This window comes from Nilaparvata lugens, chromosome 9 (genome assembly GCF_014356525.2).
Source record: "Nilaparvata lugens isolate BPH chromosome 9, ASM1435652v1, whole genome shotgun sequence".
NCBI classification, from domain to species: Eukaryota; Metazoa; Arthropoda; class Insecta; order Hemiptera; family Delphacidae; genus Nilaparvata; species Nilaparvata lugens.
Window position 1 is genome coordinate 30,892,634 of NC_052512.1, and position 61,194 is coordinate 30,953,827.

Here is a 61,194-nt window from a genome sequence, read left to right on the forward strand (position 1 = left end):
CGATCGTATGTATGGTGGCCAAATATCGATTCCGAGATAGAAGAAATAGCAAAATCTTGTAAATTATGTTATGAATGTAAGTCGAATCCTCCTAAAGTAACTTCGGCATGGAAGTGGCCTGCTGCGCCCGGCCATAGAATCCATATTGATCATTGTGGTCCAATAAAAGGAAAATATTACTTATTGATTACCGATGCTTATTCTAAATGGTTAGATGTTATGGAAGCCTCTAGCTTAACAACCGATTGTACTATAGATTTGTTGAGAGTGTACTTTGCAAATTGGGGTATTCCCTTGATACTTGTGAGTGATAATGCTACTTGTTTTACGGCTGATGAATTTCAAAAATTTGTACTTAGAAATGGTATAAGTCACTATAAAACCGCACCATTCCATCCTGCCTCGAATGGAGCGGCGGAAAACGCTGTAAAAACATTTAAGAATAAGATAGAAGTTTTGTCAAAGGAAATGTCTAACGTGAAACAAGCTATTTCTAAATTTTTATTAGAATACAGAAATACTCCGCATTGTACTACTGGAGTTTCTCCTGCTGAATTACATGTAGGACGTAGATTGTTAACTAGACTTGACCGAATCAAACCTATTGTACTAGCACAAAAGGTATTGAAATCTGAAATCCCGGCTAGGACTTGTAACAAAATAAATTTCTCGATTGATGACATTGTTTATGTTAGAAATTACAATAAGAATAAAAGTACATGGATAAAAGGAAAAATTATTGATCAAGTGTCTCCTGTAACTTTCATTGTAAAAACTGAAGATAATCTAATTTGGAAAAGGCATGTAAACCAAATGAGGAAATTTGTTGAACAGGAAAATGTACCAATTGTTGATAATAATTTGAATTTGGATGAATTGTTAAAAGGTATTCAAGGTAATGAGTTTGTAACACCTCAGGAGGTGATAGTACCTAAACCTATTGAACCGGGAGAAGTACCAAAGTTAAGGTCTCCTGAACCTATTCCTATTTTGAGAAGGTCGAAGAGAGACCGAAAGCCTGTCAAGAGATTTGAATTGTAAGACAGAAAACAGAAAGCTGTCAACTGATTTATAATTGATTTATATTTTGTCAACTGATTTATAATTGATTTATATTTTGTCAACTGATTTATAATTGATTTATATTTTGTCAATTGATTTGTATTGGAGTTATTTGATTTGCAGATTTGCAATAATTGATTTCTATTGATTTGTAATTGAACAGTAATTGAGTTTGTATTTTGATTTGTAACTTTGATTTCTTTTTTTTGTTGTAACCTGGATTGTACTTTATTTCTTGTATTGCGCTGTCATTTCTAGAGTACTGCTATTTGAAAAGTATTGAAAGGTTAATGATTTTGTTTAAGAATAAAGAGTATTTATTCATAATGTTAAGTATAACACCTCAAATAAGGGAGGAGAATTGTTATGTATTTGTTTTGGTTGGCTAACCTGAAACACGGTTAAGTACTCTATGCTCGGTTCCTTGTTACTTGCTGTTGTAATGTGTAGAAGTAAACAACTAAATAAATAGATAATGGCAGCAGCAAGAAGAGTTTTATTTGTACGTTCCTAAAATACTACAGTCACCATGATCATTTTTCCGATATATGATAATATGTAAACATGATTTTCCTCAGGCATGTGATCCATCTCAGCATTGATTTTCTTTTCATTGCATATTGAGTCACCAAGATCATATTCCCTAATATATGAAAATAAATGAACAGGCTTTTCCTCGGGCATGCACATCAATCTCAGCATTGATCTTCTTTTCATTGCATATTGAGTCACCAAGGTCATTTCTTCTGATAAATTATAATATATAAACAGGCTTTTCCTTGCACATGCACATCAATCTCAGCATTGATCTCCTTTTCATTGCATATTGAGTCACCATGATCATTTTTCCTGGTATGATAATATTTAACCATGATTAAGTGCTGATTAAATACGTCTTGACTTCTCTGATTGATTCTCTTCAGTACTGAGTACCCTACTCATAACATGTTGGTACAATAGCTATTGATATGATTTTCGAGTTGCATTACCACGAGCAGTGGTTAAGATTAGAAATATCTTTAAATATAAACAATAATGGTTATGTGTGTTATTTTTCAATTTCTTACATGTTTATTAAATTCATCAAGTAGTACTATTGCTAGAATAATTGGCTCTTCAAGAGTTCATTTTCGATGTTATGCTATACAATATTTTCGTCAGACTTATTGGCTGAATAAAACAAACTATTTAAATGTTATGGAATCTATTGTGATGAGAATTCCATCATGCTTCTAGAATTAGATATGAGAGCTTTATTATTTGTCAATGAAACAAAATGTATTACAATATCATGACACATTTCAAAAGTTTTATGGTATTCTTTCGGAAATTCAGCTTTCAGGTTACGTTACCTACCTTTCATTTTTACTCGCTATTATCTACGATTTACTATTTCAAGTTCCAAAACTATATTGGGAACATAGAAAAAACATGAAAGAAATAATATCGAAGTTAATAATCACAAAAATATACTTTAATAACTAGAAGCAAGCGATTTTACTTATAATCCCATATAAGCTCCATTGTAAAATTCAAATATTTGGAATCTTCATGGCGGCGTCGGGAAAAGAAAATTCCAATGGCCATACTGTGGGTAATATTATAGTTACTGTAGAGTTAATACACAAGTGAGTGAGCGTGGCAAACGACCGCGGGTTTTAAATATCTCACGAGTGCTTTAAAGACCATATTATTTTTTTGTGTAATATTTTTTTATTTGCATAACATGGAGAGAACAGGTTGAAACATTACAACATTCTTCATTCAAAAATTAGATTTAAAATAAATAGCAAGCTAAAAATAAAAAGAAGAGTAGAAAAAACACAACAAAATAAATTAAATAACAAAAAAGCGTCTCAACAATAGAAATATGGGTTTTTTATAAAAATCCTATCTTAAATTTATTGCTGAATCTACTTTCCAGGAGAAGAGATGAGAGGTGGAAAAATATTCACTTGAAATATCTTACATGGGCACAAACCATGTAATACAGAACAAAGAATCACGTGGGCACTGAGAAAAAAAAATAAATTTCATAATAAAGGAGAAAAATGTCGTCCACAAATATCTATCCTGAATTAAGCCCTTCAGAGTGTTACGGAATCTGCCAGGAGAGCACCCAAAGACGTCTAGGCGCCCAGAAAAGAGATTGGAAAGCCTCTGGATTCTATTAATTGGAGAATTATAATGACTTTTTTTTGTGGAGCGTGTTACAAGAAAAGAGAATGAAGAACGACGAGCTATGGATGAAATGTAGATATTCAGTTTAGAAAGTAAATAAGCAGAATCTATTTCATTGCTTAGTAAATTGTAAAGAAAAATAAAGGGATCTGACTTTTATTATTCACTTTTTCAAAAACTCTTTTTACTTTCCTTACCCTATTACCATAGGTAAGGAAAGTATTGCTTTCCGAAAAAATAAGGTACCCCAATTTCCAAATTTCTATACGTTTCAAGGTCCCATGAGTCCAAAAGAGTGGTTTTTACTTTCCTTGCCCTATTACGACAGGTAAGGAAAGTATTGCTTTCCAAAAAAAATTAAGGTACCCTAATTTCAAGTTTTCTATACGTTTCAAGGCCCCCTGAGTCCAAAAACATTATTTTTAGGTATTGGTCTGTGTGTGTGTGCGCATGAGTGTATGTGCGTCTGTGTGCACGATATCTCATCTCCCAATAAATTAACCGAATGACTTGAAATTTGGAACTTAAGGTCCTTACAATATAAGGATCCGACACGAACAATTTCGATCACATGCAATCCAAGGTAGCGGATAAAATGTTGTCAAAAACAGAGGTTTATGCGATTTTCTCGAAAACGGCTCCAATGATTTAGATCAAATTTATACCTGAAATAGTCATTGATAAGCTCTATAAACTGTCACAAGTCCTATATCTGTAAAAATTTCATGAGCTCCGCCCCAACTATGCAAAGTTTGATATTAGATTCCCAATTATCAGGCTTCAGATAGAATATAAACAAAAAAAATCAAGTGGAAAAGATTGAGCATGAAAATCTCTACAATTAATGTCCAGCAACATTTTCACCTAAAATTAAAAATAAGCTCGAAATTCGAGAAAATGTGATTATCCAATTGCAAACTGTTGGCAACTGTTAATTCTAATAAATGATTCACTATGAAGAGATAGCAGACCTCGTGTGTCTCCAGCGTTATTGCCCTGTCACCAGCTGGCTCAGATCTTTGAATAGTAGACTTGAGATGCGCGGGATCACTAGCGTCAGGTGATCAATTTTCATAACGACAAGGAAAGTTGTGTGAGTGCGCCACACCAGATTTTTGCTATCGCCTTTTTAAAGCGACCAATTCCCCATCTGGATGGAAAACAATTACTGAACAATACACAGAAAAAGCATGAACACAACAAATACCATATTTGGTCTTATTATTCAAATTTATGACAGTATACAGAGTGAGTCATATGTATGGGAACCCTTCAATAAGTTTGAGATTGTTGTAGATGTAACTTTTCTCTACTGTAACTTTAAGGATTGAGTTATTGGTCGAATATTCCACCTTTTGACGTACACAACTGAATTTCAACCCCTCATAAGGGGGTAAAAGTTACAGTATATTATCTACAACAGTAGATATCTTCAACTTATTATCTTCAACTTATTGAAGGGTTCCCTTACCAAAACGGGGTAACCAAATATGGCATCTGTTGTATTTGGAATTCATATTGTCTATTGTTCAGTAATTTATTTACCTCCAGAGTCCAGATAGGGAATGAGTCCCTTTAAAAGGCGATTTCTTTTCCAAGTCCATGGATCTAGGATTCATGACGACTCCTCGGACTTACGACCGAACAAAACAAAAAAGGAAGTAAAGTAGGTAAGTTTCTAAAGGAGTTTTGAAAAAGTGATTAATTTACCTTTGAGAGATGCAGCTGCCACCCTGACCTGATGCAATTTTGGCAGAACTTCGCAATCTACGAGAGACATCTGATTTCCGCACAGAAACAGCAAGCCTGTGTCGTCATCTGACTCCGACGCTACATTCGACAAATGCTCGTCAATGAGGGACAGTTCTTGCTCGAGATGTTGGCTATCCTTAGCAATGCCTCTAATTAGGTAGCAGAATTTCGAGAAGAAATTACTGTAACACCAGACATAGAAAATTGAATTACTAAAATTTAATATTGTATTTTATAATTTTGATACATGCAAGTTTAGACGAAACTAGTCGGGTCTAAAATAATATGAAATTAGGATGCTATAGTAAACTAAATTATTAGAATTTAATACTGTATTTTTTCAATTTTGACACTTGATAGATGCAAGGTCTGCCGGAACTAGTCGTGTCTAAAATAGTAAATGAATTGGGTTGTTATATTGAGGTCCACGTTATAATGGCAGTGTTTGATTGACAATGGTATTGCTATCCTTGTCTATCATTCAACAAAGCGGATAGCGCCATCTCTTTCTCGCGTTGCTCTGTTGCCAGATCGTCTTTTAACAATGTAGAATTAATAATTTATTAACAAAATATTTGAACTTAATTATAAAAATTCATAATTAAATTATTCAAAAATATAGTTTTTTCCTTGATGAAATATAATTGATTATTTTAAACGAGAATGAACAGTTAATATTACATCAAAGGTAAACCTGTTTCAGCTATCATCTATAGGAGGCATTGACAAGACAGAGAAACCGGCAAAGTTGATCTCCTATCTTTCTCCACTGCTATTATAAAGTGCACCTACTATAATTCATCGGTAATAATCTAAGTTGTGAATCAAATTTTATTTCTTAGCTATAGGCTATTGATAGAATAGTAATAGAGCATGCAGGATAATATATTAATGGAATACAAGAAACTACTAGAATGACTAGTCACAACAGTTTTAAAATTAGAAGACAAATTGTTCCAATAAAATGTTAGATACCGTACTTACCTTGTAACATTTTCCGCTTGCGCTTCCCAGTGATTGCTAATTACTCCTCCAGGAAAACGAGATTGCAAATTCGAAACAATATCATCAGCTACATCGATTGGCTCGATTTTATCGTCCAATTCGTTTTGAATATGAAGAGCAGGTACACGGAGCCTCAAACCCAACCTTTGAAAACTATCTGGCGGCCTCGAAATATTTACTGGTATACAAGTAAACTCCGGCATCAAGTGTTTTGAAAATTTTAATTCTGATAATATCAGCACTCGCTGGCTTTGATAACAAGCACCAAAACATTTATCATCATAGCCAGCTTTGTAAAATAGTGTAACCTTATCTTTTGTTGACATACTAATTATTACAAAGGAAAATCAAAAAGAGGCAATAAAAGAAGGTGATACAATAAACCGCCGACCCGAACTCAGTAGAGTAGTTTCAGATTTGAATGATCCCTTCCAAAACCATTTCTAATAATAGATATCCAAAATCAGACTGGTGTACAGCAAAATGTAAAAATACAAGTTCAATGTGAGCAGGCACATACAAGCAGTTGCCAAGAAATTTTGAAGTAGCCAAGATCTAACTTAGTAAAATGTGGCTATATAAATAATACATTAATTATTTTTTTCAGATTCATGAGTAGAAACAATCGTAGAAAAACTTACCTTAAATTAAAATGTTATCAAATGAGCACAACAAGGTAGATGATTTTGGAATCAGTACCAAAATATCAAAACCAGAAACATAACCTAATTTATTTCCGTTATTCCGTACAGCCCAGCCCAGTACCAACAGACGCATCGATTCTTACCGAGGCAGCCTCATGCAAATGCCTCGACGAAACAATGTGCTGAAGTGAGATCCACGTTATATAGTGAGGTCCACGTTATAATGGCAGTGGATAAAGATAGGAGAACAGCTTTGACGATTGTCTGTCTTGATTAGTTTTATTTCTACATCCTCAAAAATAGATTTGGCAAAATCAAATACTGTCATTATAACGTGGACCTCACGATAGTAGTTCTGTGTCACGCAGTTCTCTCATCCACAAGAAGTATCTGATGTCACCTGTTCTAGTTTGATTCAGTTGAATTATAATTTACTCTTAAAAACTGTTATTTGTTTTCTCCAAGATCAAAAGCTCACTTATGTTAATAAACTCAGTTCACTTTTGAATTTTTATCCCATATTATATTTCATCCAGTTATCAATCATTTATAGTGTTATCAGAGTATAGAGGAATTCCTTTTCTATTCATATTATCCTTAAAATGCAAAATTTCAAAAAATACATCGATGCGCAGTTGAAAAAGGAATATTCCTGCTAAATCTCATTGAATTCATTGAGTTCGACCGTAATCGTGTTTCATACAGACAAACAAAAGAAAATCCAAGTTGAAACATAGACCTCACTACGTTTGATCAAATACCACAGCCTGAACAAAGATCACCTGGATTACAGAAGTTTCTATTGATACTTGGTATTATTCAATCTATTCGATAGATACATTTTATGATATTCCAATCTCAAATCAGATTTAGGATTCAAGATTCATTCATTGTCAGAACACTTTAACAAAAATGCAAGACAAAGTCAACAATTCAATAAAAAATTCTAAAATATAACAATAAACGTTAATAGTCATCACAGTCACATTGTAATATATACAAAGATAAGCAAATTCTATATAATATAAGAAACATATTTAAAACAGGTACGGTATATCACAGTTAAGAAAATACAAATACATCACCACAAATCCTCATAACCATATGGACAGCAGTCAATTAGAATCTTTTTTAACAGAAACCTTAAAACTATTAATATCACATTCTTTAATATGAGCAGACAGTTTATTAAATAACCTCTTTCCAAATTCAACAAAACTTTTCAAAGTTAAATGGTAATTACACTGTGATAATCTAAGTGCTTCTGCTTGTCTTGTAAAATGATTGTGAATATTACTATTTATGGGTAAGATGGATAGATTTTTTCTGGTATACATCAGACATTCAAACACATACAAAGCATAAACAGTCATAATATTTACTTTTTTAAACAGAGGTCGACAATGTGCTCTACTATCTACTTTACAAAAGATCCTTATGGCCCTTTTTTGTACAACAAAAAGTTTTCTTCATATTGGTACCTTCCCCCATGCCAAAATACCATACAACAGGTGTGACTGAATGTATAAGCATAATATACAGCTACCAACACATCAATGCTAACAATATTTCTACATAACATAAAAATGCCTCTAGATATTTTCTTATCCAAAGAAAAAATATGATTTTCCCCATTTAACATTACTCTGCAATGTGATGCCAAGAAATTTGACATAACTAATATCTGTCATACAACCAAAGTCAAAATCTAACAACTGGGTCTATCTTTATTGAGACAAAGAAAGTTAGCGGCTGTCCAGTCCTCAATAGTCACATTAATCTGCCCCAATACATTCAAATTGATAAAAATCTTTTCACACTTAATCTGGACTGCCAGATCATCAGCAAACATAAAAGCCTTAATATCTCCATTAATTATAGCAGCTGGCAAGTCATTAGTTTGAATAATGAAGAGTATAGGTCCAAGTGTGGAACCCTGGGGTACACCTGTCTGAACCTTCAAAAAATGAGAAAGAGAACCCTTATAAAAAGAAGCCTGAAATCTATCACTTAAATAGGAAATCATAAGCTTAATAAACACATCATCAAACCCATAAAACTGGAGTTTTTTTACCAAAATATCATGAGATGTGGTGTCAAAAGCCTTTGACATGTCATAAAAACTACTAGAAACTTTGTTCTTACCATCCAGCCAATTAATACAGTTTTTCATGAATTCAGATATAGCACCATGAGTACCTCTTTTAGATCTATATCCAAATTGACTATTTGTGAACAGTGAATTACTTTCAAAATAGCTTATGATTTGCTTATAGAGTATAGAGTACCATCTCAAATATCTTTGAAATTATAGGAATAATGAAAACAGGCCAATAATTGTTGTAATCCAGAGATGAACCTTTTTTCAACAAAGGAATAACTTTAATTGATTTTAGACATTTAGGAAATACACCATCCTTAATACAAATATTAAAAAGGTAACACAACACTTCACATACAAATAGTGCAGCTGTTCTGAACAAAGCTCAGGCTAGAGCTACTAGAGGACTGTAATTTACTATTCAAATTATCAAATACTAACAAGGAGCAAAATTTAATCTTCAATTTGAGCCAGGTTATTGGTACAGTTAAACTCTGCATTAATGAACAATAAAAAGAGCAAAAACTCACCAGATTTAATCCAATTTTGTCTACTTGCCCTTCGAAGCCTTTATTAGGTGTTTTGGTCAGATTCGAGGTGGGAAGAAATCTGGGAAAAAGATAGGTTTTCGCTTCCAGGCTGTTTTTCCGTGTTCAACTTGCAGGCTCTGTATTGTATTTGAACAAAGCTCAAACTGGATTCTTTATAAATTCAAATCCGATTCAAATTAATTCAATTTAACACTATTTACGCTGTTATATTCAATTCACACACACTATACTCAAACAATTATCTACAAGAAATTTCCAATCAAAATTACATGACTAGATTCAAGTTTATATATTACATCCCTGATTAAGCTGATTTACGACTCACACTGGCGCACAAGGAATCTTCCTTTTGCCGGTGTTTTTGCCTCACCTACTGTACTTATGCATGTGATCATAAATTGAATCTTCATTTTAAAACTATTGTTTGTAATGTAAGGATATCATTTCGTTATTATATCCAATTAAATAAATGTATGTATCTTGATTTAAGTGCAGTAGCATATACTTATATTTATTTTTTGTAAAGCTTTTTTGTATTTTGTTTTTGGCAAATAAATTCATTCATTATTATTATTATTTTATTATTATTAATATTAATGTGAACAATAACTCCTCACAAAGTGCTTCATGAAGCACTTGTCCATGAGCAGGAGTTGAGGTTTAATCGGTTATAGGAGGAGAAAAAAGCCTACACACACACACACACACACACACACACACACACACACACATTCAATCACCATCATAAAGTAATTTTATTGATTGATTGTTGCATTTCCTCTCTTTAAATATACTTATATTATGAAATGTAGTTCAAACTGCGAAAAAAAATGGGAGGAAGAATCACCGGTATAATTTTTTTCAACATAATTCATGACAAGAGAGGGAAAAAAATGAAAAATAAAAGATGAGACATAACAGTGATAAATAAAACAATGTTTGTAGATCAAAGCTCAAAGCAAAGGTTAAACTTCAAAGGATACAGAAGTAACTAAAGTAAAAAGGCCATACTACACTGAAATTCATATTCAATAATGTATTAGATATTAGCACCATGTGTTTCTCAGCTTACTACTTTGAATAAGTCTTCTACTTCTAATGGTGAATGAAGCCATAGCCAACTCTTCGTTTGTTTTAGGAATTTCTTGAGATTCTGTAGCTTTCTAATCTCATCTGGGAGAATATTAAAGAATTTAGGTCCAAGGAATAAAAAGCATCTCTGGAAGGTAGTGCTGTTTGGTTTGGGGAGTCTGATTAGCATCCTTGTAGTTTGCCTAGTTATCTGCTGATTTTGTTCAAGATTCCCCATTTGATTCCTATCCCCACTCATTTTATGAAACAAAGATAAAACTTTCAGTACATACATGTATCTGAGAGGTAGAATTCCAAAAAACCTGAATATTGGGAAAGTATGCGTTCGTCTATTAGCTCCAAACATTATTCTAACAATTGATTTTTGTAGGACTATAAGATTTTTAAAATGAGACATGAAGGTAGATGCATAACATGAGATTCCGTATTCCAGCCTACTATTGAAAAAAGAGAAATACATTACACAAAGAATATTTACAGGGAAGAATTGACGCAGTTGATAGAAAGTCCTAACCAAGTATAAGAGGTACCCTTTTACTTTATTCACATGCAAATCCCAATTTAGACTTTGATCCAATATTAGCCCAAGATATTTAATAGAGTCAGATTGTTGAATTATCTCACAGTTACAACTCACAGATCTGCAACCAACCTGATGATACCTGACAGGATCAGTGAAACTAAATGGTGATGATAATGAAAAGTTTATATAGGAAGTCTTGCTCGTATTTAGTGCTAGTTTGTTACAGTTGAACCAGCATCGCAAATCAAACAAATCCAGCTGCATCATTTCATGCAGTTCTTCTCCATTTTTAGCAGAATACGCTAGGGCTGTGTCATCGGCAAAAGATGTAATTGATCCAAAAAATGTGTGGGAAAACAAATCATTTATGTAGACTAAAAACAATATAGGGCCCAAAACGGATCCTTGTGGAACGCCGTATTTAACTGTTGTCAGCTCACTATCACAACCCGAAATAGACACATAGGCCTACTGCTTTCTATCCATCAAGTATGATTTTAACCACATGTTGGTAACACCACGGACACCAGCAGCATGAAGCTTATTCAACAAGGTGCTGTGTTCAACTGTGTCGAAAGCCTTTTGGATGTCCAAGAATAGACCAGATGTTCTATTTTTATGTGGTGTGTTGATGCTGTGATAAATATCTGACATAAACTTATATAATGCCTGTTATGTGTTCAAGCCCTCCTGAAATCCAAATTGGTTTCTATTAAAATAGTTCACTCTATTGAAAAAGCACATTAATCTTTTCTTAAAAAGTTTCTCTAGAATTTTTGAGAACACTGCCGTGCTACCAATTTCTCCTAAATCGGCTGGATAGCATTTCACCTATTAACCTAAGGAAATTTATCGGCTCCAACGTAATAGATTCTTGATAAATTATGAATGGATCTATTGCCTATGAATGAGAAATCCAATTTTCAGAGCAAATGAACTTATAATCTTCAGATGAATTTTGGCAAAATATTATACAAATAGACAAAGAATTATATCTTATAAGCCTAAGCATCTACAGTTACTACAAACTAAATACTTATCTAGTTTACAGTTGAAAAAACAGTGGCTATTGGCTTGTATACACACAAATCAATAAACAGACAAAATAGAACACTATAAACTGATTAAAACTCAAATTAAAACATTAATAAATTCACTTAAATAGAAAATTATCCAAAGAGCACAAAGTTACAACACCCATCAGCCAGCCATGTTTCAGATAGAAGACAGGAAAAGACAAAGCTACAAGGAAGCCTCGTCGTCAGAACAAAAAACCACATCTCAAAATCAGTGATGACTTCATGACACGTCAACAACAAAATTATAAATTACAAGTTTAGAATAAACATTTTATATTTGTTCTCAATAAAACTTTATTTTGAAACTATTATTTTAAATTTTTATATATCATCTCGATTTAAATAAACCATTTATCTATTAATTCTGTTCTGTCAACCCAGCCTCGGTGACACCATGGAACAATGCAACAATCATTTACGATAAAAAATTCTCAGTCGAAAAGTTTGTCCGTATATCGATGACTCTGATATTTACTATAAAGTTTCATAGATCTCGAATTGAAGATTCGATTCCAATGTGAGAAAAAAATGTAATATTACAAATACCCCCTCTTGACATAAAAAAATTTTACTGTTTGAAAATTGTTGAAATTAAAATTGAGAACAGTAACAATTTTTTCTATAAAAACATTACATGTCAACTATAATTGAAAATTATTATTAAAATTCATCAATAGCATTTGTTATATGTTTCCAAACAATATTTCAAAGTATAGAATATCAAAATTACTTTTGATTTAGCTTTATAATTTAAAGGAAAATATCTCAACAGAAAGTTTAATATGTAAAGAATATTTTTTTTTTTTTTTTAAATTGCAAATAAATTTAATGAATTGATGAATTGTTACATTTAATTTTCACATAAAATTTCAATAAATCAAAAAATGTTCATTTCTTTCACTATTGACGTGGTTGATTTTATTGATGCACATTTTGGAAAACAGTCCGTTAAGGCACTCAGTATGATTTTCAGTTAAGTGTGACTCCAGTGTGATGACATCAGTGTTGGGCTGATCCGAATACTTGTAGTGTTGGGCTGATACTTGTAGTCGACTGATGCATATCAAACTCGATACAGGTGACATCTCAGTTAGCATTGCCTCATGCTTGTAGTAGACGGCTGCATACCAAACTCGATACAGGTGACATCTCAGTTAGCATTGCTTCATGCTTGTAGTAGACGGCTGCATTCCAAACTCGATACAGAGTCACGTAAATTTTGTATCATATTTGTAATTATACAATGTACATTTCAGGCTTGAAATGACAATGTAATTCGTTTTTTGGAAAAGAGATAGACGCTGCATACAGGATTAATTTAGGTGAGGATTAATTTAGGTAAGGTTTGGTTTTTTGATACTTTCAGTGTTCAAGGTTTAGAGTTCTGCATACAGGAATAATTTAGGAGAGGATTTTTTTTGAATCAATTCTTTCATGATACTGTGACTGTTATTCTGAATTCAAAGTTGCAAACATGACCATGGATGGCAATTACCTCCAGGTAATGTAGTAGTGTTGAAGTTTGAGATACAAAGTCAGCAATAAGCATTGGCATTGTTATTGGCGTATGCTTTGGTGTCGGCATTGGCATCGGCGTTGATATTGGCATTGGCGCAGGCATCGGCGTAGATTTTGGCATTGGCATCAGCATTGGCGCAGGCATTGGCGTAGCTATTGGCATTGGCATCAGCATTGGCACAGGCATTGGCGTAGATATTGGCGTTGGCATCAGCACAGGCATCGGCGTAGATTTTGGCGTAGTTATTGGTGTTGATATTGGTGTTGACATTGGCGTAGTTATTAGTGTAGGCATCAGCGTAGATTTTGGCATTGGCATCAGCACAGGCATCGGTGTAGATTTTGGCGTTGGCATCAGCATTGGCGCAGGCATTGATTTTGGCGTAGTTATTGGTGTTGATATTGGTGTTGACATTGGCGTAGTTATTAGTGTAGGCATCAGCGTAGATTTTGGCATTGGCATCAGCATTGGCGCAGGCATTGGCATAGCTATTGGCATTGGCATCAGCATTGGCGCAGGCATTGGCGTAGATATTGGCGTTGGCATCAGCACAGGCATCGGCATAGTTATTGGTGTAGATATTAGTGTAGATATTGGCGTAGTTATTGGTGTAGATATTAGTGTTGATATTGGCGTAGTTAAGTCACACTAGTTCAAAAATCACCCAAATGTTCTTAACATTCTTCATGGTGTTCACTTGTTGCCGATTTCGAGATTCACATGATAATTATTTCAATGTTAATGTCTGTGCTGTACCTGTTATCTTAAAATGCTTATAAACTGAGAAGAAAATCTTTGATTAGGCTATCAATACAATCTAATACACATGATAATTATTTTAAGTATATAGGCAATATAAAATTGAAATTCGTTAACATCTTATTATACAGTCAGCAATACATATATTGTGAAATATGGAGATATCAATTACAAAATTTCACTAAAAAAAAATAATTTCATTTCCATTTATTCATTGTTCAAATATTTTATAAAAAGCAAATTATTCAATATTATTAATCATCGTTTGTTGGATACTATAGTTTATTTCGACTTTTCAATGTTCTAAACACAAACTACATTTCATGACAAAACTTTACTATCAATCATTAAACAAGAAATCATTCAAAACATCAATAATATTTTGCTTCAAAGGCAATCAATATTCATACGTAATCTGCATCTATGGCAATCAACACTATTAATTATTATTTGCATCTATGGCAATCAACATTATTAATTATTATTTGCATCTATGGCAATCAACATAAGTAATCAACACAAAAAATATTATCTCATTACTGCCTCTCTAAGTCATAACCTTCTGGTCATTTCTTCTTTAGGCAATAATGGTTTTCCATCTCAAAAAATAATCACATACCAGCAAAATTCTAATCAACAAACCCCACTAAAATTTCTACATACACTCCAGCATCCATTTCAAACGATAATCAATCATATCAAAATTTATAGAACAAACAGTTTTAAATTTTAAAAAAAATATCAATTACAAAAACTTTAGAAAAATTTTAACCTTTAACTCATTTCAATTGATAATATAACACAACGTTTTTATTCAATGAAAACATTATTATTCAAGTTAACTTTCATTAATACATCACATATATATGGCTACACAATTCATTAATACTTTCAAATTTGAAGTTTATTATTATAACAAAAGAATTTATACATAAGAATAGATTTCAGCATGTTCTAAATTGAACCATTTATTTTTGAAGATAATTTATAATTTAAAGACTGTATAATAAATACAAACATTTCAATATTACAATACAAAGACGATCAAGATGAATAATGGGTAAATAAGTTCCCTAAAAAAAATACAAACAAGAGGAAAAGAAAACTGGGTAAATAAATTTCCTAAATAATACAAAGAAGAGAAAGATTAATTAGAGCCTATCCTACATGTCAGTACTGAACTTTCATAAGGAAGTATATTTAATAAAATATACAGAAAATGAGAAAATGGGACATGAATTGCTCTGAAAAACCTAATTACCTAATATGATACCTGAAAAAAAATAGACATGATTAAAATATGTGATACATGATGAAAAAATATACCGCAAGCAAACAATTATTTACACTACAATGGATAGATTTTAGAAAAGTTAAGTTTTATCAACAATTTGAAGATTAGGAAAATAAGCTACTATTATAACTTCCAATATTATTTCAGAAGAATACAAATTTAAATGACTATGGACAAGATTGGTTAAGATATGCATCATAGAAGAATTTTACTGAACATTACACAAAGACAGGAAAGAAACGAAATTTGAAAAGATTAAGGGCCAAGAAAAATAGGCTACAGGAAAGAAAAAGACACAATTATGGACTCTTACCATACACTGCGTAGCGATTATGCTATTCCCGAATCCCGGCATAACACAGGATTCCTAATCATTGTGTGTTGGGGAATACCCTTTCATCATGTGATTCACTGTCATCATCTTGTAAATAAGCAACTTGAAACAACCTTTGAATACTAATACATCAATGGAAACTTTGTGCTTTGTTTTCTTCAAGAACATGATTTTATTCATGGGTTCATTTGTTTCAACAAAGCCGTTTTGCCTACAAAAGTTAGTCATGTTCACTTGAGAATGCATAGCATACACCTTTTCAATTCTCAGTTGAAAGTTGAACTCATCAACTTGACTCAAAGCAACATTCATTTTGTTTACATTGTTCCTAACCTCCACAGAACCTGTCTCATGTAATCATTCACTTTATTTATAGTTTTCCTAACCTTCAATGTAGCAATATTACTTTCATGATAGTTGACTCTCAGTGAAGACAACTCCCTACCTACTTCTTTACTCAATTCTACTATCTCATTAGGGTTGACTTTTTCAATAACAGTAACTAAGCCTACATTGTCAGAAACTTGAATTAATTGATCTTGAATCTCAACACTACTATCATCCTGATTCAATTTGTTTTCATCTTCATGATTATCACTCAATGTTTCATGTGCATTTTTCAATAGAAGGTTTATACTAACCTGCTCTAGTCTTATGCTAGCAAATTCTTGCTTCATCTCATCAAACCTAGCATTTAACTTAGCATTTTGCTCATCAATCTTAGCATTTTGCTCATCAAACCTAGCATTTTGCTCATCAAACCTAGCATTTTGCTCATCAAACCTAGCATTTTGCTCATCAAACCTTTGTGTTAAGAATGCTATAAGATTCAGATCATTTTTAATGTTTGCCATTTTGTAATATGCACTGATATCTATTCATTAAAACTTGATCTCTCTTGAACCGACTTCCCATTCAGCAGTATACCATTCATAACCTATCAAGATATCTATCCTACTAATAATTTTTCATAACCAGGGATTTCATGGTGTACCATTTGGGACATATTTATTTTGTAATTCGGTCCCACCACAGGGGTAACATTTGCCATGCTACCAATTTCTCCTAAATCGACTGGATAGCATTTCACCTATTAACCTAAGGAAATTTATCGGCTCCAACGTAATAGATTCTTGATAAATTATGAATGGATCTATCGCCTATGAATGAGAAATCCAATTTTCAGAGCAAATGAACTTATAATCTTCAGATGAATTTTGGTAAAATATTATACAAATAGACAAAGAATTATATCTTATAAGCCTAAGCATCTACAGTTACTACAAACTAAATACTTATCTAGTTTACAGTTGAAAAAACAGTGGCTATTGGCTTGTATACACACAAATCAATAAACAGACAAAATAGAACACTATAAACTGATTAAAACTCAAATTAAAACATTAATAAATTCACTTAAATAGAAAATTATCCAAAGAGCACAAAGTTACAACACCCATCAGCCAGCCATGTTTCAGATAGAAGACAGGAAAAGACAAGCTACAAGGAAGCCTCGTCGTCAGAACAAAAAACCACATCTCAAAATCAGTGATGACTTCATGACACATCAACAACAAAATTATAAATTACAAGTTTAGAATTCACATTTTATATTTGTTCTTAATAAAACTTTATTTTGAAACTATTATTTTAAATTTTTATATATCATCTCGATTTAAATAAACCATTTATCTATTAATTCTGTTCTGTCAACCCAGCCTCGGTGACACCATGGAACAATGCAACAATCATTTACGATAAAAAATTCTCAGTCGAAAAGTTTGTCCGTATATCGATGACTCTGATATTTACTATAAAGTTTCATAGATCTCGAATTGAAGATTCGATTCCAATGTGAGAAAAAAATGTAATATTACAACACTGAAAGCAGTGAGATGGGTCTATAATTTGAAATTTCTCTATTCGATCCACTCTTAAAAATAGGTATTACCTTAGCTGTTTTTAGATTTGATGGGAAATGGCCATTCAAAAAGCTGGCATTAAAATGTGACAAAGAACAGGAACAATAGCATAAGCTATAGATTTTATTAAACTGGAGGAAATATTATCAGGACCTGGAGATTTTCCATTTTCAATTTATTTATTTCAGTTTGTAGTTCTTGATAGCTAATAGGATTTATGAAAAAATAATTTTGGATAAAATCACTTTTAAATTTTCGCTCATGGATTCATCTGGGTCATGTATTGAAGAAACTATTTCATCAGATATATTTATGAAGTATTCATTGAATTTGTTAGCCAGAACGTTTCCATCTGTTATTAGATTATCTCCACAATGCAGATGGATCGACTTTCGTTTGGAAACTGATTTACTGCAATGATTATTTATAATTTCCCATTGTTTTTTTACAGGAAGGTATTCAAGTTGGAATAAAATTTAATCTTTTGGTTTTTTATTAATTTATTGATGTTATTTTTTGCAGCCAAGTACAATATTTTTAGCTCTTAATCTCTCATTTTGGGGAGATTTTCTATGCGCTTTATAGAGTTCATCTCTATGCTTAATTGCTAGGCAGAGCCCATCTGTCATCCACGGTTTCAGACGCTCAACATTTTTGACAAGCCTCTGGCTTGAACGAGTGCACTGCTTTATATACGCCAGCAGACCATCCATGAACACAAAAAACTTATCATCAACACTGTCGCAAGCATATAAGTCAGACCAATTATGCTCCATCAACAAGTCCGTCAATTTTTTGACGTCGATGATATCGTTAACTATGGGAGTAGCATGACCGGTCCGGTCTCCAGACACAGACAATGAAGCCGATATAGCTCTATGATCAGTAATCAGCGATTCAATGACTGAACTCTGAATTATTTTCCTGTTAAACTTGGATTATAAAAGATGTGATCAATGCAGCTTGAGCTAAGGTTTGTTACACGAGTATCAACATTAATATAATATATATCAACATTATACTTGCTCAAAAGACAACAAAGTTCATCTAATTTGTTAATAACGCCTTGAGCATTCCAATGAATTACAACCAAGTTTGATTTTTTACTCTCATTTAAATTTACTTCACAGTTACAATTTTACTGAGTAAGAGAACTATCAACTAAGTATTGGCTATTCTTTGAGTGGTCTTCAAGTTTACAACTTAGAATTTACAAAAGTTTACAGATTTATACAACACTAGCTCACCCAGCAAACTTTGTACCGCCAAAAAGTCAATGTATCTCATGTTACACTTGACTTAATTTGGTGAATCATGACATTTATCTGACAATAAATATTTTCATTTAAATCTCAATACAGACTTCCTACGTGCTTATAGCATCTAGCATTTATTATTCCGAAAACATATTCTTTTCAATCAATTGGTAGGTAGTAATATCTATCTATAGAGTGTTGAATAAAAAAATAAATGGATTAAATCAGTGTTTCAAAGATTAATTTAATGTTTTCATAGTTGTTGATTGTCAATAGATGGTCCAGGAAATATGTGATGTACAATGAATTACACAGAATTCCACATTCTTTCCATCTTCCATTTTAGGATGAATATCAGCTAAGTTAAATTTAAAAAAAAATGCAAATTATTCTGTCATTTTTCATTAATTGATGAATGCAATATGAACAACTCTGTTTCATGATGTGCATAATTTTTTTTCAACATTCTCCAGTTTCTCAATGATAGGGAGTGATAATTGACCGAGCGAAGTGAGGTCTAAGATTCAAGTCGACAGTTTGGCATTTCTCTTAATGTTTGAATGTTTAAATGTTTATATGTTGCGCATTTTCGGCGAGACGCGGTAATAGATTTTCATGAAATTTGACAGCTATGTCCTTTTTTTAATAGCGCATCGACGTATATACAAGGTTTTTGAAAATTTTGCATTTCAAGGATAATATGAAAGGAGAAAGGAGCCTCCTTCATACGCCAATATTAGAGTAAAAATCAAACAATTGAATTATTATTCATCAAAAATCAGCAGACAGTGATTACACAGATGTGTGGAGAAGCCAGTCTATTGCTGTATTTCCATAAGGTCTATAGTTTCAATCAGGTACTTGTGGATGAGAATACTGCGTGAGGTCTACTGTTCACAGAACTACTAGTTATTGTATAGGTCTTCTAAGGAACATCTACAGCTGATATTAATCAACTGCACTTCAACTCCAAACTACCAAACTACCGTTTTAATACTAGTACACAATTTATCACAGGGTGACGTGTTTATTACAGCTGGTAAATTTAGATGTTAAATCATGGTTTCACAATATGATCTTGAATCATGACCATCTTTCCGTTCTTCAGTAGCCGCTCGGCCGAAAATTTCGAAAACATAGGTCTGTAAAATTGATTAATTGCTTCAACTGCTACTTCAGAGCATCCTCCCTTACTGTACAAAATTTTCCCGAAGAATGAATTAAAATAAGCAAGCAATGCTAATCCAAGCTCTTATTTTCCTCTTCTGCCATTTAATCCTAGTAATCAATGTTAAAGCATTAATTTGTCTGAAGGCGTGATTCAAGTCCTTCTAATTTTTCATGTTATTCAATATAAACTATTAACATAAAATGTAAAAACTATCTATTGAGAGAACGATATCTTACTGAAGACTGGAGATCATAATAATTTGAGTGAGTCCATTTCGACAGTTAAATTCCTATCCTATGAGAAAATAATTTGAAATTTAAATGTGTGTGTGTGTCACACACAGACTGTCCTTGATAATTTTTATGGTGACATGTCATTATTTAAGCTAATCGATACACATATTCACAATGTTTACATTAAATGACTCATTGATGAAGAAAGAGCCTGGTGTAAATGAATATTGGAAAAGAACCATCTCTATATTATAGATCTATATTTGCTTTAATGCTATTCTTGTATTGCTTGAGAACTGAAACAAGTATAATTAGTGAGGTACACATTATAATGACAGTATTTGATCAACTTTGGTTCTGCTATCCTTGTCTATCATTCGACAAAGACGATGGTACTATTCTTTTCTAGGTCCACAACGATGTCAATTATGTTTTTGACAGTGTAGAAATATATTTAATTGATGCAGAGAATCGGCATCACTATTCTTCTATCTTTATCTACTGTCATTATAACGTGGACCTCACTATAGTAGTAACTCCTCTTCCTCGTCGCCCACCCCTCCTCTTCACCTTCACCCTACAATACCCCCTCCTCCACGATGACCTTCGTTTTCCCACTTGTCATACTTTCCCTGTGTGTAGGCCTAGTGAAACTATTAATCCACTTATAATAAAAAAGTAAATTCTTATGACTTTTGTTGGTGGGGAGTCCCTAGCGGGAAGGTCCCACCGCCTGAATATATAATTTGAGTCATCAATGGGCCTTACGACTGTCATACTTCAGCCAGGACCGACAGTTTAACGTGCCCATCCGATAACACGGGAGTGATCTGGTTAAAAAACGTTTGGTAATGAGAGGGTTCGAACCCGGGATCTCTATGCTGATACGCAAGCACTCTATCCACTAGACCACGGATCACTCCATCCACTTAAAATGATTAATTTGACCTCAGAATGACTTTTGAATTCATTCAGATAATGACATGTATGCTTATTGAGATGACATGAGCCTCCCCATGCTATTCCCAATAGAGTTAGTAATTATTCAGAGTATTGTCAGCATACTCTAAATAATCACCTCACACGTACATTGTCTCTGACCCCCCAGTAACACGAGGAAAAACAAATTCGATGATGACCTTTTCTTCTGAAATAATTATAATAAATTGTGAGTGGAATGGCGCACTGTCCTAATGTTAATGAATTATTGATATTGAAATTTTAGACTCAAATATAACCATTAACTTCAATTGATTGAGAAATCCCTTTCTGTTAAGGCTGTTTGGTACACTTTTTTCATTATTTAAATTGGATAATCTTTTTCAATACAACTGTTAAGATCATTATAAGAGTGAGAAAAAGTGGCAACTGAAATTTCTAAGTGGTCTAATAAGCGAGTTATGGGTTGTTGGAGTGCTAAACTCCGTTTTCTTTCCAGATCATAAACGATTTCGAATTTTCCATTGGAGTTTTTCTTAATACATTCAGAATATCATTGGCTTTGTTCTAATAAGCGTTTTTTCGCGATTTATACCAAGATGCCAAGATAAGTTAGGTATCGAATTTACAAAAAAATGTTACTTTTTTATTCATGAACGATATGGGGAATAAAATGTTTTAGTTTGGAAAGGTAAATTTTTTGACTTTTTAAGAGAAGTTCTGTTAATATAGTCGAAACCGTTTATGATCTGGAAAGAAAACGGAATCTGGAAAATTGGCACTTCAACAACCATAACTCACTTATTAGACCACTTAAAAATTTCAGTTGCCACTTTTTCTCACTCTTATAATGATCTTAACAGTTGTATTAAAAAAATATCCAATTTAAATAATGAAAAAAAGTTTACCTAACAGCCTTAAAATTTAGGCATTTATAATATACACCCATACAAACGAATACTAGTATTCTGCGAACAGTAGACCTCGCTCATGAATACAACTTTTAATTTAATGAGAAGAGCCAGTACAGTAAGTACAGTATATTGTGAAGATTTAGCCATGTCATCTATATTTTCTCCATTGAAAGTGATAGAGACAATGTTTGCAGGGACACCGGACTTATCAAGAAGGTACCTTTATATATCGTCTCCATATTTACAATATAAACATATGTTACAACTTTTTTGATAATTATAATTATAATCATAAGAAATCGGTCAACTGACGAAAAATGGAATATGCAAGCAGTACCTAGGCAATTTAGATGATGAATCGTCTCACAGACGATGGTGAGATGAAAATGATTCTAAATAATGAGTTTGTTGGTGACAATGACATTATGTTGCTAATGATGTTTTTCATGAAAAGTGGATTCAATGTTATGGCTTGTTATGCCTATGCAGAATGTTGATGCTCACAAATCGGTCTCCAATCTCATACCTAAAGGAAAACAAAAGGCTTGACACTGTAGAGCGACACAAAATGCACAAAAATGCATACAATAAAATAATTATTGTACCTGATAAACTGAAAGTTCAGTTAAAAAATAACTAAAATAATAACTGATAGTTATGAATAAAGAAGTTGAAGATTAAAGAAATGTTTATGATGTTAAATATTGTCTACAACTAAAATAGTTGTTGATTTATTAGGTAGTTGATTAATTTTATGATTATAAAATTGTCCACAACTAAAAAAGTTGAGATAATAACTTTTTATTATGTAGCCTATTGATATTAAAGATTTTTTAAAAATAATTTATCCAATTAATTTGATAAATCAATTTAATAATAATAAGATGATTCAATTTAATCATTCTATATAGTAATTATAATAATTTTATAATGAAATATTATTAGAATAAGATAAAACAATTAGTATCGTCTGCAAAAAATCTGGTCAGAACGAGATTTGAACCTGGGTCCCAATGTGTATTAAACTACGCTCTAACCGTTTACAGATGGAATTAAATAGAGAATGAATTTATTCAAATGCTGATTAATATATAATTATTCTAACTCTAACCGTCTTGGACACCATGCCCTGGTAACAGTGGTTGCGAAAAAGTAGGAACATGATTGCTGTATCTTCAAAGATACGAAAAAGTAACTTCTGAGGTTAGTTTACGGTTTTTTAAATATTACAAAAAAAACCGGAGGTCTTACCAAAAATCGTTACACATACCTTTCAGCGCCTTGTTTCAAAGAACTTGCATATCAAATTTCATCCAAATCGGACAATAACTGCGACTGTAACTGCGGTACAAACAAACAAACAGACAAAGCCATCGAGTCGAAACTAAGACCTCAGCTTCGCTTCGGTAAAAAATCTAGCAAATGTTTTTTAGAGCTTCTGAAGTGATTGAACATTCGATGATTCATCCAGTACAACTGGCATTCATTTTTTGCATGGCTTACTTTAGATATAGTAGGCTGTGTTTTTTGAGATGAAGCTATTCTTCTTGAATTGTTCTAATTCTTCCAGCTGTTGAAGGTTTTGTCCATGATATTTGGTTAATCTTCTCATCTGTGACTCATATTGTGATATCCCTCCAACTACGAATCAATTATTTTGTTATTTCGCTCTTCTTTAGAATATTTTTGATCAATTATTCTTCAAGTTGACCAACTTCTTTCAATCACATTCTAGTAATTATGATGATCGAATACTAATACTAAATGATCGAAAAGATTCATGATCTGACCGCGGAATTTGCGGTTCTCCATTTATTGTCTGTGCTATGTAGCCTATGTCTAATCCTTCTTCTATAGTGAGGTGCAAGTTTTAATGGCAGCGTTTGATTAACAAAGGTGTTGCTATCCTCGTCTATTATTCCACAAAGCAGATAGCGCTATCCTCGTCTATTATTCCACAAAGCAGATAGCACTTTCCTTTTCTAGCTCTGCAACGTTGTCAGATGGTTCTTCAAAAACTCAGCAATGTAATTAATTAACTGTCAATATCAATCTTGATAATTAAATTTATTATTTGATCATTGCAGTATATAGTGTGATATACTTTCTTGACAAATAAAATATATTTGAATAAAGTCCCAGAGATATTACTTTTTACACAGCTCTCTCTCAAAGACAGAGAGGCCTGATGCTTTATCCTTCACTTATAAATGCCTCTACCTAATGCCCGGTCTTCACGACAACGATATTAGCGTTTGCGTCGTGTAGACGGGAGATCATTGTAAATTTCTGAGGTTTGAAGGTTTGTGCTTTCTTCGATCAATCTAAGCCAGGTTTGCGTTAATTTTTCTAGGAAACAATTATATGTCTCATCTATCCATCAAAACCTAAATCGCTTCAAAATGAATAAGATAGAGATTTCGTGATTTCAGATCAGGATTCAGCACCCTCAAATTAAATATGTGAGAGGTCAATTCTCAAAAATACTCAAATACAATGAGGAACATTTTTTAATGGATAATAATTATTTCATTTAAGGTGGAGGAGGAGGAGGAGGAGGAGGAAGAGTAGGGTAAGGAGGAGGAGGAGGACTAGGTTGATTGATTGATTGAGTACTTTATTTATGTAGATTACAATATATACTGGCTTATACACTTATATACAATAGCTTACAATACAGCAAAATTATAGATTTCATTTCATTTCATTTCATTTATTGACACACTTTACAATTTACAATAATAAATAATACACAAAACATTACAAAACAATAATATAAAGTGGTTAGGTAACCTCATTTGAAAAAACGTGTTGAGGCACCATCACACTGAAAATAAAGAAAGAGTAGCTTAGAGCCTAGCTAAAATTATATAAAAAACTTGATAAATGTTTATAAAACAGAGAAAAAAATATGTTGAAGAGTACTAAGAGATAAACGTCCCTTCATAAATGTATCATTCACTGCAATATGATAATATCAAAAAATACATATAAAAGTAACTATACTATCTAAACAGAAAACTCAACATCTTCTAGTGAAAACACCAAGATTTCAATTCCTTGAGAAAAATTCGTAAATTTAAACTAGAGGACACATGGAAGGTAGATAATTATAAAACTTTAAAGCACAAAAAGTAAAAAACCTACGAAAAGCTTCAACATTAGCCTTCAACAGAATGACCTTATTTTGAAATCTCAAACGACTAGAGTAAACTCTAGCATTACTTTGAACATTTCCTCCTCTAATGAAAAATATTCTTAAAACTCTAAAGACATATAAATATCTTAATGGCAAAATATGAAATTGTTTAAAAAAAACCATTGCATGTTCCGTTCTAGGTACACGCGCCATTATTCTGATAATTTTAATTTTAAGATGAATTTACATAATATAGACTACTAGCCGTCAGGCTCGTTTCGCTCGCCATATCCATCTAGCCAGGGGGGTCCGCCCCTGGACCCCCGACTGGATCGTACAAAAATGAGATCAGCGGGCTGGCTTCGCTCGCCTGAAAATTTTTAATTCAGTTACCAGAACAACTTTTTCGAAGAGGTTTCTCTCTCTAGATTATAGTTCTATATTAACATATGGTATGGACATTTCAATTATAATTATAGATATTGGAATAAGAAGAATATACATGCTAAAAGAACTTTAAACCCTTAAAAACAACCCTTAGAGTTGAAATATCGCCAAAAGATTTCTTAGTGCGCCTCTAAAGGGCCAACTGAACATACCTACCAAATTTGAACGTTTTTGGTCCGGTAGATTTTCAGTTCTGCGAGTGAGTGAGTGAGTGAGTGAGTGAGTCAGTCAGTCAGTCAGTGAATGAGTGCCATTTCGCTTTTATATATATAGAAGAATATAATTATTGAACTGTATATGATATGAAAAAGTAATTTGTAATATAATAACTATAGATAATTATATTGTTATGCATCTACATAAATTGGCAGAGCTTTGGACATATCAATGTCCATTCTTCGGAAAGAATATTAAAAATATCCTCCCACTAACTCTCTATCAAAAAAGGTGGGGGAGAAGGAGGAGTAGATGAGGAGACGAACGATGAGTAGGTGTTGGTAGGAGGAGGAGTAGGAGAAGGGGGTAGGGCTGAGGAGGTAAGGATGAGGTCGAGGAGGAGGAGGGGGAGTAATAGGAGGAGGAGTAGGTGGGGGATGAGGAGGAGGAGGAGGAGGAGGGGTAGGAGGAGGATGAGGAGGTGGAGGGTTGGAGTGTTGAGGAGGTCGAGGAGGAGGAGGGGGAGGAGGAGGAGGAGGCTTGAGCTACTATGCATCTCAAGTTTATAAACACTTCAAAGACTTCGTATAGAATTTATATATGGTTTAGTTTATAATACAGGTTTGTGTTAAAATTGGTGTTGTGTGAACAGAGGTTTACGCAAATCTGGCTTTGAGCCAAGTTTGCTCAAATATCATTGTCGTGTAGACCCGGCATTACTCTGGGAGTATAGTTTCGTCAACAAGAATTGACAGTTGATATTTCAGCGGTATCAGTTGTTATCCTCTGTAGAAGCCAGTGTCAAGGCAGAGAAGCTGTTCTCCCATCTCTCTCCACAGCCATTATAGCGTGGACCCCTAGATAATCCATTGAAGAGCTGTGAATTCGCCTCTGAATTAGTGAGATCAGATCACTAAATCACAATGTGGTCACTGAATCAAAATTAAAAAAATCTACTTGTGTTTCTAGACCTAGCAAAGGCCTTCGATACGGTGGATAGGCCCAGGCTTTTAAAAACCTTAATCTTATAGGAATACAAGATGAAGCGTATAAATGGTTGGAATCATATTTGACCAATAGACAGCAGATGGTGCAAATAAATGGAGTAGAGAGCGACTTGAAGAGCATCCAATATGGTGTGGTACAAGGAAGCACTCTGGGGCCGCTTTTATTCCTAATTTACATCAACAATCTATCTAAACTGAATGTAACCGGAAGTCTGTACCTGTTTGCCGCTGATAAAGCCCTGCTGGTCTCTGGTGATACAAGAAAAGTGATGTATGAAACTGCTGTGAGTGACCTTGCAAAGTTGAAAAAATGGCTTGATCATAATACATTAACTCTGAATGTGAAAAAAACTAAATACATGGAAATTTCATTGAGAAACACTGTTGAAGACACAACTCAAAGTTTAATGTTACACTCTTGCAATGATTTGCAAAGCTCCACTTGTGGTTGTTCGTCGATAGAACGTGTGCAGTGCTACAAGTACTTGGGCGTAATGTTCGACGACAACCTCAATTGGTCAGCACATATTGCATACATCAGAAACAGAGTTCGTAAGGCTATATTCTTGTTCTACAAGCTCAATAACATATTAAATCAGAAGGAACTCAGGAACATATATTTTGCATACGTTCAGTCACTAATACAGGGTGGTATAACCTCATGGGGTGGATGCTATAAAACTAATTTGGAACCTTTAAAAGTAGCAGAAAGCTGTTTTGAGAGTAGCATTAGCATTGAAGAGAGACAGTAGATCCAACTCACTTGACCTGTATAAAGACTTTAATGTTTTGGATATCAGGCAATTATTTGTGAAAAATGCACTAATTTATATGTATAAGCACCATACTGATATTTTCATTAGAAATACCCACACATATCCCACCCGAACAGCTACAATTTCAGGAATAATAACACCTAGAATTAACAAAACATATTCATCCACAAACATTTATTACATAGTTCATATGCTTTTCAGGAATATTCCAACAAACTCAGAGAATTTGATGCAGCATCTTTGGTAGTGTACAAAAAAATTGTGAATCTTTGGCTAAACGAAATAGGAAGGGATATGGAACCGAAAATATCATTAGCTCAGTTTATAGGTTATAGAGTTTTATACCCAACTTATTCTAGATGCAGCAAGTAGGCTACTAACTAGTGGACGTTCTCCACTAGTTAGTAAAACTTCGCTCCGGTAAATTCTATTTTTCGATAAAACTAAATTTCAAATCTCTTTATTTCTTTACTATCCTTACCTGTTAAGTTCTCATACAAGTCTCATCTGAATCATTTCAATCCAGATTCACCCTTACTCACAGGCAATAGCCTATGTAAGGGTATTTCTCATTACTGTCATATTCTGTATTTTGTACAGAACAACAAATTGTCACTATTGTTACTATAGTCTTTATTATGCTATGCTTATGAATTTTATGTTATGTTGTAGTAGTACTGTATCTACTGTTGTGCTGTGCAATATACATACATTTTGTAAAGTGTTGAAGAGAATAAATTTGATTTGATTCTCATCTGCAAGAGTATCTCCTCTCCTCTTCCTACTATACTCCTCCCCCTCCTCCCACTACTCCTCCTCCACCAACTCATCATCACCATTATCCTTGTCTTCCTTCTCCTCTTCCACATCATCATCCTCTTCTACCTTCTCCTTCAACTCCTCTAACTCTTTTTTTCTGCTTCCGATACTCTCTTTGTGTTAAGTGGACTGTGGAACTGTGGAACAACCAAAGACTTATAATAATTATTTTGACCTCAGAACGAGTTCATCCAATTTGGATAATGTGGGCTCATTGAGCCATCAGCCTTCCCAAGCAAATCCCAATAGAAATAACATTCGAAATATGAGTTCCACACCCAAAATAATTACCCATCACATTATCTCTGTTGTAAAGTAATATTGAAATGGAAAAGTTGATTATAATTATAAGAAGTGGCTTCTCTCCATGAGTTTACTTTAAAAGTGAAGTGGCCCTGCCTTGATATTCATTTTGAAGCAGTCTATTGAAGGTTCACACCCAGGTTATAGCTGATTCTAGTGAGTGTTCTAGTTGAGAGTATTTGCTGGCTCCCTATCCTAGTACTTGTGCAGATATTCAATCTATACAACCAAGTGATCTATCATCCACTGTGTATATTGTTTGTTGTGTTTTCCACACCCATGAACATGGCTACTTCCAAAACTTCACATCTAAGGCAGATATCTATGAGGAGAAGGAAAAATGTGAATCCCCATTTCAAGAACTTTGTGGAGAACACTTCTTTGCATGGCGTGAAATACATTGGTAACCCCAACAATCATTGGATTAAACGTGGATTTTGGTGCATAGTCGTAATCGGTTTTATTATGTCATTATTTGCAATTTATAGAATGAAGATAAATAAATGGAAAGAGAATCTGATGACAATCGAATTGGCAAGCACTCCGCAGCACATCACTACACTGCCTTATCCTGCTTTGACCATCTGTGGTCCAGTACTTATGTCAAAGCGAAGGTCTTAGATATCTTATGAATAAACTAGATCTTGATGAGATATACAAAATTGCAGACATCTTAGGTATGTCTGGAAAAGGGTTTGATGGGATGTTCAATATGAGTTCAACTAGAAATGATATAAATAGTAATTCAGAGAGATTCTTTATATCTGATTTTAGTATTGAAACCTTTTTTCATGATATCTCAATTGAAGACCATGCATTTTTTGCAGCAGAATTTGAGTCTGCATTAACCCGTCTCTAGCCGTGATATTCAGGGAACTCTGCTGGTCCATCAACATGATTCCACCTTCCAAGATTTACAAGATTAATACAGTACAATTTAATTTAGACTCAGTAGGCCTAATAGAAAAAAACATATCGCTTGAATTGAATACTGAATTGATTCATGGATTTCCTTCGTATAGAGAATATTGGTTACAAAAGGGAACATCAACACTACTTATCCACCGTTAAGATTCCCAGTTTAGTAGAGAATCAGAACTAACTTTTCATGTTGATGGTTATTATGAGAAAGAGGAAACGTTATTGGCAGGGACAATAAATATCGGTTTACAATCCACAATCCTTGGGATGTTCCAAGTCCATTCATGAGATGGCATCTTATTCATCCATCAACAAACTCTCGCATTCTAATCGAACCTGAAGTAATCATGAAATATCCTGTGGATGATAACGATTTTCTGTACAAAGTCCCATATGCCAAGCAATGCTACAACGCAACTGAGAAAACATTGGACTTTTATCAATTTTACACGCGACAAAACTGTTTAATGGAATGCTCCACCAAGAGAGCTTTGAGAGAATGTGGATGTGTTCTGTTTTTCATGCCACACAATGAATCAACATACATGTGCTCTGATGAATATAGCTCCTGTGCGGTGAATGTTGCCAAAGCCACTCATTACGACACAGGTGACAGGGAATTTCAAGATACTTGTGACTGTTTGCCATCTTGTAACTACACTGACTACAAAGTTATATCTTATGAATCATTGCATAGCCAATTAGATATCATGATTAAAAATTTTATTCAGGAACGATTTTTTTTATCCAAAAGTTCGTACCTACACTTTCAATAACAATGAGATGATGGATGCCACCGTTGTCTACTTGGATGCATTCCTAGGCGTGAGTATAATGACTGTAGCCGAAATATTCTACTACATTTTGTTGTATGATTGATTTTTAAAAATAAAGATACAGCGAATGCTTGATTGGCTGTATGTGCCATAAGAACTAAATTTGAATAAAAGATTGTAACTGAATGTTTCCTTTTTCATCCCAAAAACTACCACACCATACCAATACCATACAAACTTTCAAGAATAATGTTCAAATCATATATTTATGGGCCCAAGATTGAAGATTTTGAACCACTCAAACGAGCTGATCCGAGTTGCTTCAGTGCCTCATTCACCCTCTCGGTTCAAACTGAGTTGAACCAGAATTTGGTTCAATCTTGGAATGTGAACATTGTAATAAATATGAGCAATTCATCATGTAATCGATTAGCTTTGAACATGGGTGGTGCATTTAGGCCTTAGTATAAAAAACAATTATTGTTTGAGATGTAAAGAGCATTTTCAGTTATGATTAATAAGGTTTTTCATCGAGCCTATCCTTCAAAAGAGTTGGATTCATCCTGTCTTTTTTTCTTCAGGGCTTCAATTCAATATGAATATGAATTAGAAATCTATAAGTACCCTCCGCTTTATCACAATTGTTGTGATTGAATAATTTTGAAAGAGTACTTGAATTCCTAATTTTTATTTGTATTTAGATCCATCTATACTAGGGTTCAGGATTGTGTACATTATTATACTGTTCATAATATGTAACTGTCATCGAGATGTACCTAGTCGAGATATGTGGATAGAAATCCAAGAGAACGGTAATTATATTATTCATTATCATATTATATTATTATTGAACATCAGAATTAGAATAAAGCTCTCTGAATATTTATGCATCTCGATGCCCCAATTTTCCGGATGAATTTTTTGAAATCACCAGCTTCCTTAATTTTTTTCAAAAAAACCTCACTAATTTCAAAACTATCATTCTCAATTTGATGCACGTGAAAGGTTGAATCATGGTCAATAATTTGAGACCAAATTCTTCATAATCAGGGACTCTCATAGTGGATTACACTGAGAGCATAGAAATCTGGTGTGGCGCACTCACACAACTTTCCTTGCCGTTACCGGTATGAAAATTTATCACCTGACGCTAGTGTTCACGCGCATCTCAAGTCTACTATTCAATGATCCAAGCCAGCTGGTGACAGGACAATAACGCTGGAGACACACGAAGTCCACTGCTATCTCTTCAATATCGGGGTCCGAGCTTCGCTCTGGAGTACAAAAGCATAAACAATTTATTACGAAAGAAGAAATTATAATAACATTCATACAGAAATCTTCTATCTGATCACAGTGAATAGATATTAATTCCCAGAGGAATGCAAAATTTCCCTCACAAAGGCCCAGTTGCACAAAAGCCGGTTAAATTTTAATCCTGATTATTTCACGTGAACCGAATCAGAGAAGACCATTTCAAAAAGATGGTTCTACTGGAATCAATCAGGATTGAAAATAACCCGAATTTTTGCAACCGGCACCAAGTACCTGATTGAATGATTACAAAAGTTCAACAGCTGAGTCATAATTTTGACACAGTCTCACACACATGAACTCGCTCACTCACTTCCATCACCAACAGACGACGAAATAATAATTATTTCAACTGTTTTTCCACGGATGAATAATAATTATCCTTTTAATGTCCTTCAGCCAGTTTTCCTACGGTTGAGCCTAGTGCAATCGAATCTTTATATTATAAACCTAGGTACTATGTTCTGAATTTCGTGAGAATCGTTAGAGCCGTTTTCGAGATCCGGTGAAATACAAACATCTAAACATCCAAACATATAAACAGAAGTTGCTCATTTAATAGTATAGGATGGTGAATGATTCAATAGAATCAACAGTTGTTGCCAACAGTTTGCAATTTGAATAATAACATTTTCTCGAATTTCGAGCTTATTTTAAATTTTAGGTGAAAATGTTACTGAACATTAATTGTAAAGATTTCCATGCTCAATCTGTTTCACTAGGAATTTTTTGTTTAATGTATCTGAAGCATGATAATAGGGATTCTAAAATCAAACTTTGCATAGATGGGGCGGAGCTCCTGGAATTTTTACAAATATGGGACTTGTGGCAGTTGATAGAGCACTATCAATGACTATTTCAGGTATAAATTTGATCAAAATCGTTGGAGCCGTTTTTGAGAAAATCACGAAAAATCAACCCTGTTTTTGACAACATTTTCGCCATTTTAGCCACCATCTTGAATTGCATTTCATCAAAATTGTTCGTGTCGGATTCTTATATTGTAAGGACCTTAAGTTCCAAATTTTAAGTCATTCCGTTAATTGGGAGATGAGATATCGTGTACACAGACGCACATACTGCGTCTAACTCATACACACACACACATATATACAGACCAATACCAAAAACCACTTTTTTGGACACAGGGGACCTTGAAATGTATAGAAATTCAGAAATTGGGGTACCTTAATTTTCTTCGGAAAGCAATACTTTCCTTACCTATGGTAATAGGGCAAGAAAAGTATAAAGCACACTCAATATTAGTTTTCCCGATCCCGAAAACACCTGTTGGTGGATGCATATACTTGAATGGGCTTGTAGTACGAATATGATTGGTTCAATTCTTCATAACTCAGCTCCTATTGGTTATAGTCATGACAAAAGACTCCTTTCTATCCCATTGATTAGCAGTTTTCTTCAATATTTCCTTTGTCCGAGTGTAGCGAGTTGTCATTGACAACTATAGAGCCTCCAGTCCTTGTACGTTTATGGGGTTGTTTGTTCGACGATTAATTTCGATTGCTCTTACCAAATCGTCAACTTCAAATTTTCAACAAATATTCTTCTAATCATCATACAGATCTTATGAAGTTTGACAACGAAATTGACTCACTCCTTCATCCTTTCTGAGGATATAACAGGACAACACTGAGAATGCATAGGAGAGAAAATATTAAGTGATTATCATCCAGCAGAAAACTTATTTGTGTTTTGTATTGATAAGTCACTGAAGTTTTTCCTCATCGAATTATATTAGTTGACACTATTTGGGAGATATCACACAGACTGTCCGTAATATGCTGACCAGTCATTCCAGCTGATCAATACACACATATTCACAACGTTTACATCAAGTGATTTACTAGTAGTTCTGTGAACAGTAGACCTCGCGCTCAGTAAGTTACATTATTGTTGCTTTGTTTTCTCAAAAATGAATAAATTATTTATTAATTTGAAATGTGTAGAAAAAATCCTAAATAAACATAGTGCTTTTTGTTCTATCGTACCGTGACGTGTCGTCCCGGAATGTGAGTGTGAGCGCTGTTATCAGGTCTGGCTGCAACTGTCTACAACGTTGATGGAAAGATACATTTTCAAGATGTTCGATGTTTTTGAACGGGTAGTATTATAGTCAACTGTCTACTAACGTTGATTGAAATATACATTTTCAAGATGTTCGATGTTTTTGAACGGGTAGTATTATAGTCCACTAGACAGCTGATTTAAAATGAATAATTCTAAAGTCTAATTTTCACGGTAATATTGGCGTTCAAAGGAGACTCCTTTTCCTTTTGTATTATCCTCAAAATGAAACATTTCAAAAAACCGTTTGTATACATCGACGCGAAATTCAAAAGGAACATACCTGTCAAATTTCATGAAAATCTATTACCGCGTTTCGCCGTAAATGCGCAACATTTAAACATTAAGAGAAATGCCAAACCGTCGACTTGAATCTTAGACCTCATTTCGCTCGGTCAATAAAAAATAAGGAAAGGGGGAAATATTCAGAGATAATTCTCACAACAAAAATGGAAGTTTTATTCAAAGCGAATAATACTAACAACGAAAAAATAACAGGAACAAAAGACCGTAACAGGTTACAACATTTATTGACATCAATTGTAAGCTTTCATGAAAATCTTTTGCTGCGTTTCACTGTAAATGCGGAACATAAAAATATAAAAACTGTATAAACAAAAATATAAACACAATAAAAATAAAGAGAAATGCAAAACCGTCGACTTGAATCTTGGACCTCACTTCGCTCGGTCAATAAAAAATAAGTGAGGAAGGAAAGAGGGAAAATATTCAGAGATAATTCTCACAACAAAAAATGGAAGTTTTATTCAAAGCTAATAATACTAACAACGAAAAAATAACAGGAACAAAAGACCGTAACAGGTTACAACATTTATTGACATCAATTGTAAGCTCGATAATTATTGTGGAATTGTGGTATGATATGGCTACTCTTTGGTGTAGGGGGGGGGGGGGAAGGTTGCACTTGCTCTCAAGTGCATCTTGCACTTACTGCAGGCTGCAGACTTTACTTTCATCTAAAAAAAAAACAGTAAACAAATTTCAAAATTATTACAAAATTTGATACGGGAAATTTAAATTTGTTATTACATAAACAGTAAATGGATAATTCAGTTTCAATGGTTTTTATTCTTTATTGATTAATACAATAAGTACATCATAAAGGTTAGTGAGAGAAAAATAAGGTAACCTTGTGCTATTTCTCTCCCAAATTTAGAAAAGGTTACATATTGTCCGAAATAGGTTAAGTCTTGCAGTTGTTCACTTCACAAAATGTTCAGTCCTTAATCATTTTCACAAAGTAAATTTTTAAATTTAGATGCTTCAAAAATAAACATGGAAGAAATATTTCACATTATTACTGTTTATTATTATATTATTTAATAAATAAATAAATAATTTTATTTCCATTGTAAATTTAATTTGACATTCATTTAAAGTTTTAGAAATCATATGACAAGTTGTGTGGTCATTGTTAGTAATGTATTTAACTGTAATTACTGAATAATTGTTAAGACATGTCTATATAGATTAATTTTTTTTTGGAGTTCAGTTCATCATTTTACTTCAACTGCTATTCCTGATAAGCCAAGATAATCAGCAGAAGTAAAAAAACATATATAACAAAACAACATAGATGAGTAGATCTCTGCACAGCATAATAATAAAAATATAAATTTCAGTACCCTTTCAAATTATTTTGTTACAACATGTTTCGGACATTAATGCCATTTTCAAGTCTTTCAAGTCTTAATTAATGTCTGGCATTAATGTCGCAAACATGTTGTGACAATAGTATCTCAAGTCACAAGGACGGGAAGGGGCCTTTTGCAGGCGAGAATGATGTTTCTAGTCGAGGCGTTAGCCGAGACTAGAATTTCATTCGAGCACTGCAAAAGACATTCACGTCCAAGTAACTTACACTATTTTTTGTCATAATAATCTAGAAAAGAATAATTGAGAAACAGAAAACATTACCTGCTTGTGCTGACATTACTACATGCATTCTATAAACATATAGTCCAGGCAATGAGTGCTCAAAAAAGGGTATAGAGGGAAAAGTTTGGAAGACAATTTTTAATCCCGCAGTTCTGTTTAGGGTAGTGAAGAGGTAAACATATCAAAAGTCCCCACCCCTACCCCCTGTGCTTAGGGGGTGGGGGTGGTTCAAAGGATCCATTTTTTGGTTTCTCGCATATAACTCGAAAATTATGGATTTTATAGACTCAACTATTTTATAAGAATTGAAGCTTACATAATTTCCCACAATATTGATCCTACAACCGAAATAACTAACTATTCAGAATTGAAGAGTGATAAATTCTCTACAATATTTGTTCTGTGGTGATTTGTGATATCTCCAACAGGTTTCGAGATATACGCTCTTAAATGTGTAAATTGTTAAAATAACAGCTTTTAATCCTATTTTTTGATGTTTCAGGGCCTACAACTCTCCAACAATGCATCGTAAAAATGAATCTCCACCGTAGATTTGTAGAGCTTTGTTTTCTCTTCAATTTGATGTATTATTCCACTACTTATTGTTTTCCTTCTATTGTTATAGCAGATTCAATGTGGGGGTGAAATTTTCAACTCTGCAACAAGTGTCAACTTAGCAGTTCCGCACCTTCAATAGACGGACTAGAGATGCGTATTTTTGCTATGTTTACCTCCCAACTAGTCTTCGTAAAGCTACAAAGTCGAAAACTGTGTACCAGATGTTCCAGACTCGAATTTCATTGTCAAGTGATCAATTGTTACAAAATTATCATTTCACCCCCCACATTGAATCTGCTATAACAATAGAAGGAAAACAATAAGTAGTGGAATAATACATCAAATTGAAGTGAAAACAAAGCTCTACAAATCTACGGTGAGCATTCATTTTTACGATGCATTGTTGGAGAGTTGTAGGCCCTGAAACATCAAAAAATAGGATTAAAAGCTGTTATTTTAACAATTTATCATGTTTCAATTCTGAATAGTTAGTCATTTCGGTTAAATGCATTTTTCCCAAGATATGAGCGTGAAAGCAAAACATTGAAAAATGCAACTTTTAAACCACCCTCATCCCTTTAGCACAAGGGGTAGGGATGGGGACTTTTGATATGTACACCCCCTAAATGGTCCCAACAAAGCTGCAAAGTCAGAAATTGTGTTCAAAACATTCTCTCCAAATTCCTTTTCAATTGATCTATTTTTGCATAACTGAAGATCTCACACTCAATAATGAAGCTGGTGCAACAGTCGTGGGGATGTGCGTAAACTTGTGAAATTATACATCAAATTGAAGAGAATTTGATGCTCTATAAGCTCATGATCAGCATGGATTTTTCCCATCGATATTCAAAAAGTTATAAGAGCAAAAGTAGCAAAAAATTGAAGGAAATGTGTTTTTTTTAAATGTCACATCATCTAGAGCGGATATCTCGAAAAGTGAAAGAGATTTATAGAAAAAATTGTTAGATCAATATTGTAGGAAATTATGTAATCTTCAATTTCTTATAGAATAGTCATGTATGTAAAATGCATAGTTTTCTAGTTATATGCGAGAAACCAAAAAATGGTACATTTGAACCACCCCCACCCCCTTAGCACAGGGGGTAGCGGTGGGGACTTTTGATATGTTTACCTCCTCACTACCCTAAACAGAACTGCGGGATCAAAAATTGTCTTCCAAACTTTTCCATCTATATCACTTTGTTGACTGGGCTAATAACCTAGTTTACAAGTTTCGAATCAGGAATTTCTTGATTGTCATTGACAAAACTTCAACCTGGAGCGCTAAAAGGCGGTTTTGTACCAGTTTTGCTGTTCCTAATTCGGAACTAGGAAACATACTCGACTGTAAAGAAAACATATGATTTTATTACAGTATAGTATGCTGTAATGAGAATCATATGTTTATTTGTTCTACAATCAGCTGTTCACCGGCTTGATTTCATGGATGTAAAACAGCTGAAATTGAATGACTGTGACAAAATAGTTATTTGTATATGTAGAGTGAAAAGTACGACTTTTTCTCCCTGAGGGAAAAGTTTGAAGCCCGGGGCGAAACCGAGGGCAACAATTTTCCTGAGGGAGAAAAAGTATTTTTCACTCATGATGTACACAACATTTTTCCTCCATCTATATTTTTTTATAGAAACTGCAAATAAAATCATTTTAATAACTTACGTATTGGTGACAATGTTTCCTAACAACATAACCTAAAATCTAAAACCTAAAACCGGCCGTCTGATTAGCACTGCCGATTGTGCTATCTATCGGCAAAAGTTGTAACAATTATCAGCTGGATGTCTACCAAAAATGGCTGACTCCAGATTGAATTGCAGATCAAAAATATTTGTTGGCTGGTATTTTGAATAGAATAAGAGATTTTAAAATTGTATAATTTTTTATCATCTACTAATATTGAGAATATAATATCATACAAACATATATTTCATGAGTTGATCAAATTTCTGGTTGTGGTATTGAATTCAGTTGACTCAATGACAGACACCTCTTTATGCTTTCTCATCTGAGCTTAGATCTTCTAACCTATTATAATGTAAGTTTTTAAAATAGAGATGCTTCCCATGTTATTTAAATGGAGTCACTTTTACTCCCTAGGGAGTTTTTCTGTTTTTTACTACCGAGAGCGAAAAAGTGACACTTTAGTATTATGTTTCAGGGAGTAAAGTAAGTACTTTGGCCAGTAGGTGGAGGAAAAATAATTTAAAAGGGTACTGAGACTTATATTAAAAGTAACCCTGAATAAAAAAAGACAGCATAATGAAATTTGTAGATGAATGAGTGGACAAGAGTTACCTTTGTTCTGGAGGAGTTCGACCTCCGAGAGATATTCTTTGTCTGATGCATCAATAAGAGCCTGAACTCTAGTCGCCTGATTCATCCACTCACATGTCTTCAAAAATAAAACAATCAGATTATTATGTAAATAATTATAAATATGTTAATATAATATTATTAATAAATATGTATATTTCTTCAATGTTGTTTTCCATCACGAACTGCTTATTATTAAATCACTTTTGCCATTAGAAAAAACGACTAGCAGTCAGATATTTTACATTAAATGAATTAATCACTCACTGTGACAACGAGATCTTTTGGCAGGTCCGCCATCTTCTTGGTTGTCAACCAAAAATATGTATAATATTTATGTAAATATTTGTACATTTAGGGGGAAGAGTAAGAGCATCTTCTTCTCCCAAAGTCAAAACGTTCAGTATATTTTTACACATAATTATAAATATCGGGGCACCGATCTTCGCTCGTTATTTTTATTTATTGATAAACAGAACACAAATTCTATAAAATGATCGTGTTTATATTTACAGCTGGCTATACGTCAGCTTATGAATTTCGGGGATGCGATATTTTGATTTTCCATAGAATCACTCGCTCGCTCACTTTTTACTATCCACAGACGACGAAAGTCTCAGCTGTTTCAGCCTAGGATGCATTATCCTTTTAATGTCGTTCAGCGAGGTTTCCCAAGGATGAGACCTAGTGCAATCAAGTTTTTATATAATAACCTACTAAGTTCCAAATTTCGTGAAAATCGTTAAGAGCCGTTTTCGAGATCGTTTGAACATAAATAACCAGATATAAAAATAGCCAGATAACCAGTTATAAAAATATAAAAAGATATACAGAAATTGCTCGCTCAATATAATAGGATTTTTTTATAATAATATTGAAAGAACTACATGAATTTAGTAAATTCATTGAGTACATTATTTTTTGTACTTCCAAATACTATTCAATTTAATAATATCTCGAGAACTGTGGAAGATATACAAGTTTTTATTGAATTCTTGTAGACAATTGAAAAAAAAAGTGTTAAAGCCTTGTGTAAAGCCAAAGGTAAAAGCTTTAGTGCATTGAAACTCAAGTCTGGCTCAGATTATTATGTGGAACTGACAATTTCTTTTTATTTTACCTTAGGCCTGGTTTTCATTAGTAGAGTTAGTGGTAGAGTTCCCTGGGCAAGTACTGACTACCTTGTGAACTCTCCCAATCATGGTAGAGCAGTTATGGTAGAGTACTAGTTTTTAGTAGAGTAGAGTGGGATAGCACCGTAGGATAGTACTCTACCACTTGCGTTCACCCACCACCGCTTCTCTAAAATTACCGCTAAAATTAAATTACATAAAAAACGCATGAAAAATAGAGAGCTTAACAGATTTTGTCTATTTTTTCATGCGTTATGTATGTAATTAAGGATTACTTATTCTACATCTTTCTCTTCGAAATTAAATTTCCTACAAGTTCAGTAAAGAAATATTTTGTGTCTATTGTACATTTTACATAGTAAATCTGCTTCAAACCTTAAAAAGGAACTTTTTTCGGGACCAAATTTCGCGTATTTCGTCACATACCTTCAAAATTACTGTAGCTACAGGTCTGGAAACAGTTTTATTCAATTTTTCAGTTAATTTAACATAAAGTACGCTAAATTGTACATCTTAATTAACAGCCAACAAATACCTGTAGAGCTTCGTTCGGCAGGGGAACTGAAATTCAGACAAAATCTTTCACCCTGAATAACTTGGTAACCAAGCATTTTCGGACCTATGTTAACTGGTACTTTTTTACTTTCCTTGCCCTACCATAGGTAAGGGAAGTATTGCTTTCCAAAAAAATAAAGGTACCCCAATTTCAAGTTTTATATACGTTTCAAGTCCCCTGAGTCCAAAAACATGATTTTCGGGTATTGGTCTGTGTGTGTGTGTGTGGTGTGTGTGTGTGTGTGTGGTGTGTGTGTGTGTGTGTGTGTTATGGTTACACCATGGTTACACCATGAGGATCCGCGATTAGAAATTCAATAAAATTCAATTCAAGATGGCGGAAAAAATGGCGGATAATTACTAAAAGACCATGTTTTTCACGGTTTTCTCGAAAATGGCTGTAACGATTTTCTTCAAATTTATATCATGGATAGCTATTTGTAAGCCCTATCAACTGACATGAGTCTCATTTCTGGGGAAATTGCAGGAGCTCCGTAATATTCTTGAGAAAAATGGCGGATAATTACTAAAAAACCATGTTTTTCACGATTTTCTCAAAAATAACTTGACCGATTTTTTTCAAATTCATACCCTGTATAGTTATTTATCAGCTCTATCAACTGGCATGAGTCTCCTTTCTGGGAAACCAATGGGGGGTCCACCCCATCTTTGAGAAATGGACTTAGTAACCTCCTTCTCGTGCATGAGGTAGGTAGGTAGCGTAGTTCATAAAAAGAACACATAGTCGAGATATTATTTCATCTGTAGAATAGCTGTTTTGACGACTTTAAAAAAATGATGACTAAAAAAATAATCGAATTTCCCAATTCACACAAAGAAAAAGTTCTCTGAAAACAATTATATATACACATATACAGAAGTCTGATTGTAGTTTCAAATATGAGCAAGGAAAGTTGTGTGAGTGTACCACACCAGATTTTTCTTCTTTTGATGAGAGGAATCACGCCCTGAATTATGGGCACCGTTTTTCAGAACACCCAGTTCATAGGTGAGGTCAACGTTATAATCTCAGTGGAGACATATAGAGACCATTTTTATTTCACCATAAATGGAGAAATTCCACAATATCTCTGTACATTTTATTAAATGTGTACCTGTTTATGTAATAATTTTCGTCGTGGGCCGGGAGGCTCTTTGGCGAGGGCGTCCATTATCACAGTGAGCGCGTACTCTAGTTTGCTATAGGCAGCCACATAATATCCCTCCGCCACATACATTTCAGCTGTTGCGATTGTGTCTAAAGCATCCGCCAAGGCTGGAGTCGATTTGCACATAGTTCCTGCAATAATTATTTTTTTATTTATTCATTACTTACATATTTATCATTATATAAATTATAATTTATTTCAAATTACCTATAATCTATATCATTTATTTATTCATTACATAGTGAGGTCCACGTTATAATGGCAATTGAGTAAGATAGGAGAACAGCGTTGTCAATTCTCTGCCTTCTATAGGCTATAAGTGATACCGGAATATCCGATGATATACACCGTGATTCAAAAAGAATACCACAACTTTAAAAATCTGTATTCAATCAAGGAAACATAATTGAAACTTGAGTTATAAATCAAAATGAAAAGTATTAAAACAAGTTTTACCCCACTAGAAAACCAGTTCACAAATGTTCAATGTGACCCCCTCCAGACACTCGAGTGATATCAATACGATACTCGAACTCGTTGCACACCCTCAGTAGCATATCGGGCGTAACAGTTTGTATAGCTGCTGTTATTTCTTGTTTGAGCTCCTCAATGTTAGCTGGTAGAGGCGGTCGATACACCTTATCTTTAACGTACCCCCATAGAAAAAAATTCGCAGGGGGTGAGGTCAGGGCATCTTGGAGGCCAGTGATGAAGTGCTCTGTCTCGAGCTGCTTGGCGGCCAATCCATTGCCTCGGATAGTTTTCATTCAAATAGGCACGGACAGATGAGTGCCAATGGGGTAGTGCTCCAAATAAGGAACTAAAAAAAAACTTTAGAGCTTCCTCGAATCTTCGACAGATAGTGCTCCACTCTCCGTTTATTCTTTGCAGAGTTATCAATTTTCAAAGTTGTGGTATTCTTTTTGAATCACGGTGTACTATCAACTTATCATTCTTGTTTAAACTAATCACTTACATTTTATTCGTCAAGGGAATATATTTCTCAATGATTGAATCATAGATATCTTGTTAATGAAATAACAACTATTATTAAGCAACCCCAGGCTCTATCCAACGGATATGGTTTTTAGTGATTTTGAGGTCATGACTATACGTCAATTATACATAAAAACCGTAATTGAGTACTTAATAAAATATAGATCCGATTTTCCTCTCACAATAAACTCTACACTTAATTATTATAATCTAAGGGCCACTGCTAACAAATATGTAACCTGTAACACTAATATTGAATGTATAAGGAGGCAGTTAATTTACATAGGTACTAAAATAATAAACCTCATTCCAAATCACTTTCTCATGGACAATAAGATCAGCGGAAAAATTAAACTGGATATAAAAAACTGGACATACAGTAATTTCTTCTTCCATTTAGATATATGACTCGAGATTTCTGCTCCAGCATTGTTTTTTCTTTAGTTTTTTCATTTTTCAGTGGACTCGCTTACCTTTATTTTGAGTACCTATTCCTCTGTTTTCTTCCTTCCCCCCATTTCGCCCTTTCCTTTTTCCTCATTACTTCTCTTCTTTGCCTGCCTATTACATGGGAAACCATAGTTGGCTAGGTATCTTCCTCTCTGTTTTTCTCTTCTCCAACACACCCAACCACAAAGCCCATGGTTTTTTATATTTGTAACATTTTATTGTGTTTTATTTGTTTCGTAATTCTTTGTAATTTTGTTTTGTCTTGTTTTGTGTGTTTTTAATAATAATAATATTAAACGAAATTCCAATTAAATGCTGTAAATCACCCCGAAGACTTCTGCTTCTGCAAATATTGACAACAGGGTAAACAGCTAGATGGAAATTCGATGAGCGCTACTATTCAAAAATTATTTGTCAGCCCGGGAATCGAACCCGGTACTTTCTAATTGCTGGTCAGGAATGCTTACCTGTTATCAATATTTGCAGTAGCAGAAGTCTTCTGGGTGATTTACAGCATTTAATTGGGTTTCCGGTTACTAATAATAATTATTCATTTATTAGCATTTGAATAATTGCAATATCTTGTTAATTAATTATATTTCTACATTGTTGAAAACTATCGGCAGCGTTGAGGAGCTATAGAATGATAGTGCTATCTGCTTTGTTGAATGATAGACAAGGATAGAAACACCAATGTTAATCAAATACTGCTACTGTATTATAATGTGGACCTTACTATGGTGAGATCCAGGTTATTAAGTCAGCACGTGATAAATATCGGTTTCATATCTCTGTCTGTCATTAGACAAAACAGATAGCTCTATTCTTGTTTGCCTCCGCGCTGATGCCAGATTGTTTTTATACCATGCAGTGAAGAAAAAAACCAAAAATACAAAACCTAACCCCCAAAAATTGTGTTCAAAGCGTTTCGGTGTGATTGCACACCAATGTATGACTACATGTGTGAACACACATGTTCAATACACTTGCCCTGTCGTGAGTGGCCAGCCTTCCCTTACAAGCTCATTTGATTGTAAATATTAGTGAAGACTGGTTTGGGCGTAATGCTTGTAGTATATAAATAAGTGAATACATTATCTATCTTCTTCTATAATATATAAAAGCGAAATGGCACTCACTCTCTCGCATAACTAAAAATCTACCGGACCAAAACGTTCAAATTTGGTAGGTATGTTCAGTTGGCCCTTTAGAGGAACACTAAGAAATCTTTGGATATATTTTAACTCTAAGGGTTGTCTTTAAGGGTTTAAAGTTCATCTTTTAGCATGCATATTCTTCTTCTCCCAATTTCTTAATTATAATTGAAATTTTCATATCATATGTTACTATAGAACTATAATCTAGATAGAGTACCTCTTCGAAACAGTTGTTAACTGGCAACTAAATTGATAATTTTGTCAGGTTGGCATTAAGTTGAGTTGACTTTGTTAGGTTGGCACCAAGTTGAAGATTGATATGCATTTATCGCGGAAAAATTGATTGGGCACTGCTACTTCAATCCTGGGAATATTATATTACTAGCCGTCAGGCTCTCTTCGTTCGCCATATCCGTTTAGCCAGACATTTAGTCTGAACCCCCGACTGGATTGTCCTAACATATGATAAAAATGCTCAAATGAAAAATGCAGGCGAGCGAAGCGAGCCTGCTGATCTCATTTTTGGACGATCCAGTCGGGGGTCCAGGGGGCGGAGCCCCCTGGCTAGACGGATTTGGCGAGCGAAGCGAGCCTGACGGCTAGTACTACAATAAGGAAAGAACTGGCTTATACACGGACGAGATAGGAAAATTATGTTTGACGCATCATCACGACTCAACTGATTAACTTGAAATTTTGTATATAGATAATTAATATTAACCGAGGATGGTTATAGGCCTATTTTCAATTTTCCAAGATTACATAACGACCAGTTTTCAGTTTGTCAAGTTATAAAATAGGCTTTTGGGGGGGAAGGGTTACCTGGCTATAGTGAGGCCCACGTTATAATAGCAGTGGAGAAAGATAGGAGAACAACGTTGCCGATTCTCTGTCTTGTCAATGCCTTCTATATACGGTAGCTGATACAGGTTTATTGATGTAATATCAACTGTTCATTCTCGTGAAAAAAATAATCAATTATATTCTATTAAGCAAGAAATTGTATTTTCAATAATTAAGATGAAACATTTTATGAATTGATTATTAATTCTAAATTATTAAAAGACGATCTGGCAACAGAGAAAAGCGAGAAAGAGATAGCGCTATTCACTTTGTTGAATGAAAGACAAGGATAGCAATACCTTTGCTTATCAAACACTGCCATTTTAACGTGGACCTCACTATGATACATTTAATAAACTAGCCTTCAGCTTGCTTCGCTAGCCATATCCGTCTAGCCAGGGGGCTCCGCCCCCTGGACCCCCGACTGGATCGTCCAAAAATGAGATCAGCGGGCTCGCTTCACTCGCCTGCATTTTTCATTTGAGCATGCTTCATTCCATCAGAAAGTCAAAGTACTTCCTCGCTCGATTCAATCACCGATTAATTTCAATTATTTAGTGCAGAGTGGAAAACTTCGTTAGGATATTATGAGAATTATTGTACTCCAGTCTAGGAGTACGAACGCTGGTAAAAACACCTGTTACTATATCGGCGTATCTTTGGTGAACAAAATTCTTCCACCTCAGCTAACCCAAAGTTAGTAGACAGAAGATTGGTCACTCATCTATAGTATTTTCGTTGAAATGCAATTGGAGTGGGGGAACTGCAGCCGTGACGTAGGCTGTAGAACAGAGTAGGCAGAATATCGCATTCTTGAAAATCATACGGTGACCTTTAGTCAAATTATATAACACAAACATTTCTGAAATGCAAGCTTTTTGTTTCTGCTTTACAATAATTATCAAAACATTAAATAATACAAGCATTTTGCCATATAAAAGCAAAAACCCCCACCTCCTAACCTTCCCTTTCAAACCTTAAGGTTTCTTCATCTTCTAGGTCGTGTTTATATTTTGTAGTTTGGCTATACATCAGATTGTGAATTTCGGGGATCAGATATTTTGATTCTCTTAGAACATGTGCTCGATACCAGCATGTGTTCAGTGCATTTATATGAATGGAATTCATTTTATTTATCGGGATCGGTTTATTGTTTTATTGCAATGCATTGGTTCATAAAGATTTTGTATTGGTTAATCTGAAATTATAACAGTACTAGCTGTACTGTACTGTACTGTACTATAACAGTACTAGCTGTACTCGCTTCGCTCGCCTGCATTTTTTATTTGAGCATTTTTATCATATGTTAGAACAATCCAGTTGGGGGTCCAGACTAAACGTCTGGCTAAACGGATATGGCGAGCGAAGCGAGCCTGACGGCTAGTAATATAATATTCCCAGGATTGAAGTAGCAGTGCCCAATCAATCTTTCCGCGATAAATGCATTTAAATCTTCAACTTGGTGCCAACCTAAAAAAGTCAACTCAACTTAATGCCAACCTGACAAAATTATTAATTTAGTTACCAGTTAACAACTGTTTCGAAGAGGTACTCTATCTAGATATAGTTCTATAGTAAAATATGATATGGAAATTTCAATTATAATTAAGAGATTGGGAGAAGAAGAATATACATGCTAAAAGACGAACTTTAAACCCTTAAAAACAACCCTTAGAGTTAAAATATTGCCAAAAGATTTCTTAGTGCGCCTCTAAAGGGCCAACTGAACATACCTACCAAATTGAACGTTTTTGGTCCGGTAGATTTTTAGTTATGCGAGTGAGTGAGTGAGTGAGTGAGTCAGTCAGTGAGTGAGTGCCATTTCGCTGAGATGCCATTTTCTGAGAAAAATAAAAAAAAGAAAACGCTGGAAAAGCGCTAATTTTGGGCGTTATTGCAAATTCCTTTTAACACAACATTATTACACCCTAGCTTAGCTTCTGTACTAAATTTGAACAATTTCTGTTCATTTGTTCTCGATAAAGCTGAAAAAACGCAGATTTTGGGCGTATCTTTGGAAGTTTTTCCAAATCCGTTCTTAGTGCGCCTCTAAGGGCCAACTGAACATACTTACCAAATTTGAACGTTTTTGGTCTGGTAGATTTTTAGTTCTGCGAGTGAGTCAGTCAGTGAGTGAGTGGTGAGTCAGTCAGTCAGTGAGTGAGTGCCATTACGCTTTTATGTATATAGTATAAATGGTTGAATAACTCACTGGAGTGGTCAGTTGAGAGTATGGATCAACTTCCACTTGCTTGGTGACTGGCAGTAGAGCTTCGGCCCTATCCATGTACTTCCTCAAGTAACTCTGGAGCGTGTCTCTCTTCAGCTCGTCCTCTTCAACTGACAAAGATAATCAATCTATTAATAAATGAATCAATAGAAAGATTAGATTGAACCTGCGAATTTGCCAAATAATACAACAAACACATACATATAAAGAGTACATATAATGTGCTTATATCCATTTTTGCCAGATTCTCCAAGATGTTTGCATGTGACAGTATGTCAAATACCTTTGTAATGTCGTTGAAAATACATAACTTCTCCATACTTCATATACAGAGTGAGACATATGCATGGGAACCCTTCAATAATGAAGACTGTTGTAGATATAATACTGTAACTTCCAGGATGAGTTATTGGTCCAATACTCTACCTTTTGACGTACAACTGAATTTCAACCCCTCATAGGGGGTGACTTAGGGGTTGTAACTCAAATAGTGTAATGTAAACACCCACTGGCCCATATGAATAAAACCAGAGCAATGCACATGAGCAAAAGCATTGAGCATAAGGTTTTGCTCATGAGCAAAAGGTAGAAGCAAAAGCATTTGCTCATTTTTATATGAATAAGCTTTACCTTATACTCTTACCTTATGCTCCTGAACTCTGGAGCAAATGCTCACGTATTTTAAAGATTTTTCATCAGCTGATTCGCTTTTGTAGCCTTAATTGTATTATAGCTCACGGAAGCGCTAAATATGCAAACAGGGGGCACCGCTTGTGTTTGCGTCGTCTGCTCTGTTTTCTATTTTTTATGAATACAGTTTTAGGTTAGTTGAGTTTAGAATTTTGAAATAATAGCGTGAAAAAATGTCATCTCTCTAATAATCTTCAGCATATTCTTATAATATCAATAGCCTTCTTAAAATCGTCTACACTCTCATATTTTTAAATGCCTATTTTCTATTTTGTGATGGCTATCTTTATAACAGGTAGCTTTTTTTTTATTCTTTTGTAGGAATAATGGTGATATATTATATCATGGTTGAATCTAAAAGAGAGTTTATAGTTCTACACTATTGGTTGTGATAGTATCTGGTATAGTTTCCTCTTCCTCATACGAATTAGTTGAGCCATTTTACTATGAGCAAAAGGTGATAAGCTGCTCTAGACTAGACTCACCTTTTTTGAAGCATTTGCTTCAAAAGTTGAGCAAATGCTCTAGTTTATTCATACAATTTTGAGCAAAAGCTTTTACTTTTGAGCAAATGCTCAAACTATTTTTTTTTTTTGAGCATGAGCAAAAGGTTTTGCTCACGTTTATTCATAGAAAATGAAGCAAATGCTCCATTTTTAGAAGCATGAGCAAATGCTCACTTTATTCATATGGGCCATGTGTGGTACATAATTTAAAAGGCCTTTTCAAAAATAGGAAGATGACATAAATAAAAATGTTTTATGATACTTTCACCCAAAATAGCGGCTGATTGAATTTTATAATTATTTCTTTAAAAACTAAAACTTCAGTCAGCCGCCATTTTGGATAGGGTACAAGTATCATAGAACATTTTTATTGATGTCATCTTTCTTGTTCTAAAAAGGCCTTAAAATGATGTACCACACAATTGGAGTTAACATTTAAAATATTTGAGTTACAACTCCTCATTTCCTTAAAAAGGAAAACTTCAATCAGCCGCCATTTTGAATACAAGTATCATAGAGCATTTTAATTAATGTTATATTTCTTGTTTTAAGAAGGTCTTTATAATGATGTACCACACAATGGGTATTTACATTTAAAATATTTGATTTACAACCCCTAATTTACCGCTTCAAGAGGGGTTGAAATTCAGTTGTACATCAAAAGGTAGAGTATTCTATCATAACTTATCCTGAAAGTTACAGTATTATTATTATAAAAACAGTCTCCAACTTATTGAAAGGTTCCCATACATATACAGAACCATACATAAGGTTCCCATATAGACTCTCTCTGTATATAGGTAACACACAAAGTGTGGTCTCCTTATCTGCGTGTAAGGAAAATTCAACTGACAAAGAAAATCAATTTTCAATAATGAATTGATAAACCAATTAGACGATTACAAAAAACCTGCAAATTTGCCAAATAATGCTAAACACATACATATATGTAGGTGAACAAACGTTTACCATTGCAGCCTCCTTATCTGTATCTACTTCCACTGAAAAAGAAAATCATCGAATAAATATGGAATAGTTATTGAGGGGGTCACACCCTGGGTTGGAGAGTTCACTCAAGAACTGTTTGTTACTTTACTTGTTTGTCACATGAAACTGCATCAAGGGAGCAAAGCTCCCGTAGTGAATGACTGGTCAAAGTGTAATCCAATATACTACACTAATATAATTGTTCAATATAATTCCTTGCTGTATTTCAATCTTTGAAACCCGCTACTTTTATTATACAGAGTTGGTAAAATTATGGAAACAGCTAAATATTCATTTTACAAGAACAATTTGACAGTAGGTCTCATTGAGGATCCCATTTGAAATGGAAAATTACTCTGTCGCTTCAACATCTTTATTCCTTATATGAATCCAAATTCATTGTTTTAAAAATAAGAAGGTGGTCATGTGTTGAATGATTTCGATACAGAGTTCTTCCAAGAGAAAATTAATGGCGAAAACAGCACATTGATATCTCAAATCGTTTCAGTTTGTTGATATAAATTATGTTGTACCAGCTTACTTACTTACTTCCCGTGTCACCATGATCACCATTATGCTATTATTCTACAAGGTGGGTGAAAAGTCAGAGAACGGCTTAATATCTCATACACAAATGTAATTTGATGGTGGGTGTGATTGGGGATCCTACACACATTGAAAATACTACTTCACTATGACTTCAAAAATCTGGTCCGCCATCTTGGATCTGCCATATTGAATGCAACTTTATTTTTTTAAATAGGAAAGTGGTCATGCAATACATGATTTCGAAAGGAAATTTCAAGAAAAAATTAATGGTGAAAACCGCACAGCGATATCTCAAACCGTTCAGAAGATATTAACATTATTAATCAATACTATTCAAAGCAGAGAGGAGAGAAAAAAGTATGAGAACGGCTTAGTATCTCATAAAAGATTGTGATTCCAATGTGGGTGTGATTGGGGATCCCTCTCAAATTGAAAATACTACTTTACTATGACTTCAAAAATCTGGTCCGCCATCTTGGATCCGCCAAATTGAATGCAACTTCAATTTTTTAAATAGGAAGGTGGTCATGCGATACATGATTTCAAGAAAAAAGAATGGTGAAAACCGCATATCTATATCTCAAACCGTTCAGAAGATATTCCCATTATTAATCTATACCACTTATGTATTCATTTCTGATATGCATGATATTGATTAATAATGTGAATATCTTCTGAACGGTTTGAGATATCGATATGCGGTTTTCACCATTCATCGATTCTTGAAATTTCGTATCAAAAACATGTATGGCATGACCACCTTCTTATTAAAAAAAAAAAGTTGCATTCAATATGGCGGATCCAAGATGGTGGACCATATTTTCAAAGTCATAGTAAATTAGTATTTTCAATTTTAGTAGGCTCCCCGATCACATCCACCATCAATTTAACTTTGTGTATGAGATATGATGCCGTTCTCGGACTTTTTTCTCTCCTTTCTGCTTTGAATAGTATTGATTAATAATGTGAATATCTTGTAAACGGTTTGAGATATAGATATGCGGTTTTCACCATTCTTTTTTCTTAAAATTTCGTATCGAAATCATGTATCGCATGACCACCTTCCTATTTAAAAAATTTAAGTTGCATTCAATTTGGCGGATCCAAGATGGCGGACCAGATTTTTGAAGTCATAGTAAAGTAGTATTTTCAATTTGAGAGGGATCCCCAATCACACCCACCGTCAAATAGCCTTTGTGTATGACATATTAAGCCGTTCTCAGACTTTTCACCCACCCTGTATATTTCCCTCCCAAAATTTTGCTTTTTAGCTGATAAGGGCTAATTGACCTTATTTATTCACTCACTAGCCTAGCCTAACCTAACTTAATTAGGTTAGAAGCGTTAGTGAGTTCTCACTTTTATCTTACTGGAGGCCTAAGTCGTTGTCTGTTGTTTGTATGTTCTACAATAACTTTAGAAAGAATTGATCAATCAGCTTCAGATTTTGAGCATGCTTTCTTCGAACCTTTCTACAGGACAAGTTCGTTGGACAACAAAATTGACTCACTCCTTCGTCCTTCTTCAGGATACGAGAATAGCATTGAAAGTTAGTGCATGAGTAAAAAAAATTGTTGTGATTTATCATTCAGTCAACTGAAGAATTCATTGAATACAATTACTACAGTTTTCCATTCATACATGACATCAGCTGAGGCTATTCGGGAACTATCACGCAGACAGTCTTTCATGCTGGAACATGATTTCAGCTGGTCATTACTCAACATGATTTACACCTTTTAGATCTAAAATCTGGTGTGGCGCACTCACACAACTTTCCTTGCCGTTATGAAAATTGATCACCTGACGCTAGTGTTCACGAGCATCTCAAGTCTATTATTCAAAGATCTGAGCCAGGAGGACAATAACGCTGGATACACACGAGATCTGCTATCTCTTCATAGTGAATGATTTGATAGAATCAACAGTTACCAACAGTTTGCAATTGAATAATCACATTTTCTCAAATTTCAAGCTTATTTTGAATTTTAGGTGAAAATTTTACTGACATTAATAGTAGAGATTTTATGCTCAATCTTTTCCACTTGAAATTTTTTGTTTAAATTATATCTGAGACCTGATAATTGGAAATCTAAAATCAAACTTTGCATAGATGGGGCGGAGCTCCTGAAATTTTTACAGATATGGGACTTGTGGCACTTGATATAGCTATCAATGACTATTTGAGGTATAAATTTGATCAAAATCGTTGGAGCCATTTTTGAGAATCGCGAAAACCCCTGTTTTTGACAACATTTTTGACATTTTAGCCGCCATCTTAAATTGCATTTGATCGAAATTGTTCGTGTCGGATCCTTATAGTGTAAGGACCTTAAGTTCCAAATTTCAAGTCATTCCGTTAATTGGGAGATGAGATATCGTGTACACAGACGCACATACACTCATACACACACCACACACACACAGACCGATACCCAAAAACCACTTTTTTGGACTCAGGGGACCTTGAAACGTATAGAAATTTAGAAATTGGGGTACCTTAATTTTTTTCGGAAATCAATACTTTCCTGACCTATGGTAATAGGGCAAGGAAAGTAAAAACCTGATACGGATGAGACATCAATGTTCTGTTTTGTAATTTATTTTATTTTGGAACTCTGTATTGAAATCATGTATCACATGACCACCTTTAAAAATGAATTTGGATACATACGAGGGTCAAAGATGTTGAAGCGACAGAGTAATTTTTGAAGAGTAATTTTCCATTTCAAATAGGATCCCCAACGAAACCTACTGTAAAATTATATTCTTGTGGAAGAAATATTAATTTGTTTCCATAATTTTCACCAGCTCTGTATAATTAAAAGTTGCTGTTTTTAAAGATTATAATACAACAGGTCATGAGCGAGTACTCCAACCCAGGGGTCACTAGTGCATTTAGCCAACTTAACCTAACCTTTGACTCACGTTTGACATGCGGTAACAGGTAGGAATGGCGTCAACGTAGAAGTCGACCGCCTCGGCGAGGCGGCGCTGATAGTCCAGGCGCACCGCCTTGTCGGCCAGGTGCACTCCGAACCTATAGGTGTGCTTGCTGGGCGCATGCGCCACCTCGATCAGCGGATGCGCAAAGAAGACGTCAAACTCGATGCGCTGCGCAGGATCCGTCTGTAGCAGACACGACAGCAGATGGCGAGACTTGGTCGACACATCGCCGTCTGAAGGAATCTCAACACAAAACACAAATCGCCTTCATCATACACATTGGGCCATATGAATAAAGTTGAGCATTTGCTTATACTTCTAAAATATGTAGAAAATGCTTCATTTTCTTTGAATAAACGTGTGCAAAACATTTTGCTCATGCTCATAAAAAAATAGTTTTGAGCATTTGCTCAAAAGTAGAAGCTTATACTCAAAATTGTATGAATAAACTAGAGCATATTTGCTCAACTTTTGGAGCAAAAAGTTATCATGCCTTCGTACAATCGGATTTACAATATGGGGTAGTCATCTATGGGGTGTAGCATTTGATGTACATCTGAACAACCTTTTTATTGTACAAAAAATATTATTAAAACCATCTTGAATAAACCGAGGTTATACCCTACTCATTTATTTTCCAGGAATTTGATGTATTTACAGTTAGACAACTCTACGTTGAAACTTTAAAAAGTAAATACTTCTAAAAACTTTTCAAATACTTATTAAAAAATAAAAGCAATTTTCCTAGATTAGATAAACATGTCTACAACTTCAAATCAAATCAAATTTAGTCTCTTCAACACTTTACAAAATTGATGTATAATGCACCTTTATACAGCACAACAGTAAATACAGTAGTAAACTACAATATAACATAAAATTCATAAGCATAGCATAATGAAGACTATAGTAACAATAGTAAAAATCTGGTGTGGAACACTCACACAACTTTCCTTGCTCATATTTGAAACTACGATCAGACTTTTGTATATGTGTATATATATATTGTTTTCAGAGTACTTTTTCCTTTGTGTAATTGTGAAATTCGATGATTTTTTTTAGTGGTCATTTTTTTAAGTCGTCAAAACAGCTGTTCTACAGATGAAATATCTCGACTATGTGTTCTTTTTATGAACTGCGCTACCTACCTATTTCATGCACGAGAAGAAGGTTACAAAGTCCATTCTCAAGGATGCGGTGGTCCCCCCATTAGTTTCCCAGTAAGGAGACTCATGCCAGTTGACGGAGCTGATAAATAACTATACAGAGTATGAAGTTGAAAAGAATCGGTCAAGTTATTTTGAGAAAAACGTGGAAAACTTGGTTTTTTTAGTATTATCCGCCATTTTTCTCAAGAATATTACGGAGCTCCTGCAATTTTCCCAGAAATGAGACTCATGTCAGTTGATAGGGCTTATAAATAGCTATCCATGGTATAAATTTAAAGAAAATCGTTAGAGCCGTTTTCGAGAAAACCGTGAAAAACATGGTTTTTTAGTGATTATCCGCAATTTTTCACAAGAATATTACGGAGCTCCTGCAATTTTCCCAGAAATGAGACTCATGTCAGTTGATAGAGCTTATAAATAGCTATCCATGGTATAATTTGAAGAAAATCGTTGGAGCCGTTTTCGAGAAAACCGTGAAAAACATGTTTTTTAGTACCACACACGCACACACACACACACACACTAGTGTCTAGCAGCTATAGTGAGGTCCCCTCACTATTATAATGGCAGTGGAGAAAGATAGTGGAACAGCATCTTCTCCTTCTAGTCCCGTATTCTTCTTCGTCTTCTTTTCTTCTTCTTCTTCTCTCTCTTCTTCTTCTTCTTCTTCTTCTCTTCTTCTTCTTCTTCTTCTCTTCTTCTTCTTCTTCGTTTTCTTCTTCTCTTCTTCTCTTCTTCTTGTTATTCCTCTGTCTTCTTCTTCTTCTTCTTCACCTATCTTCTCCTTCTCCTTCACCTGTCTTCTCCTTCTTTTCCTCCTCCTGTCTTCTTCTTCTTTTTCTTGTTCTTCTTCTTTTGCTTGATATTTTTCTTGTTCTCCATCTTCTGGCTTTCTTCTTCTGCTCCTTTTTTCTTTTTCTTCACCTGTCTTCTTCTTCTTTTCCTCCTCCTTCTTTTTCTTCTTCTTCTTCTCTTCACCTGTCTTTTTTCTTTTCTCCTCCTCCTCTTCCTCTCCTGTCTTCTCCTTTTTCTTGTTCTCTGCTGTTTTCTTCTTCTTCTCCTGTCTTATTTTCCTCTTCTTCTTCTTCTTCTTCTTTTCTCCTGTCTTCTTCTTCTCTTCTTCTTCTTCTTCTTGCTATTCCTCTGTCTTCTTCTCTCTTCTTCTTCTCCTCTTCGTCTCCTGTATTCTACTTTTCCTTGTTCTTCTTCTCCTCCCTTTTTTTTCTTCTTCTTCTTTATTCCTCTGTTTTCTTCTCCTCTTCCTCTCCAGTCTTCTTCTTGTTCTCCTTCTTCTCCTGTCTTCTTCTTCTTGTTATTCCTCTTCATTCTTCTTATTTCTTACCTTTTCTTTTTCTTTTCCTTCTACTCCTCTTTCTTCTCCTGATCCTTCACCTATTTCCTAACAAATAAATAGAGAGTAGATTGACCATACATTTTGTTTAATGTCTTATGTCAATAAATAATTTCTATTTTTATTTTTATTTCTATTTCTACTGTAGACCTACCTTGACCACAACATCGTTGTCACTGAACAGTTTTGTCAGCTGGTCGAACGAGCAGTCGGCAAATGGCGGCCGGCCGTAGAGGCACTCGTAGAATATGACGCCCACCGACCACAGGTCGACCTTGGCGTCGCTCGGCCGACCGCTCACCATTTCGGGCGCCATGTACAGCGGGGAGCCCTCAGCACTAGCTGCTTGACGCCCGGCGACATGTACTCGGCGAAGCCAAAGTCTGCAACAAGCAATATTACTAGTAGTTCTGTGAACAGTAGACCTCGCGCTCAGTAAGTTAAATTTACCTGTTGTTATGTTTTTCTCAAAAATTAATAAATAGTTTATCAATTTAAAATGTCTAGAAAAAATCCTAAATAAACAACAACTTTCTGTCCTATCGTAACGTGACGTGTCGTCCCGGAATGTGAGTGTGAGCACTGTTATCAGGTCTGGCTGCCGACGATACGCCAATCCAATCAACCCATCATAGAACATTCTGTGTTGTCAAAAATCGTTGTGTTGAAATAAACGAAATAAACTACCATAATGCTGATCTGATTTCCTACAAACTTCATTTCTCATTTTTCATGATTTTAGAAATCAATTTCTTTTCAATAATATTTGTTGCAATTTTAATCATCATATTAAAAAAGAAAAATGTTAATAGCTCCAAACTAGAATCATGGTCTCAGCTTATGGAAAGACAAAGTTAGTAGTCAACTGTCTAGTAACGTTGATGAAAGATACATTTCCGTAATGTTCGATGTTTTTGAACGGGTAGTATATAGTCCCTAGACATGATGCTGATTTATGATGAATAATTCTATAGTCTGATTTTTACGGTAATATTGGTGTTCGAAGGAAACTCCTTTTCCTTTTGTATTATCCTTAAAATGCAAAATTTTAAAATACCGTATGTATACGTCGACGCGAAATTCAAAAAGGAACATACCTGTCAAATTTTATGAAAATCTATTGCTGCGTTTCTCTGTAAATGCGCAACATATAAACATTTTATCATAAAGAGAAATGCAAAACCATCAACTTGAATCTTAGAACTCACTTCGCTCGGTCAACAATAGTAAACTAGTGATCTCCTGGGTTGGAGAACTCGCTCAAGAACTGTTGTATGGTAATCTTTGAAAACCGCGACTTTCAATTATAAAGAGTTTGTAAAATTATGGAAACAGCTAAAATTTCTTTTAAACGAATAATTCTAAAGAAGGTTGTAGTGACTCACTTAATTAGTTTGGCACATGTTAAATATGTTTTTTCCTCCACCTCCTGTCTAAAGTGCTTACTTTACTCCCTGGAACATAATACTGAAGTGTCACTTTTTTCGCTCTCGGGAGGAAAAAACAGGAAACTCCCCTAGAGCGTGAAAGTAACTCCATTAAATAACATGGGAAGCATCTCTATTTTAAAAACTTACATTTGAAATAAGTTAGAAGGTCTAAGCTAAGATCAGGAAGCATATAGAGTAGTCATTGAACCAACTAAACTCAATACCTCAACCACACATTTAATCAATAAATGAAATATATTTTTGTATGCTAAAATTATTACAAACTTCATATCAGTATACTATAAAAATGTATAAATATTTTTTTCTTATATTCCATGCTATTCAATACCAGCCAACGGCAATCAAATTTGAAACAGGAACTTCATCATAGTTGTAGTTGAGTCGGCCATTGTTGTTACAACTTTTGTCGACAGATAGCGCACAGCGCTATGGACAAGGTCCATAAAATACAGGTCATGACAATCGTGTTCCTTATGGAGCGGCCATTATGTGGGGTCTTTATGGCGGTACATTTGAAATATTCCAATCTGCTCATAACAAAATCATGCATTATGAATTTGAAAAAAATCGGTCAAGTAATTTTCGAGAAAACGTGAAAAATGGTTTTTTTAGTCATTATCCGCCATTTCTCTCAATAATATTACGGAGCTCCTGGAATTTCCCAGAAATGAGACTCATGTCAGTTGATAGGGCTATAAAAGCTATCATGGTATAAATTTGAAGAAAATCGTTAGAGCCGTTTTCGAGAAAACCGTGAAAAACATGGTTTTTTTAGTAATATCCGCCATTTTTTCTCAATAATATTACGGAGCTCCTGGAATTTTCCAGAAATGAGACTCATGTCAGTTGATAGGGCTTATGAATAGCTATCCATGGTATAAATTTGAAGAAAATCGTTTGAGCCGTTTTCGAGAAAAACGTGAAAAACATGGTTTTTTAGTAATTATCCGCCATTTTTTCCGCCATCTTGAATTGAATTTTATTGAATTTCTTATTGTCGGATCCTTATGGTATAAGGACCTTAAGTTTAAAATTTCAAGTCGATTGGTTAATTAGGAATGGAGTTATCGTGTTCACAGACATACACACACAGACACATACACACACACACAAACACCATACACACACAGACCAACACCCAAAAATCATGTTTTTGGACTCAGGGGACCTTGAAACGTATAGAAAACTTGAAATTAGGTACCTTAATTTTTTTTGGAAAGCAATACTTTCCTTACCTATGGTAATAGGCAAGGAAAGTAATAGTTCTGTTCAGTGATGCTCCTGCAATGCGAACGTGACCTTGTCAGCAAGGTCTTTGCATGCAGTATTTTATTTCGTGCATTAATTATGGTGTATTTTTGTAAAACAGAGTAGCTGTGCTAGATTACATTCACATCATCCTATAATGAGAATTAATACAATTAGTTTTATCAGCAAATTTCATATTTACTCGGTTAAAAAGTTGTCTTAAGTATTGTTTTTTTATTCTTATTTTCTATCTTTTTTTTAGTTTTGTGCGCTGTTCTGTGTTGTTGTAAATTGGATGCGAAATAAATAATCTTATCTTATCTTATCTAAATAACACATCATATTGTCCAATCTATGATGATAATTAATTTGAAAATTGGTGAACTAGAACCCCATAAAATGGCGATTTTGCAATGACCTGTATTTATAGACCTTGGGCGGGGAACTGTGTTTACAAGCCAGCTGTTAACTTTCTAGGTTTGTTGTAACACATTGTTACTTGGTCACATAAGTTTTTAAAATTATTTTATTTGCAGTTTTTATAAAGTGTAGGTGGAGGAAAATTTTTTGTATATCACGAGTGAAAAATGCTTTTTCTGTCTCGGGGAAATTGTTGCCCTCGGCTCCGCCTCAGCATCAATCTTTCCCTTCAGGGAAAAAAGTGGCATTTTTCACTCTATATATACAAATAACTATTGTACCCAAGACAAATAAAGTTCAGTTCTGTGTTTATGGCTCTCAAGTATTGGAGCATTTCTTCAAGGTTTAATTGGGGATCCAATTTGAAATGGAAAATTACTCTTCAAAAATCATTCTGCCGCTTCATCTTTGTGCCTCATATGAATCCAAATTCATGACACATGATTTCGATACAGAATTCCAAGAGAAAATGGTTGGCGAAAACCGCACATTGATATCTCAACCCGTATTAGTTTGTTGATGTAAAAGTTGTGAATTATGTTGTATATTAACCAGCTGAAAGCATGTGTCAGCGTCTATGTGGTAGCTCCCAAATCGCCTCAGCTGATGCTATGAATGAATAGGAAAACTGTTGTAATTGCATGCAATGAATTCTTCAGCTGACTAAATGATAAATCACAACAAATTTTTTATCTTATGCACAATTTTATATCCTGAAAAAGGTTCGAAGAATACTTGTTCAAAATTTGAAGAAGCTGATTGATCAATTCTTTCTAAAGTTATTGTAGAACATACAAACAGACGGACAACGACGTTGGCCTTCAGTAAGTCAAAAGTGAGAACTCGCTCACGCTCGTTCAACAAGAATGAACTGTCACATTACATCATAATATACTAGAATCACGTATCTTCTATAGAAGGTAGTGGCAAAGCAGAGAATCGGCACTAATGTTCTCCTATCCTTCTTCACTGCCATTATAACGTGGACCACATTGTAGACATATTGATTTATTTCAATATTATATCATATTCAATTATATGTGTCCAATGATGATTAGATTCATTTGGGATGATTGATCATATTCAAATATTATTATTTCCTCATAAATATAATATTTATAAATTTATATTATTATTCAATTCATATTCAAGTGCCCACACACGGGGTATCCTATAGTGACGTCCACGTTATAATGGCAGTGTTTGACTAGCAATGGTATTGCTATCCTTGTCTATCATTCAACTGTGCGGATAGCGCTATCTCTTTCTCGCTTTGTTACCAGATCGTCTTTTAACAATGTAGAATTAATAATTAATTAACAACACATTTCATCTTAATTATGAAAATTCATTGTAAAATTATTGAAAAATATAATCTCTTGTTAATAAAATATAATTGATTATTTAAACGAGAATTACCGTTAATATTACATCAATAAACCTGAATCAGCTACCGCCTATAGAAGGCATTGACAAGACAGATCGGCAACGTTGTTCTGCTATCTTTCTTCACTGCCATTATAACGTGGACCTCACTATATAGGAACACATATTAGAAATTAGGAAACAATATTGTATTTGCTTTTTGTAATTTACTTGATTGTTAATTAATTTTTTGAATAGAGCTTTGAAATTATCTTGGTTTTCTGCCTTTATTAGCGGTTATAAGCCGTTTATCTGCTGCTATATGGGAATCTTCTATGGAGGAATGCATCTTATGCTGAACGAGTGCCAAAGTGGCAAAAGAATTTGACAGATTTTTAGATGGAAATTGTGCTCACCACCAATTTTCAAAGTGACAGGCTTCATCTTGATGAGGAGGTTGTTGGGCTTGAGATCGTAATGAGAAATGTTGTTGGTTCTGAGATAGTGCAGACCAATTGCCAGCTGCTTCAGAAACTTGAGACAAACGCGTTCGGGGAGTCGCTCTCGCTTTCTGATGAAAACTGACAGATCTCCCCCTTCACAGTACTCTGTTATTATGTACACATATCTGCAAAAACAAAGCACTTGATAATTTATTGGTCACCAATAAACTATATTAACATTGTCAGTCGAACAAAACACAGAATCAACTCAATAGCCCGGTTGCACAAAAAAGTCTGTTGTACTTTGGGAACGCGCCAACTAAGCTCCACAACAGCTGAGCTTCTTTTAAACCCACTTTCGAGGGGATTGGTTTACAACGTCAACCACTACCTCCGTAAACAAAGCCGTAGTGCATTCTTGTGACGTCAGCACAGGTAGGGCTTCTACAAATCAATCAAAATCCATTTATTGCCAAAGACAAATTACAATTTGTATAGGCCACGTCATGAGGAAAATTACATAAATCATTACATATATAATCATAGGTACCACATAAAAACAACAAGAAATCATCACATCAACGTCTTAAAAATTCTCCATATTGAAGGCAAATATTCATCATTGGTATAAAAACAGTTTCTTATTGGGAAATCATTATTACTTTCCTTGC

General features: G+C 34.2%; 4 protein-coding genes across 4 annotated transcripts in view; 1 reads left to right on the plus strand and 3 right to left on the minus strand.

Moving 5' to 3' along the window:
• The window catches only part of LOC120352903 (uncharacterized protein K02A2.6-like), a 4,916-nt gene extending 3,335 nt beyond the window's left edge, over nt 1-1,581 (plus strand). Inside the window, exons 1-2 of the mRNA XM_039435216.1 lie at nt 1-1,116; nt 1,147-1,581. The exon at nt 1-1,116 is cut by the window's left edge and continues 3,335 nt beyond it. Coding sequence (XP_039291150.1) covers nt 1-1,041 — 1,041 coding nt within the window. The 3' untranslated portion in view covers nt 1,042-1,116; nt 1,147-1,581. The remainder of the gene's footprint in view (nt 1,117-1,146) is intronic.
• Nucleotides 1-5,997, minus strand: part of LOC120352905 (transcription initiation factor TFIID subunit 10-like) — a 24,221-nt gene extending 18,224 nt beyond the window's left edge. The window contains exon 1 of the mRNA XM_039435231.1: nt 5,980-5,997. The gene's annotated coding sequence lies outside the window, so the exon portion shown is untranslated. The remainder of the gene's footprint in view (nt 1-5,979) is intronic.
• Nucleotides 1-6,805, minus strand: part of LOC120352904 (transcription initiation factor TFIID subunit 10-like) — a 207,195-nt gene extending 200,390 nt beyond the window's left edge. Inside the window, exon 1 of the mRNA XM_039435229.1 lies at nt 6,642-6,805. The gene's annotated coding sequence lies outside the window, so the exon portion shown is untranslated. The remainder of the gene's footprint in view (nt 1-6,641) is intronic.
• A 27,711-nt stretch (nt 6,806-34,516) lies between these two features.
• On the minus strand, nt 34,517-60,729 carry LOC111061980 (serine/threonine-protein kinase ULK3). Its single transcript, XM_039435228.1, has 7 exons — nt 60,497-60,729; nt 55,751-55,979; nt 53,059-53,319; nt 47,381-47,508; nt 41,669-41,853; nt 38,848-38,944; nt 34,517-35,051 (listed from the first exon to the last, which is right to left on the minus strand). Exons 2-4 carry the CDS (start codon nt 55,910-55,912, stop codon nt 47,491-47,493), a joined length of 441 nt encoding a protein of 146 aa, XP_039291162.1. The 5' UTR covers nt 55,913-55,979; nt 60,497-60,729; the 3' UTR covers nt 34,517-35,051; nt 38,848-38,944; nt 41,669-41,853; nt 47,381-47,490.
• Nucleotides 60,730-61,194: the final 465 nt, after the last annotated feature.

Bases quoted from the DNA above. Each gene is read 5' to 3' on its own strand.
- LOC111061980 (XM_039435228.1), bottom strand. From the start codon at position 55,912: ATGGCGCCCGAAATGGTGAGCGGTCGGCCGAGCGACGCCAAGGTCGAC. The intron at 53,320-55,750 runs GTAGGTCTACAG...TTTTGTGTTGAG, and splicing joins ACAACGATGTTGTGGTCAAG to ATTCCTTCAGACGGCGATGT.